General features: G+C 33.2%; 4 protein-coding genes across 4 annotated transcripts; 3 read left to right on the top strand and 1 right to left on the bottom strand.

Moving 5' to 3' along the window:
* Positions 1 to 21,879: 21,879 nt before the first annotated feature.
* On the top strand, positions 21,880 to 23,849 carry LOC132307626 (protein AGENET DOMAIN (AGD)-CONTAINING P1-like). The gene is made up of 2 exons (XM_059805436.1): positions 21,880 to 22,644; positions 23,495 to 23,849. Exons 1-2 carry the CDS (start codon positions 22,212 to 22,214, stop codon positions 23,554 to 23,556), a joined length of 495 nt encoding a protein of 164 aa, XP_059661419.1. The 5' UTR covers positions 21,880 to 22,211; the 3' UTR covers positions 23,557 to 23,849.
* A 5,842-nt stretch (positions 23,850 to 29,691) lies between these two features.
* Positions 29,692 to 30,403, top strand: LOC132307625 (protein LIGHT-DEPENDENT SHORT HYPOCOTYLS 10-like). The gene has a single exon (XM_059805435.1). The coding sequence runs from the start codon at positions 29,719 to 29,721 to the stop codon at positions 30,289 to 30,291; it is 573 nt and encodes a 190-aa protein (XP_059661418.1). The 5' UTR covers positions 29,692 to 29,718; the 3' UTR covers positions 30,292 to 30,403.
* Positions 30,404 to 37,838: 7,435 nt separating this feature from the next.
* On the top strand, positions 37,839 to 42,796 carry LOC132307627 (multiprotein-bridging factor 1b). Its single transcript, XM_059805437.1, has 4 exons — positions 37,839 to 38,053; positions 38,898 to 38,981; positions 42,229 to 42,311; positions 42,466 to 42,796. Exons 1-4 carry the CDS (start codon positions 37,912 to 37,914, stop codon positions 42,583 to 42,585), a joined length of 429 nt encoding a protein of 142 aa, XP_059661420.1. The 5' UTR covers positions 37,839 to 37,911; the 3' UTR covers positions 42,586 to 42,796.
* A 736-nt stretch (positions 42,797 to 43,532) lies between these two features.
* LOC132307624 (tubby-like F-box protein 7) lies at positions 43,533 to 50,573 on the bottom strand. Its single transcript, XM_059805434.1, has 4 exons — positions 50,113 to 50,573; positions 49,341 to 49,428; positions 46,924 to 47,053; positions 43,533 to 44,335 (listed from the first exon to the last, which is right to left on the bottom strand). Exons 1-4 carry the CDS (start codon positions 50,503 to 50,505, stop codon positions 43,765 to 43,767), a joined length of 1,182 nt encoding a protein of 393 aa, XP_059661417.1. The 5' UTR covers positions 50,506 to 50,573; the 3' UTR covers positions 43,533 to 43,764.
* Positions 50,574 to 59,022: the final 8,449 nt, after the last annotated feature.

Here is a 59,022-nt window from a genome sequence, read left to right as displayed (position 1 = left end):
GAAAAAAGGCACCCATTGTGATGGAGCACAAGGGATTTCAACCGTTGGAATTGCCTTTTACAATTTTGAAATAAGGTAAAGTGAAAGAAAAAAAAATCTAACTATACATACATAATGTGCAAATACTTCATTGATGTTAGAGTAATTTGTACTCACACTCCCTTATATTTGCCTTAAAGACAGGTATATATAACTTATGTATTTTTTGGACAATGACAACAACGACACCCAAACCATGATGAAAGTACATTTTTACCCTCTGACAACCTAAAATGACCAAACGAGTCTCAATCAATGTACACCACATGTAACACCACCTACCATTGCCACCATCACTAACCTCTTTATGAGAAACCCATCATTACCATTGCAACCTCCACCATCACCACCACCACCCACCATTAGTACACCTCTTTAGCAATCCTCCCGTACTGGTATATAATCGCATCAAATCCCTTTTCTTCTCCGATCCTCCTTACCTCCTCTCTACGCACTCTGACCCTACCCATCACGTCTCTTAGCCGTTCACCCTCACCAGAATCCACGCTTTGGCAACGAGGTCACGAAACATGTTAGGGTAAATTGGCGATTATAGGAACACGACCATCGATCAGAAGCGACCACCACCACCATCGTTGTGCAAAAGCGACCAAAGGCTTCACGAAGAAGAGAGTTATGAATCAAAGGCAAAAGCCCTTTGCAAAAAATAATGAGACTGTACAAAGTTTTGTTCCATAACAGCATGATTGGCGATGACATCGTCGAATAAAGTTCTGCTCGGCGATGACAGTAGTTTCGTCGTCAGACAACATATTGTCATTCTTTTTATAGCCTATGCGGTTCATCTTACGCTGGTAACTTCAAACCGAAGGTGATTTCGATCTTCGTCGTGCGTTGGATCAAGATCGAGCTCCATCGACACTATGTTTATCAAATTAAGCGGCAGCGACGAGACCGTACCCAAATTCTTGTGTCGCTGGTGCTGGTCATCTGTAATACCCCTAATTTTAAAAGGATAGTTTCAGTATTTATTTAATTATTTTAATTGCATTTTTATTTGATTAATTTGTTATTTGGCTATTTGTTATATGTTTAATTGACTTAGTTGTTTAATTTAAATTGTGTATGCTTAAATGGTTATTTGAATTAAATTATTATCTGATGTGCTTGCTTTATTGATGTGCTTGTTTGGTTGTATCACAAGAATTTATTAATGAAAATTTATTCTGCGAAATTATTGGATTATCATTTTAATATCTTTTCGACATTTTATTTATTCTTATTTATTATATTTGTATTCTGTGTTCGATTATTACCGATTTGTTTTAAATATCCTCGGGTATTCGAGGGTATCATATCATCTTCGCCACCGGTAATTTCAAACCTAGTTCAGCGCCGGCGCCGTATGTTCATAGTCAGATCGGTGTCGTCATCCTAAACATGTCCTTTCCTCGTCACGAGTGGGTTCTTCAGAGTTCTTTGTCGCTACCGCTTCATAATCGTCCTCTTAACCACAGTCTTCAAATATTTTGGAGGATGAGAGGGTTTTGGGTGGTACTTTGGGATTGAAACAAAGGTAAGAGAATGAAGAGGGATAAGAGAGGGTGACTTTGGTTAATTAAAAGAATTTATAAAGGTCATTTAATAAATCACATGGGTTAATTCAAAATTTAAAGGGTAAACATGTACTTTCTTTGTGGTTGGGGTGTTTTTGTTGAGGGTTGCCTTATTGACAGATGAAAATTACCTCTCTTTTTTTTAACAATGACACCCCATCCAAGTTTACTCCATTTGTGTAACGACTCGCTCTACCACATGGTATGATATTGTCCGCTTTGGGCCTGAGCCCGCACGGTTTTGTTCTTGAGCTTCACCCCAAAAGGCCTCATACCAATTGGAGATGATGCACTTATATATAAGCACTTCACATTTCCTCTACCTAGGCGATGTAGGACTGTGCACCCGTAGCTCGCCAATGTGGTAGCCTGTCAGTGTCTCTCGCACCCGCCCATGACACACCCGCCCACAAGGTCATCACAATCCACTTCCCTTGAAGGCCCGACGTCCCCGTCGACACACTTCCGGCTGGGTCAGGTTCTGATACCATTTGTAACGACCCACTCTACCACATGGTATGATATTGTCCGCTTTGGGTCTGAGCCCGCACGGTTTTGCTCTTGGGCTTCACCCTAAAAGGCCTCATACCAATTGGAGGTGACACACTTACATCACCTTTCCTCTACTCAGGCGATGTTGGACTATGCACCACACCCGTAGCTCGCCAATGTGGTAGCCTGACAGTGTCTCTCGCACCCGCCCACGGCACACCCGCCCACAGGGTTATCACAATCCACCCCCCTTGGAGGCCCGACGTCCCTGTCGGCACACTTCCGGCTGGGTTAGGCTCTGATACCATTTGTAACGACTCGCTCCACCACATGGTATGATATTGTTCGCTTTAGGCCTGAGCCCGCACGGTTTTGTTCTTGGGCTTCACCCCAAAAGGCCTCATACCAATTGGAGATGATGCACTTATATATAAGCACTTCACCTTTCCTCTACCCAGGCGATGTAGGACTGTGCACCCGTAGCTCGCCAATGTGGTAGCCTGTCAGTGTCTCTCGCACCCGCCCACGACACACCCGCCCACAAGGTCATCACAATCCACCTCCCTTGGAGGCCCGACGTCCCCGTCGACACACTTCCGGCTGGGTCAGGCTCTGATACCAACTGTGATACCCCCGGATTCACGAATGCGGGTTGGCCAGGACCACGCCCGAATACCCGAGGATATCAAAACAAATTGATAATAAACGAACACAGAGTACAAAAGAATAAAGAAGAATAAATAAAATGCTGACAAGAAACTAAAATGATAATCTAATAATAAACCTCATAATATATTTCCATTAATTAATAAACTCTTCTGATACAACTGATCCTCCAAAATACAACTCGGGAATCCATACTGTGTGGAACCCTAGAAAATCCAAACTAAACAAATGGCAACAATAACTGTCTAAATCAGGAAACTGAATCATAAAAGAACTCCTATGTAGCATCGGAAGAATGAAGTAGACTGATCCCCGCTTAGCACGAACAACCTCTATTCCTGACGAACACCTGAAAAATAATGGTGGGTCAGGCCCACAAACAAGTTCTACTCTACTACAGTCCAAGCAGAGATCCGATACACGTATACATCCTAGTCAATCCAACAGTAACTAGTAGTCCGTATATATATATATATACACACACTAAAGGAACCTCACTAGACTATAGGGTTGTCTCAACCTGAATAGTAGGCAACATGCAAAACGCACATATAGTGGGCATGAGTACCTAGACCTACCAGGGTACACAACTACACTATATCTAGCTACACATCCCTGGCGATATACGCACCCTAACCACTGATCCTGAGACTCAAGCTCATATCATGGCGCCATACTTATATATATAAAATCTAGTAACCATCCTATCCAGTATAAATTAATCTTCCATAAGTCATTCAACTTGTTCAGCTGACCTGACTTGAATATAAGTAGGACTTAACATTTTAGTTAATCAATTCCCTTATATAATAAATTAATCCTCCATAAGTCATTCAACTTGTTCAGCTGACCTGACTTGAATATAAGTAGGACTTAACATTTTAGTTAATCCATTCCCTTATATAAAATAGGTAGGACTTAGCTCATAAGTTAATCCGTCCCTAGAATGCCACCGTCCCATACCGATGCATTAAACCACACAATCCAACAATTGATGTAATAATTAAAAAAATACATCAAACATTCCAGAAATAACTATGATAATATGATATCAAGTTATCACATAATATGAATGACTTATTATTTATTTAAGCTTCCTATATCATATGTCCTACACAAACTGAATCTTATACATGATGATATTTTATTATATCGTCAAATAAGCATTCTCCATATCCAATTCATCCTATACATTTAATCTCAATTGCTAAAGCATTTTAAAAGATTAAATCCATTCGTTTGTTTAAACATTCAAATAGCAAGCATCGTTATGATTGAGTGTATTTAAATTTATTTAAACCCAAACATAGTCCCTATTTAATGTTCAGGAATCCTAGGCATGTTTCTACGTTACATCATTCCACAGATATGAAAAATACATAATTCAAACATGTAAAAATTCACACCAAAAATTAAATCAAAATCATGCATTTTTTAATTCATAACATAAGAACAGATATGAACCAATTTCATAAAAACCTATGCTTTAATCCAATTAAACATGCATAATTATTTAATTTTATGTGTTTAATAAATCCTGGAATTTCCTAAACATGTACAGAAACACGAATTAAAGGGAAAGAGATAGAAGAAGAACTTGCCTTAAATTTTCGGATCGAAAGTTAAACTTCTTCTTCCTTGATCTTCTCTCTATAGGGTTTTTCTCCTCCTTCCTTCTCTAACTCTCTCTAGCATATATCACGTGAATATTTCTAACCCCCTTTTACAACCTATAACTATATATTTATAGGCTAAATAAAATAACCCTAACCATTTTCCCAATCCAAGTCAACTTAAAAAAAAATAAAAAAATAAAATATTAAAAAGGTAAGTAAAATATGTTACGTATATAATTTATGTATATCTTTATTAAATAAATAAATTATAAACATTTCATTATTTATTAATGGATTATCCAATAATACTTAAGTTACCATAATATTATAAAGTAACTTTAAACATAATACGTATCAAATCTATGTATACTTTTATTATTTAAATATAAAACATATACATCAGATAAAATATTACTACCCAGGTTACCATAAAAGTAATTAATAAATTACTTTCCCTTTTATATATATTAAAAAGGTAAGTAAAATATGTTACGTATATAATTTATGTATATCTTTATTAAATAAATAAATTATACACATCCCATTATTTGTTAATGGATTATCCAATAATACATAAGTTACTATAATATTATAAAGTAACTTTAAACATAATACGCATCAAATTTATGTATATTTTTATTATTTAAATATAAAACATATATATCAGATTAAATATTACTACCCAAATTACCATAAAAGTAATTAATAAATTACTTTCCCTTTTATATATATTAAAAAGGTAAGTAAAATATGTTACGTATATAATTTATGTATATCTTTATTAAATAAATAAATTATACACATTCCATTATTTACTAATGGATTATCCAATAATACTTAAGTTACCATAATATTATAAAGTAACTTAAAACATAACACGTATCAAATCTATGTATATTTTTATTATTCAAATATAAAACATATACATCAGATTAAATGTTACTACCCAAGTTACCATAAAAATAATTAATAAATTACTTTCATTTTTATATGTATATAATATATATCTATATATATACATACATTATCCATGGGTAATAATCCATACACATCCAACCTCCTATCCAAGTAGTCCATGGGACCCAATTGGTTGGCCCATTATTACTAACCATAACCATAAAAGAAAAATAAAATAAAATAATAAAAGAAAATGAAACATTTAATTTACAATTTATCAAAACACCATTTAAGCACATAATCTAATTAAACAATTAACACATAAACAAATACAAATAATACATAGACACATAATCAAATAATCAAGTAATACCTAATTCAATTAAATACATAAGCAATTAGTCAAATAATTAATTAGAGCCCATATTAGGATTCGTTGTACTTTATTTACGGTTTGTTAGGAAGAGCTGATGTCAATTATATTCTGCAATCATAGAATGGTTGGCACTAGAAAAAGGATGGGTTCAAGGCGAAAGTAATAAAGACCCAAAGGAGTAGAGGAGTATGTTATCGATTTCGTTGCCAGAAGGCAGAGTTAAGGATTGACGGTTTAGGTTCGTTTGGCGTTACTTTAAAAGTATAAGTCAATGAAGGATTTAGGTGTACGTGATAGGTCACCGCATATTGGGACCAATACAACTTCAGTTGATCTCAAAAAGGAGACAAGCAAAGAGTAGGAGCCGAAGAGGATCCTAATGAAGGAGAATTATGTGTATCCAATAGAGAGGGTACTAAATCTTGAAGAGGGATGATTGCGCGAGGTGATCTAAATTGCTAGTAGTATAGCGAATATTATTAGTAGAATTGGGGTTGATCAATCTACAAATAATTAAATCTTTCTTATCATCTCTAAAAGAGGTATATAAGAAGTATTGTTCAGGAATTTGGGGATCGGATGTGTTCTTATCAGAACGAAATACATAATTTTTAAATCACATACAAAAAGGCATTGGTATTATGCTGTGACGTTCTAATTCGATTTATAAAGTCAAGTAAGACAGTTTACATTCCGCATATAAGGAGGATGAGGGTTAAGCCCTTGGTATTTGCTTAGGAAAACATTTGTGCTTTTAAGCGATGTTTTAAAGGATATGTTTCGAGGTTGAATGATTATTTACGAAACTATAAAAGGAAATTTTGAAACAATCTAGTAAGGTTGATTTCAAAGGAGACTTTCTTTTCTAGAAAGAATGATGTCCTAAGTAGGAGTATATTTTGTTCTATTGTGTTTATCATACGTGTTTTATTTTATTTTTTGTTAATTACTCGAGATTTGGTATGTGGTTTAGTTGGGGACATAAGTGTGTGATCAACCAATTATTGTTTTAATAACATGGAGTCATAGCGCTATTTACGCTAAATTTGTGAGCATACAGTCATAGGATTTGGTAGATACACATAAATCTAACCAATCTATTGGACCTGGACATGTGTCATTATGGTGTGTTTTGGGATGGGATAATTAAACCATCACTACGAGTCAAACAATCTAGAACGATTAATTTGATATACTTTACGTTAGGTATGGATTCGTATCATATTACAACGCCATGATATTGGTGATTGTTAATGTTTCGGTATGCGTGAGGTAGTGGTAAATAAAGATCACTAAAACGCCATGATGATATATCAGAGGTGCTGGATTTGCTGAACATTTTCTTGAAAATTTCAGAAGTTGTTACCAAGTTAGAAGAAGGATTTAGTACTGGATTAAGTACTTATTGGAATGACACCGAGTGAGGATAGGAGACTGAATAAATATTCATCAGTAAATTCTTAATCAAGAATTTATTCAAGAGGGTGTGTCATTGGGAGGAATTTGCCGGTGTTGCACATGGAAGAGGAAACTAAGTCTCTTCATTTCCATAAATAATATGGAATTATTTTTTTTAGTCACAATTTGCAACAATTAGCTGTTGCAAGGAAATTGATGATTTATGTAGAGGATGGGAAGATTTTATATTCTTTTGAAGTTAGATAGAGAAGTCGGATTGTCATTAACTTGTCTTAAAGAAGCAGGGTGTGTCAAAGACAAGATGGTGAGACCAAATACTTATATAAAGATGAGGTGCATGGTATGTATGGAAAGGTTGTAATTTGTTGACTTTTGTTGAGTTAAAGTCATAGTTAACTATTGATAAATTGAATTACCGATTGATTTTTAATATCGGCAAGTTTATCACGGATCAGTGGTGAATAGATTTAGTTACAGAATTCGCTTTTGAAGATGCTCCAATTTAAACAATGGGTACAGACGAAAGCTGGTGGTATCGGACTAACGGTACTTTCTGTAGACAAATTTGATGGAGGATGCAAGGATTGAGTTTCACAACTCTTAGCTCTTTATTCACCCTAGTAGAAACATGATGTTTTACAGTATGAAGCAGATGTTTGGAGGACAGGCAGGAAGAGGAATATAGTGTTTTTTTCTCTAAGTCTAATATTTATTAAATAGTAGAGATGGACCATCAGAGATCACTGGATTCTTGTAGTTATTTTCTATACTGAAGTGGAAATGACAGAGCATTTTCACGAATTTAGTTGAGGGATTGCTGATTTGATGCAAGGGTTAGGATTCTAGATGGGATATTGGTTGACTGATAAAATTAAATCAGTTTCATTTTGTCTATTTTGATCGAGCTGGTAAGATATCAGTTCATACGAATATAACGGATCACGGGACGGCTTAGATGGATGCAAAGTGTGAATAATAACACTTGTTATTACCAAGGTAGTTCAGGAGGTCAGTTTTGAATATCGGAGCTAACCCTAGAGAAGGTGTTACTTTACTCAGATGGAGTTTAAGGTACTAGAGGAGGGGTTAGTAGTTTCTATAAATAGTGATATGACTGTCGGGCGTCTGAGATGGAAATTTATAATTTTTCTTGGTACACCCAGACGGTTAGAAGGTACATCACGACATCAAATGTCAATTTTGGTGAACAGGTACGGATAAGGACGTGTATATAATTGCCCTAAGTGTAAAACCTGCTACAAAGGTGGAAAGTTGATCATTAGATATCATAGGAATCTTTAGCCACTTCCTATAACAAATATGGAAGTTGAACTAAACAGGAGTGATAGTTGGTGGGAAGGATCGACATTGATTTGGAATTTCAATTTTCCATATGGAATCCGAGTGGTGGATTGAGAAAGATCGCTTGAGGACATAAATTTGAGTGATGCTCATTTTTGAACTTCATAGTAATTATATAGTTCAGTGATAGTGGTGTTATAGCATGTGGATGTCCATATTAGTGGATGCAAAGTGCTATTTCGAAGGAGCTTTATGAAGATTTTGGAGCAGCAGCTTTACTTCATATATATAGATGGAGGAATTAATCGAGAGATTAAATTAGACCATAAAGGATATGTTTGAGGCGTATATCCTAGATTTTCATGGACTGTTGGAAGTGTTTACTTCACTTGTCGAAATTTTGTCTGTGATATTGTTGGCACAAGGAGGTTAGTGTGACAACTTTGGAGGTTTTGTATCTTTCACAATTCATACCTCTCATTTGTTGGTTGGAAATGGAAGTAAGGGTTGTACAATCAGACCTCGACTTCATTTAAAAATATGTCGGAAATAGATACTTCCCTTTATATTAAACTGCGTGCGGTTGGGAGGCAACAGTAGGATGTTGTAAATAGTTGAACTCGTATACTAGAGTTTTTCTATCAGGGAGTAGTTTGCTCGTTCTGTTTTCCATGTAGGAAGAACGACGATTTTTGGAGAAAGGTCAATTTTACTTATTACATTGACTTTTAGAAGATTGTGTTTCGCAATTGAGGCAGTCACTTCTGAATTAGCGTACCAAATTATTAGCACTGGGTGCATATGAGTTTGTGCGTATATTTTATGGCACTTGGAGGTATGTAGGTCATTCTCTTGTCGATATAGGAGGATTACGTTGTTATTTGATACAACCTACGCATTGTATGATTATTGTATTTCTTAAAATATAGGAACTCTGTATACCACTTGGTATATTGGAGTTAAGTGGAGCCCTTATAGTGAGGTTGCGTCTATTTGCGAATATGAGGATATTTTTCGCTCACAGTTTCCAAGCATAATGGAAGAAAGTAAATGCGAATTCAGAGGACGGAATTCCTTTTATTAGGGGGGAAGAATGTAATACCCCTAATTTTAAAAGGATAGTCTCGGTATTTATTTATTTGTTTTAATTATATTTTTTAATTATTTAATTAATTATTTGACTAATTGCTTATGTGTTTAATTGAATTAGGTATTACTTGATTATTTGATTATGTGTCTATGTATTATTTGTATTTGTCTATGTGTTAATTGTTTAATTAGATTATGTGCTTAAATGGTGTTTTGATAAATTGTAAATTAAATGTTTCCTTTTCTTTTATTATTTTATTTTATTTTTCTTTTATAGTTATGGTTAGTAGTAATGGGCCAACCAATTGGGTCCCATGGATTACTTGAATAGGAGGTTGGATGTGTATGGATTATTACCCATGGATAATGTATGTATATATATAGATATATATTATATACATATAAAAATGAAAGTAATTTATTAATTATTTTTATAGTAATTTGGGTAGTAACATTTAATCTGATGTATATGTTTTATATTTAAATAATAAAAATATACATAGATTTGATACGTGTTATGTTTTAAGTTACTTTATAATATTATGGTAACTTAAGTATTATTGGATAATCCATTAGTAAATAATGGAATGTGTATAATTTATTTATTTAATAAAGATATACATAAATTATATACATAACATATTTTACTTACCTTTTTAATATATATAAAAGGGAAAGTAATTTATTAATTATTTTTATGGTAACTTGGGTAGTAATATTTAATCTGATGGATATGTTTTATATTTAAATAATAAAAATATACATAAATTTGATGCGTATTATGTTTAAAGTTACTTTATAATATTATGGTAACTTAAGTATTATTGGATAATCCATTAACAAATAATGGGATGTGTATAATTTATTTATTTAATAAAGATATACATAAATTATATACGTAACATATTTTACTTACCTTTTTAATATATATAAAAGGGAAAGTAATTTATTAATTACTTTTATGGTAACCTGGGTAGTAATATTTTATCTGATGTATATGTTTTATATTTAAATAATAAAAATATACATAGATTTGATACGTATTATGTTTAAAGTTACTTTATAATATTATGATAACTTAAGTATTATTGTATAATTCATTAATAAATAATGGAATGTTTATAATTTATTTATTTAATAAAGATATACATAAATTATATACGTAACATATTTTACTAACCTTTTTAATATTTTATTTTTTTTATTTTTTTTTAAGTTGACTTGGATTGGGAAAAGGGTTAGGGTTATTTAATTTAGCCTATAAATATATAGTTATAGGTTGTAAAAGGGGGTTAGAAATATTCACGTGATATATGCTAGAGAGAGTTAGAAAAGGAATGAGGAGAAAAACCTTATAGAGAGAAGATCAAGGAAGAAGAAGTTTAACTTTCGATCCGAAAATTTAAGGCAAGTTCTTCTTCTATCTCTTTCCCTTTGATTCGTGTTTCTGTACATGCCTAGGAAATTTCAGGATTTATTAAACACATAAAATTAAATAATTATGCATGTTTAATTGGATTAAAGCATAGGTTTTTATGAAATTGGTTCATATCTGTTCTTGTGTTATGAATTAAAAAATGCATGATTTTGATTTGATTTCTGGTGTGAATTTTTACATGTTTGAATTATGTATTTTTCATATCTGTGGAATGATGTAACGTAGAAACATGCCTAGGATTCCTGAACATTAAATAGGGACTAGGTTTGGGTTTAAATAAATTTAAATACACTCAATCATAACGATGCTTGCTATTTGAATGTTTAAACAAACGAATGGATTTAATCTTTTAAAATGCTTTAGCAATTGAGATTAAATGTGTAGGATGAATTGGATATGGATAATACTTATTTGACGATATAATAAAATATCATCATGTATAAGATTCAGTTTGTGTAGGACATATGATATAGGAAGCTTAAATAAATAATAAGTCATTCATATTATGTGATAACTTAATATCATATTATCATAGTTATTTCTGGAATGTTTGATGTATTTTTTTAATTATTACATCAATTGTTGGATTGTGTGGTTTAATGCATCGGTATGGGACGGTGGCATTCTAGGGACGGATTAACTTATGAGCTAAGTCCTACCTATTTTATATAAGGGAATGGATTAACTAAAATGTTAAGTCCTACTTATATTCAAGGCAGGTCAGCTGAACAAGTTGAATGACTTATGGAGGATTAATTTATTATATAAGGGAATGGATTAACTAAAATGTTAAGTCCTACTTATATTCAAGTCAGGTCAGCTAAATAAGTTGAATGACTTATGGAGGATTAATTTATACTGGATAGAATGGTTACTAGATTTTATATATATAAGTATGGTGCCATGATATGAGTTTGAGTCTCAGGATCAATGGTTAGGGTGCGTATATCGCCAGGGATGTGTAGCTAGATATAGCGTAGTTGTGTGCCCTGGTAGGTCTAGGTACTCATGCCCACTATATATGCGTTTTGCATGTTGCCTACTATTCAAGTTGAGACAACCCTATAGTCTAGTGAGATTCTTTTAGTGTGTGTATAAATATATATACGGACTACTAGTTACTGTTGGATTGACTAGGATGTATACGTGTATCGGATCTCTGCTTGGACTGTAGTAGAGTAGAACTTGTTTGTGGGCCTGACCCACCATTATTTTTCAGGTGTTCGTCAGGAGTAGAGGTTGTTCGTGCTGAGCGGGGATCAGTCTACTTCATTCTTCCGATGCTACATAGGAGTTCTTTTATGATTCAGTTTCCTGATTTAGACAGTTATGGTTGCCATTTGTTTAGTTTGGATTTTCTAGGGGTCCACACAGTATGGATTCCCGAGTTGTATTTTGGAGGATCAGTTGTATCAGAAGAGTTTATTAATTAATGAAAATATATTATGAGGTTTATTATTTGATTATCATTTTAGTTTCTTGTCAGCATTTTATTTATTCTTCTTTATTCTTTTGTACTCTGTGTTCGTTTATTATCAATTTGTTTTGATATCCTCGGATATTCGGGCGTGGGCCTGGCCAACCCGCATTCGGGAATCCGGGGGTATCACAGTTTGACAAAGACACCCCTAAGCAATCTGATACTCCTTCTGTCCCAAAAAAAAAAAATGTCATGCTTTCTTTTTTGGTTTGTCTCAAAAAAATTGTCACTTCCTTTTTTCAAACAATATATTTTACATATTTCCATATATGTCCTTGGAGTTTAAAATTTCAAACTTGAATATTCAAAACTTAGAAGGGCAAATTAGTAATTTTAAGGGAGACAAAGCATGTCCCACATGTTCCCTTAAAAAATCCTACTCCCCAAAAACGACATCTAAATTGGGATAGAGGGAGTACACGATAAAATGACTACAATGCCCTTTGACCTGTCAATTGACTCATTGGAATATTAAAATTACTAATTTAATCTTCTAATTAATTTTATTAACCAAACTAATTTCTTCTATCTCTACACATAATTTATATATATATATATAATCTCCTCCTATAGAATAAGGGGAAGAATATGGGAAGAATAAGAGGGTGGTTGACACCTCACACCACCACAACCACCATCACCAAGGCGGGGGCCATGTGCAACACCACCATCACACCACCCCACCATCACCACTTCACAACCCTACTCATCCCTCTCTTTCACGCTACCTCCCGATCCAACCCAACCACCCATCATCACCACCACAAACTTCACAGCCAAGATTCCAACTGACGACTCAAAAGACAAGTTGTTAATCTACTCCAAACCAACGAAAATAACTAGAACAACATGCCAACAACCGAAAAGCTTCATCAACTCCTTTTCTCTTTCCCAACTCTCCTCATTCTCTCTTTCCTTATCATCACCCTTGCCATCAAACCCTCAGGCTTCATTTGGATAAGCAAGAGAAAAGAAAATAAAGAAAACGATAAAATTAATCAGTATTCATTTTTAGATAAATTAGGAAGGAAAAGAAAAAAAAAATATGATAGCATTCTTATTTGGAAAAGACAAAGGAAAGAAAAGAAAAAAAATTATTTTAATCAATTTTCTATATTAATCAATTGAGGGCTCAAGCTTTCAATAGGATGGGGCAAAAATATATCGGGTGTGTTTGTTTGAACTTAAGTAAAAAAAATAGATGTGTTTTACAAAAAAAAAAAAAAAGAAAAAAAAAAGAAAAAGAAAGGTATTATCCTAAGAGCATTGACAGCACAAGGGAAGAGGGTCATATAGCTGCGGCGATTTAGTTTACTTGGGGTGGGCTTTACCATTTGACGAACCCCACACCACACTCCACTCTCCACTAGTGGGATGGAGTATGGAGTATGATCATAATGTATAATTGTGTGAGACAAATAATATGTACTTATTTAAGTCTTGTTGTATATTTTATTTATATATTTTTTTTATCAATTAATTAATTGTAAAAAGTCATAGTTTAATTAATTAAAAAAGAGACATTTAATTTGTATAAGAATTTAATTAATTTTTTAAAAGTGCTGCACTTTTTGAGTTTTTAATTTAATTTATTAATTATTTTTATATAATAATGTAAAAATTTTATTTTATTTGATTACACAAAATTTAAACATATTCATTACCAAATTAATTCCATAAATGTTCCCTCAAATCTCTTCCAAGACCAACAATTAATTTGAATAATAATATGAAAATATTTTTTATAATGTATATATTTAAAAAAAATTCAATACATATAATCGAGATAAACAATTATAGCCATTAGAAATATAATTGTTAAAAAAAAATAATAATAATACAACCAAACAATTGAAATAAAATTAAACAAAATTTATTCTATTTTTTTAATAAATAAATTAACGTGTAAAGCCATGACTTTTCAAATTAATCAGCACAATTGAGAATAATCCTTTCTCAGTATGACTAAGCTTCTTGAAAAGTGTTGGGAACCAATATACTACTCCTTTTAAAAAAATAATTTTTATTATATCAGTAGTAAAAGAATTACTTATGAATTTACAGCGGTGTAACAATATAAGAAGGTTAAATTGATAAATTCGTACGTTAACTTTTTAAATATGACCCTTACGGACGGGAGGAGTATTTTACAGCGGAAGTCCTAACAGAAAAAGGTTTACACTTCCTAAATCAATCTCTCCACTCACTTTCCCAAATCAGTAAGAAATCTTTTGAGCTCACTCCTTCCTCACTTCCTTCATCACCTCTTTACAAACCAAGATTCGATCTTTTCAACACAAACCCACTCGTCCCCAACTCTCCAAAAAAAAAACCCAAAACACAATCAAGAAAATCAACCATTATCATGAATCTGAGGAAGAAGATGGGGATTTCAATGGACGATTATGTGGAGGTATGCAGCAAAGAAGATGGGTTTCTGGGCTCGTACTATTCGGCCAGAGTAATTGGTAAATTGGGCAAAGGCAAGTTCATGGTGGAGTACATGGATCTAGAGGAAGATGAGGATGGAAAAGAGAAGTTAAAGGAGGTGGTTGATGCTGCAAATATAAGGCCTGTGCCTCCAGAGATTAGGGTTTGGGGTTTCGATGTGCTGGCTAAAGTGGATGCGTACGATCGTGATGGGTGGTGGGTTGGTCGGGTCACCACTCAGTGAACGGTCAATATATATTTTTACATTGACACACCGCCGTAGAAATTTTTTTTTTTAAACAACCATGTAATATCCATATTTATATGTCCAAAACACCACTGGAACCACCACCATACCAAAACAATACCACCGCCGCCATCACACCAGGACAATATCATCAACACACCCGAACACTACCATAACCACCACCACAATAGAAAAAATAAAAATCTAATTTTTGAAACACCCTAAAATCTAAATACCACCCTAACCACCACAACTACACTCACACCACACCACAACAACCATCAGCAGAGTAGAAAAAAAATTTAAAAACAACCATGGTCAGCCAAGACCCACTACAACAGAAAAATAATAATAATAATAATAATAATAATAATAATAATAATAATTAGCCATGTCCTAAATCGGGAAAAGAGAGAGAGGAAATGTCGGCGGCTAGGTAATAAATTGACTAAAAAAAAAAAAAGAGCTAAAGATTATGGTAGAGAAAGAGGCTTAATGATGAGAGTAGTTTTGTCAATTAACTAGGTTTATATTCTGTAAATTAATTGAATTAAATAAACAGAGACAAATATGACATTTGAAACCACATAGGGTGTCATTGATAAAAAAAAGTATTGACCCACATTTCAATGACATTGACCAAAACCTCAAGGGGTGTTATTGCAATTTACCCTTTTTTATTATTAATTCGTATTATTATTATTATTTTTTTTGGGCTATAAAAAGGGCTAAAGGGTAGGGAAGGAGACTTCAGCCTCAAGGGTTGAGACAAGTCAACTGGGTAAATAGGCCACTGAAGATCACTTTGCTTATAATGCAAGGCCTATTTGGCAATACTATGGCCTATGGAATTACAACTTGTAGGAGCCCAATAGAGAGAAAAGTCCTTTTGGTATGCCAAGAGGATTTCAGGCCATGTTTGGTGGAGCTTCCTAGAGCCTCAAAAAGTCTTGCCAAGTTTGAAAAGTCCATTTGAAAAAATTTGTAATGTTTCGTTACATATATCTAAAGGACTTTCTCGAAAAGCCAATGGTCAGAATGTCCATTTTAAAGAAGTAAGAAAATGTTGCTTTTGAAACCTCATTTTTTGAAGTCAAATTTTTTTTTTTAAAGAATAAATTTGTTATTTTACTAATTTTCCAATGTACTTTTCATAAATTGACAAAATACCACCACTACCATTGCCACTACCACATTCCACTATCACCTTCCAACACCACCACCACTATTTCCACTGCCATCTTCCACTATCATGCTCCACCATTACGGCCACCAACCACCGTCACTTTCCATCACCACCTTTTGCCACCACCACCACCTTCCACCACCGCTATTATGACCTTCCACCACTTCCACCTTCTACCATCGTCATTGCCACCTTCCACCACTACCACCACCGCCATAGCCACCCTTAATCGTAACCATTCACCATTGCCACCACGGCTAACATCATCACATTCCACCACCACCCTCAACCGCCACTTTCCACCACCATCATCACTATCATAATTGCCTTTGCTGCCACCACCACCACCAGCAGCATTGTCATCGCCTTCCACCACTACTAGCATTATTATCGCCTTCCACCATTGCTGCCTTCTCCCTTTTATTGGAGATTTACAATAATGGTTAAGAATAAAGTATATTATTGTCAAGAAATAAATAATCTAAAAGTTAAAGTAAATTTAAGAAATGTGTTCGTCAAACGTCTTTTTCTTATGAATTCTTTCCAACAAAATTCCTTTCACGAAGCCTTATCAATGAAGGACTTTTAATATGAGAAAGCTCCCCCGGGTAGTCAATGTCTTCAATTAAGACTTTTAACAAAATGTTGGAGGGAGAGAGATTACAGAGGTAAAGGCCTCCTTCATTGAATTAAGAGAAAGAAAGTAAGAACTCTTCTGAGAGCATGAGTTTCAGTAACCTCTGGCTTAGAGATATTGGTCATGAAAATAGAAGTTGTTTTGATGGCCTTACCTTTGGAATCATGAAGGATGAGACCTCCTCCGGCCATTTTAGAGTAAATTGAGAACACAACATCAACATTGAGTTTGAAGTGGCCCTTAAGAGGAGGCACCCATTGTGATGGAGCACAAGGGATTTCAACAGTTGGAATTGCCTTTTACAATTTTGAAACAGGGTAAAGTGATGAAAAAAAAAAAAAAAAAAAAAAAAAAAATCCAACTATACATATATAATGTGCAAATACTTTATTGATGTTAGAGTAATATATACTCACATCCCTTCATGTTTGCCGTAAAGACAGGTATGTATAATTTAGGCATTTTTTGGACAACGACAACAAAGACACCCAAACCATGATGAAAGTACATTTTTACCCTTTGACCACCTAAAATGACCAAACTAGCCTCGGTCAATGTACACCACATGTAACACCACCTACCATCGCCATCATCACCAACCCCTTCTGGGGAAACCCACCATTACCACTGTAACCTCCACCATCACCACCACCACCCACCATTGGTACACCTCTTCAGTAATCCTCCCGTATTGGTACATAATGGCATCAAATCCCTCTTCTTCTCTAATCCTCCTCACTCCTCTCTGCGCACTCCGACCGCACCCATCGCGTCTATTAGCTGTTCACCCTCACTAGAATCCACGTGTTGGCAACGAGGTCACGAAAGATGTTAAGGTAAATTGACAATTCTAGGAACATGACCATCGATCAGAAGCGACCACCACTACCAACGTTGAGCAAAAGCAACCAAAGGCTTCACGAAGAAGAGAATCGTGAATCAAAGTCAAAAAGCCCTATACAAAAAGTGATAAAACCGTACAAAGTTTTGATCCACAACAGCATAATTGGCGATGGCATCGCAGAACAAAGTTCTGCTCGGCGATGGGAGTAGTTTCGCTGTCGGATAACACATTGTCGTTCTTCTCATAGCCTGTGCGGTTCATCTTCTTCGCCGCTGGTAACTTCAAACCAACGGTAATTTCAATCTTCGCCGTGGGTCAGATCAAGATCGAGCTCCATCGACGCTATGTTTATCAGATTAAGCAGCAGCGACAAGACCGTACCCAAATTCTTGTGTCACTGGTGTTGGTCATCTTCGCCGCTTGTAATTTCAAACCCAGTTCAGCATCGACTTATTTGCATCGACGCCATATATTCATAGCCAGATCGGTGTCGTCATCCCAAGCACGTCATTTCTCATCGCAAGTGGGTTCTTCAGAGTTTTCTATCACCGCTGCTTCATAATCGTCCTCTTAATCGCAGTCTTCGAATATTTTGGAGGATGAAAGGGTTTTGGGTGGTAGTTTGAGATTGAAATAGAGGTAAGAAAATAGAGACGGAAAAGAGAAGGTCATTTTGGTTAATTAAAAGAATTTATAAAGGTCATTTAATAAATCACATGGGTTGATTCAAAATTTAAAGGGTAAACATGTACTTTCTTTGTGGTTGGGGTGTCTTTGTCAAGGGTTACCTTATTGATAGATGGAAATTACCTCCTTTTTTTAACAATAACATCCCTCTAAGTTTGCTCCGCTTGACAAAGTCACCTAAGCAATCTGATATATGATAAAATGACTATAATGCCCTTTAACTTGTCAACTGACTCATTGGAATATTAAAATTACTAATTTAATCTTCTGATTAATTTTATTGACCAACTAATTTCTTTTATCTCTACCCATAACATATATATATATATATATATATATATAATCTCCTTCTATAGAATGGGGGAAGAAGAAGAGGGTGGTTGACATCTCACACTACCATAACCACCATCACTAAGGCGGGGGCCATGTGCAACACCACTAGCACACCGCCCCACCACCACCACTTCACAACCCCACTCATTCCTCTCTTCTACGCTACCTCACGGTCTAACCCAACCACCCATCATCACCACCACAAACTTCACAACCAAGTTTCCAACAAACGACTCAAAAGACAAGTTGTTAATCTACTTTAAACCAATAAAAATAATTGGAACAACAACCCAAAAGCTTCGTCAACTCCTTTCCCCTCCCCCAGACTCTTCTCATTCTCTCTTTCCTCATCATCACCCACTGTTGGGGCATCGCCATCAAACCCTCAGGCTTCGTTTAGATAAACATGAGAAAAGAAAAGAAAGAAAATGACAGAATTAATTAGTATTCATTTTTAGATAAATTAGGAAGGAAAAGAAAGAAAAAAAATGATAACATTCTTATTTGGAAAAGACGAAGGAGAAAAAAGAAAATAAATTATTTTAATCAATTTTCTATATTAATCAATTAAGGACTTAAGCTTTTGATGGGATGGGGCAAAAATATACCGGGTGTGTTTGTTTGAACTTAAGTAAAAAAATAGACGTGTTTTACACAAGAAAAAATAATTTAAAAAAAAAAAAAAAAAAAAACCTCACCAGAGTTTCAATCTATAACCTTAAAAGTATTATCCGAAGAGCATTGATAGCACATGGGAAATGGGTCATATAGCTGCGGCGGTTTAGTTTACTCGGGGTGGGCTTCGTCACTTGAGGAACCCTACACCACACTCCACTCTCCACTAGTGGGATGGAGTATGGAGTATGAAGTATGATCATAACGTATAATTGTGTGAGACAAATAATATGTATTTATTTAAGCCTGGTTGTATATTTTGTTTATATTGTGTGAATCCATCCTTTTCAAGTTTTGTTATATCAATTAATTAATTTTAAATAGTCATAATTTAATTAATTAAAAAAAGACATTTAATTTGTATAAGAATTTAATTAATTTTTTAAAAGTGCTGTATTTTTTGAGTTTTTAATTTAATTTTATTATTTTTATATAATAATGTGAAAATTCTATTTTATTTGATTACACGAAATTTAAACATATTCATTACCAAATTAATTCCACAAATGTTTCATCAAATTTCTTCCAAGACCAACAATTAATTTGAATAATAATATGAAAATATTTTTTTAATGTATATATTTTAAAAATTTTCAAGACATATAATTGAGGTAAACAATTATAGCCATTAGAAATATAATTGTTAAAAAAAAAAAAAATACAACCAAACAATTGAAATAAAATTAAACAAAATTTATTTTATTTTTTTAATAAATAAATTAAAATGTAAAGCCATGACTCTTCAAATTAATCAGCACAATTGAGAATAATCCTTTCTCATTATGACTAAGCTTGTTGAAAAGTGTTGGGAACCAATATACTACTACTCCTTTAAAAAAAAAAAAAAAAAATTATTATATTAGTAGCAAATGAATTACCTAAAATTCACTAGTGGTGTAATAATATAAAAAAAAAAAAAAAAAATTATTATATTAGTAGCAAATGAATTACCTAAAATTCACTAGTGGTGTAATAATATAAAAAAAATTAAATTGATAAATTAGTACATTAAGAGGCTGTTTGGCATATGTTTTGTTTTGTTTTAGGCTTGCTACAGTAACCCCTTTCAAGCCCAAAACATGTTTGGCTGGGCTTGTTATGTTTTAAACAGTAACAAAACAATTTCAAAAATGGGCCCAAAATATGAAACACCATTATGGTGTTTTTGTACGGTTTGGGCTACATTACACTGTGGCGGAGGAAACAATTTGCTCATTTAACTGTAGCGGAGGAAACACATATAAAAGGCAACATTCGTCATTTTCTAGGGTTTTGGGTGCAGTTTCTATTTGGGCAATTTTAGGCGATTCTCAAATCATCTCAGCCTCCCCAATCGCCTCCAACTCTATTCTTGTTCTCAACTCTGAACTTGCATCTCTCTGTCTCTGCAACTATAAACTACTGTAGTCTACAAGAATCAGATGTTCAAAACCCATATTAGAATCAGATGTCTGCAAGAATCAAAAGTTCAAACCTATATCAAAACCCATATCAGCATATCATTTCAGATTGTTCAAAAAATCAAAACCTATATCTTTTAGTTTCCATCGCCCACTGTTCCGTTCGCAAGCTTCCGCCGCTGCCTGCTGTCTCTCAACTCTCAAAACCCATATCTGCGTATCATTTCAGATTGTTTTAAATTTTTTTTTATTCAGAATCACGGTCTGTAATTCTTGTTTTAAAATTTTTTTGGCTAAATCAATTTGAAATCAAGGTCTGGAATTCTTGTTTTAATTTTTTTTTTTTTTTTGGCTAAATCAATTTGAAATCAAGGTCTGGAATTCTTGTTTTAACTTTTTTTTTTTTTTTTTGGCTAAATAATTTTTTTTTGGCTAAATCTATTTGAAATCAAGGTCTGTAATTCTTGTTTTAAATTTTTTTTTTTTGGCTAAATCAATTTGAAATCAAGGTCTAGAATTCTTGTTTTAATTTTTTTTTTGGCTAAATCAATTAGTCTATCGAAATTATTTTTTTTTGGTAAATCTATTTGAAATCAAGGTCTGTAAATCTTGTTTTAATATTTTTTTTTTTGGCTAAATCTGTTTTAATTTATGATTTTTTTATATTATTTTATTTTATTTTATGAATTTTAGTTATAAATATTTGTGAAGATAATGACTGAAACAGGATCTCCTTTCTGGATTTGCAAACTTGTAAACAGGATAATAATTAGGTTATTGCAAAAAAATTTAGGGCTTTTATATGAAAAAATATTGACAATATTTGAAATATTAAAATGTGGTTTTTAGACATTTTTGTAAATAAATTATATAATTTAATGATATAAAATTACTATTTCATAAAATGTGATATTGTAACAGTTAGGGTGACCAAACATGTTTGGCATATTTTTGTTTCTGACATTTTCATAGCAAAACATAATTTTCAAATGGGTTTTTGAAATTTTTTTCAAAACACTCCTACAACAAAAACACTGTTTCTGTTTTAGTCAGAAACAAAACGCCAAAAATAAAACGCATGTCAAACAGGCCCTAACTTTTTTAATATGACCGTCAGGGACAGGAGGAGTATTTTACACAGCGGAAGTCCTAACAGAAAAAGGTTTACACTTTCTAAATCAGTATCTCCCAGTTTCCTAAGTATAAACTGAGTAGGACTCACTTTCCCAAATCAGCAAATAAATCTTCTGAGCTCACTCCTTCCTCACTTCCTTCATCACCTCTTTACAAACCAAGATTCGATCTTTTCAACACAAACCCACTCGTCCCCAACTCTCCAAATAAAAAACCCAAAACAGAATCAAGAAAATCAACCATTATCATGAATCTGAGGAAGAAGATGGGGATTTCAGTGGACGATTGTGTGGAGGTATGCAGCAAAGAAGATGGGTTTCTGGGCTCCTACTATTCGGCCAGAGTAATTGGTAAATTGGGCAAAGGAAAGTTCATGGTGGAGTACATGGATCTAGAGGAAGATGAGGATGGAAAAGAGAAGTTAAAGGAGGTGGTTGATGCTGCAAATATAAGGCCTGTGCCTCCAGAGATTAGGGTTTGGGGTTTCGATGTGCTGGCTAAAGTGGATGCGTACGATCGTGATGGGTGGTGGGTTGGTAGGGTCACTGGGACAAAGGATGATTCCTATTACTATGTGCATTTTGATAGCTCCGGCGATGAGATCACTTACCCAATTTCCAGGTTGAGGGTTCATCAGGAATATGAGGACGGTCGTTGGGTTCCTTCTCAGCAAAAAAAGGGTATGATCTTTGTAATTTGATCTCTCTCTAAATTGGTTTCACTATTTTCATTTTATTTATTTATATATATATTGGAATTTCTTGAATGAGAGTGGTTGCTATATTGTGTCACGGATTCGAATTTTAAAAAATAGACTCTCCACGCGGAGGTAAGGGTAGACCTGACCCTCCAGACTTTGCAACGACGGAAGCTTAGTAAGCTCTATTCGATTTTTATGATTTTCCATTTAAAAGCATGTATATATGCATGGTGTGGTTGGACTTTGAGCTTATTATCTAACACAAAGAAAAGGGCAATCAATCTGTGATTTTTTTAGGTATTTAGTTAATTATGGCTTAAGTGACAGAATCCAATTGATTAAGGCATTGTTTGTGTGTGTGTGTATATATATATGTAATTATGGGTGTTTATAATTTTTTTTTTTCTTTTTGCACAACTATTTATACAAGTTCATATCAAAAGTCTATGCATTTAAAAGCCATTAGGATAACTAAATATATGAAATTAAAGTAGGAAATTTTGTCAGCTTTGCAAAATGAAAATAAAATTAAAAAAGAGAGAAAAAGAAATCAACAAAAGGATGGGGTTTTAAGTTGTTACTTCAACAATCTAATTATATATGTACACTAATTTTGAACTATTTTGGTAAGAATTCATTAACTGCTGTTTTCTCCTGAATAAAGATCATGCACCTCTCTTTTCTGGTGCGATTGTTTTGGTGAGCTTGGTTATCTTGGCGCATCTGAATGTTATGCTAGCTAGCATCGTTGGTTTCGTAAAGTACTAAATTATTAACTCATTGTGGTATCTGAAGTCTAATTTATGTGCTCTGATGATCTGATCTGTTAGGATACGAGGCCACATTGAATCCATTGATGGCTAAGCGAAGCAGAGTCTCCGGGATTTGGTGAACTTAACTTGTAGCAATGTAATTTGCGATCATATGGAGGCTTTGAATTCTGGAGAATGCGGAGCTCACAACTAGAAGAGTAGTTCAAATGGTTGATTTAGTCTAGGATTGTGGAGAACCGGAGGTTGGAAAATTGAAAAAGGTACTGTAATATAATTCTCCTTTTCCTTCTCTGTCTTCCATCTCCAAAAAAAAAAAAAAAAAATTAAGCATGGTCGTCCATTTTGTATTATGGATGTGACATTGTCCAAAATTGTATATTTGTGTGAAAGAATGAGATTTTGAGTTTCTTCATACTTTCGTTTTTATCTTCATATTTCAAATTCTCTCTTTCCCTTTTACATATTTAGCATGCTCAGAAATGTTTTATTCAAAGTCACTTATCGGATTGCATAATGCGAGATCTGAATCCAATCAGCGGTGAGTGATTGGAATGAATAGAAATGTTAGACAATTTAAAATAGAGACATCTTAATCGGTATTACTTACTGAAAATAAAAAATGGTAAAAAAAAAAAAAAAAAAACAATTTATTTTAATTTAAATTCAGTTATAAAAAAGTTTATTTTTAGATAACAGCCTTTTATAATTTTTTTGAATTTTTTTTTAAATTTCTTATACAGTCTATTACTATTTAACACATACGCAAATAATGTTTTTGAATTTTTTTTTAATTTCTTATACAGTCTATTACTATTTAACACATACGCAAATTAACTGGCTGTAATAATTTCTTGAAGAAAGGGGAGATTTTGACTGGCTGATTGAAAAGACAAGTTTATGGTGAGAACAAACCATGTTGTGTCCATTGCGTTTTGGATGATGGTGGTCAAATTTTGCCTTTTCCAATGCATGGAATGATAAGAAACTCTCTTTGGTTAGACTATTAAGTGTGTGTGTGTGTGTGTGTGTGTGTGTATGCTACTTGAGGTATGCAACTTCTGTTGGACAAGTCACAATGCCATAAAAGCTAACATTTGTCAAGGAAAAAGGAACAATCTTAATCAGATCCATTGTTTACCTTCACTGTTTACAAAAACAAGTCGTAACATGAGATGAAGTCTCAAAGAACACTGTAACAAAACTATCATATAAGTTAAAGAATGTGAAAGTCTTTTGGTTCATTTAGATAATTAAATGGATTTAAGTAGAATTATTATTAAAATAATAATAATAATAATAGAAGTTAAATTAGAATATTTTTTTGCTTTCAAAAAATTGAAAATAAAAAACGTTACAAAAATTTTGCTTGATTTTGCTTGGTTAAACTGAACATTCAGTTATAAAAAGTTTTGTATAAAAATGTGTATTTTCAGATAATTGTCTTTTATAATTATCTGAAAACAGATTTTCTTTTTCTCAATTTTTAATAATTGTTTTCATATTCATAAACAAAAGAGGCCTTATTTTTATTTTTATTTTTTATTTTTTATTTTGTAAGGAATGAGAGCAAGAATTTGGGCCAAGGCTTTTGAATCTTGAATTCAGGCTTGGGCTTCACTTAGCTCCTCTGGGTTTCTTGAGCAACTATCAAGTTGGGTTAATTACCCAATACCCCTAACAGTGGTGGAGGCATTATATATTTATATAACACTTCCCTTTTTTAAATTGTGAGGAAAGCTTATATTATATGGGCTAGTGTTCATTGGTGGATTAAAAAAATTCGACGTAACTTATAACTTGTCGAGAATTTAGCAATTTCATAAATTTAAATTTAAACAGCAAAAAAATATGAATTAACGTCTATTTCGAAGCACTAATTGGACGTTATACTTAAAAAAAAAACACTTGGTGTTAACTTTAAGTGATATGTGTGGTTTTCGTTCAATAGATTGGAACTTGGAACACATTCTCAAATTAAAAAGAAAAAAATAGAATACCCATTGTGCCGGGCACACGCCCCCCTTGCCTGGTATAATATATATATATATATATATATATATATATATATATATTTGAATATTATGTACACCTAAAATTATTAGTTTCCAAAATTTTCTTAAACTTTTTTCTATTTATCCTCTTTTACTTTTTAAATTTCTTTAATTATCTTGTGAAACGGGTTAAATTTTCATTATTCAATTATGTTCTAATTTGTTTGGTGATGAGACCGGACCATACGACATAAGTTTCACTAAGTGACTCAGTCGCTACTGTAGGTGGAGAACAGGATCCAAGTTCATTGTTTTAAACATTACTTTACGTTTGTTATACAAGACAATATATATATATATATATATATATATATATATATACCATTTCATAAATATATATATATAAATTTTTTTTCTTAAATCGTTGTAAGACCTCTATATTAAAGAATGTGGCATTTGTTTGTATGATCAATTATTTGTAATGTGTTCGTTAAATATTTAAAATTAAAAAAAATATTTTTAAATTATCAACTCAGGCATGTATTAAGGAGTGTCCTGATTTATCAGTATACATAAAACAACGTATGTGACATACACACAACGCTTTTATGAAATGGTTCCTCCTTAAGTTGACACATTAGTGTTTAATTGATACTTAATTGATCACTCATAAAGCTATAGACTCATTGGTTAGGTATCATATATCATCATATCCCATTACTTATTGTCACGAATAGTCTCTCATGAGGAAAAAACAGTAAGGTGATGAGGATGCAATTGACAAGGGCTTGAAGGTACTTTCATGTTTTAGGAAAGTTAAAAGTGAAAACATTTTTTTGGTTTTTTCCTTCTTCCTTCTGAAAAATACTTTAAAATATTTTTGTTATATTTTTTATATGGTATCAAAACAGACTAAATATTTATAGTATTGATATAATTAAATATATTTTTAATAATGTGACAATGTATAATTAAAGTTGTTGAATGAGAATTGGTAATAGTCTGTCCACAACTACCAAACACCCCCTAATCTGTGTAGGGACCATTAATATTATTGACTCGTGTTCATCTTTTTCCCTAAATTGTGATATGTTAAGGGAAAGTAATCTATTAATTCACAAACGTACTGAAAGATAACTGTTCCCAGTGAGCTAATGAGCCAATGACCTAATTAAAGTGCTACCAAGTGTGAATAGTTGATATATATATCTATATATATATGTATATATATATGTGCCTCTGTGACAGATTGGTTATTTTAAAGTGGATATAATTAGAAGTGAAATTGACATCCAAATAATAGATCTAAAAAAATAAACTTCCATTGATGTTCCACAGAATTGAAGGAGACATTTTGACCTAAAGGGCCATCATATTTCCCTTATTTTTCAATGTTGTCATTGCCATATCACATTCATAATTTTCGATGATAATTTTCTTTTAAAAGATTTACCATACCCTTTGTTATACAAACATACAAAGGCCTCAATACCATTTGCTATGTGAGATGTTCATGAAAGCAAGATTGAAAATAGGCTTAATATTTGACATTATTTTTATTATTATTTTTGAATAAGTAGTTGTTTTTCAAATTGAAACCAACATTTTCACACTTGTCACTAGTGCAAATTTGCAATAGCCTATGACATTCTATTTGAATCTTGATTACTGTTTTACAATTTTTTCTCGAGAAAGAAAAAAAAAAAAAAAAAATACTTCTTCAAAAGTTGAAGCTAATTTACATACTCGATCACAATTGCCCCAGAAGGATTTAAACTCTTAACCTCCTCCCCTTTGGGAGAGCAGATCATAACAATCAAACAGGTGTCCATGAAATAACTCAATACTTAACTATTAATTGTCTAATCAGACCAAGTGATTATTTGATTAGGGCTTCTTAACTATTTTTTTCATGATTGAGTACAAGTGAAATTAATGAGAAAGGACCTAACAAGATATGCCCAAGTGAATCTTAATTATATGAGGGACCATCTTCATGTAATGTTAAAGAGATATCGTTCATGGTTTAAACTTGTAGTTAGTTATTATTATTATTTTAATATTCAGTCAAAAACATTGGCATTGAGAAAAGATTTGATTCATATCAATATATCTAACTCTGTTCCTTTTTATTTTAAACACGTACATTTTTTTGGTCACGTCTGAATTCGAATCATTCACCTCATGTTAGGGAATGAAGAGATTATATCGTTGGATTAGACATTTTTTGGTTAATATATTTAACTCTAAGGGTAAATGGAATATTTGGGAACACATGAGAAGATGGGAGTTGAAACTGAAAATGGACTTAGACAACGCGTGTAGGAATGTTGCATCCATCTTAAACTGAATGGCTTGTCACCATCTTCTTTCATATATATAAAAAAGATGGCATCCTATAAAAATGTCCATATCATTATATCACATCGATTACTAGACTTGATCAGATGCTACAATTCAAGATATGATAATCTTTCACTCTATATATGTGACAAAGGTTGAGCTAGCAAATTAAGATATTTCCTCCAACTTTATTAATTAATTTTAGCCTCAGAGGAAAAAGGAGAAATAATTAAAAGATATATAAATCTATAAATTAGTACAATAATTAATAACCATGATATTGGCATATATATATATATATATATATATATATATGTGAAGAAAAATAGTGTAAACTGAAGATGAGTTATATATATAAGCATTTTATCATAATCACATGGTCATTCGCACGGATGGTATCATCGTGACGTGATGTTGAGAGTTTTAAGTCTAAACTGGGGTACTGTGTGTTTGATTTAACTTTTTTACAATATATATATATATATATATATATATATATATATATATATATAAATGAAAAACCATATTGTAACCAAAAGTACTATAATACCCCCACACACTGGGGCCTCCTGTCTTTGCTCACTTGGGCTTATCTTCCTCAATGTGAAAGCAAGCTGGACAAGTAGAGAATATGAGATCAGATTTATATTCATACAAGAATGCACTCATTATAGAATTAATATTTATCTTAAATTTGGGAAACATGTTGTTGAAGTACAGAGAGTATTTTGTTATCTGTATGCATATTTTAGTGAAAATTACAAACGTGAGGAAGGATAAAAGAAACCAAACGGGTAACAACAAAAACATCACTAACAGGATTAAATGATACAATTAACTGTTGTTTATTATTATTATTATTGGGTAAAATAATAGTTGTACAATATTATTATTATATCAATAAGCACTATCACCAGTATTAGTGATGGCAATGACGCTAGTGGCAATTATATTAGGAAAATGTAGTGTCACAGCCCTAGTCTTCAACAAAAAAAAATTGAAGTCTACATTTGTAATGATTCACTTAATAATAGTACAAGATCTTAAACACATTCTTAGAAAAGATTTCTTTTACTTAACATTATTTTGAACAAAATGACCGTTTTTAAACTCAAACTTCAATAGTCCGAGCTTTTATAATTGATCGTTGAGAATGTTTTCTTTTAATTGTGCTGTTGGATGATCATTGATCCTTTTTAATTTAATATATAAACAAAATCATTAAGAGTCAACTGGATGATTTTTTTAGAATATACTATATAATGTCTATTTACCCCTCCACCCATAGAGTTAAAAATCAAACGTTTTTATAACTACCTTGGATTTTGAGGGGACAAATCCATTTCTAGGAATCTAGGGCCACTACAAATGGATGAAGCCATTACAACAAACGTTGTTGGTGAAAAAAAGGGAGAATTTTTTTTTTCAATTACTGTCATTTTTTTGAAGTTGAATAAATTACTTTTCTAATATATGCAACCAAACCCATCTTAAATTAAAATTTGAGAGGAGCTTCTAATATATTAATGTTTGTGTCACTATTTACTATTTAACTGCGATCAAAATCACACCCTAACTCAGGTTACTTGCACCAGCTTCCATTTTACTAGGTTTCAAATCATAGTGCTAATTTTGCTAATATGCTTGATAATGATTGCTTTGATGATAGTAACACAAATATAAATATATAGCAAAAGATAAAAAAGTATACTTAATGCTAATAGTACCATTAAAGGAAGAAAATAATGCTGTGGGAGGAAGAAAAAAAGGAGCTAAAGCACTTTCATTGGACCCATTTCATGTCTCCTCCATAGTCCCATGATTTGATCTCCATCTTTCCTCCCACTGCAATTCTGTTTTCTTGCACCCCCCACTCCGGCCCCAAAATCGTGTACCTTTCTCTCTCTCTCGGCAAAATAATTCACAAGAGCTAGCTAGCCAATTCCAATGTCAAGTGACAAAGGAAAAGAATTAGTAGGAGGAGAAGGATCATCGTCGCGATCCATGGCTGCTGCAGCACCGGCTGATCATCATCAGCAGCAGCAACAACCGGTCCAACTGAGCCGGTATGAGTCACAGAAGCGGCGTGACTGGAACACTTTTGGTCAGTACTTGAAGAATCAGAGACCCCCAGTGTCTATGTCACAGTGCAACTACAACCATGTGCTAGATTTCCTTAGGTACTTGGATCAGTTTGGGAAGACGAAGGTGCACATACAAGGATGTGTGTTCTTTGGTCAGCCTGATCCAGTTAGGCCTTGCACTTGCCCCCTCAGGCAAGCTTGGGGAAGCCTCGACGCGCTGATTGGAAGGCTGAGAGCTGCATATGAAGAGAATGGAGGCTTGCCAGAGACAAACCCTTTTGCTAGTGGCGCCATACGTGTCTATTTGCGCGAGGTGAGGGACTCTCAAGCTAAGGCAAGAGGCATCCCTTACAAGAAGAAGAAGAAGAAGAGGAATATTCAAATGATCAAGGCGGAAGAGGAATCCTCCAATAAGCTCCCTATGCAGCCAGCTTGATAGCTATTTGGCTTCTCAAAAGAATGGTAATGGTAATATTTATATATATTCCCATTTTGTGATATATATAAATGGGTAGTTGTTTGCTTATAATTAAGCTCTTGAATTTGGATGAAGCATGGAATTTAACTTTCATGAAGTACTCATGACATGTGAGATATACATAATATATATATGGTGTATTTGTGATGTTAATGGATATATATAATAAGGCTTTCAGTTTTGTTAATTTTTTTACTCAGAAGTTAGATAGTTAGATTGGAGGTTACTGAATGAGGAAATCACACAAAAAGGGTACAAAATTCAAGAATTGGACTGTGAATTCTGTTCAGAAATAGAGGACAGTTCATTCCCTTTATGAGAAACCCTAGGCCAAGGTTTGGAAACCCTAATTTGCATAGTTACTTTCAAATTAAAGACACAGAATAACTTAGGTAACTTTACCACAACATCTTTTACATTCACCAACATTAGGGGCCATGATATAAATCAGAATCTCTCTCTCTCTCTCTCACACACACACACACACAAAATCGCAGTTTTTTTTTGGTTTCCTTATTTAATATTTCTCATTTTTATGCATACTTTTTTCTATTCTTAAATCTTTTAGGATTCTGCATGATCTTATGCTCGCCATGGATGGCCACTAGATATGATCACATTATATAAATAATCATAATTTTAAATTATCAGAATAAAAATAAAAAAATGCATGTATCATGTATATTTAATGAACTAAGTTTGCATATTTAATATGTTTGTTTGTTGGTGTTAGTACATCAGCAAATCAGATGAACATCTTAGATTTCTTGGAGATCTCAAATGCAAGAGAAAATCTGTTAATTACTTCTTCCTTGTATGCCCTTCTTTTTTATTAAAATTTCCATTCTCTCTTTTTATATATATTTCCTATTACTATATAATATTCTTTTATTTAGTACTGCTCTATATAATTGTCCTTTGTACCTCAACCAGATCTTCTTTTGTCTATTATCAAATAAGTGACAAAAAAACAATATATATGTATACTCCCACATCAACTACATATAGTCTGCAGTATACTTCTTATAATCATTTGGGTGATTGCTCTTTAGATTGATCAAATGGTTAGCATTAACTTGATTTCTGCTTAGAACTGTGTGCTAAATCATTGTATCACAATTAGCAGAAGTATTGTCAAAATTCAAATTTCATAATTATAGCAAAGGCTTCTACCAACAAGTGTGATTGGATTTGTCCTCAAATAGTGCATTCATATCACAAATTGTTGGTATAGATTCCTACAATTTTAGCAACTGTCTTAATCGATACTACTGTACTAGTTATACTCTCCAAAACAAGACTGTTTCTTTAATTAGTTACTTGAAATACATTTTTTTATTTATTTTCTTATAACGAAGAATCAATTCATCTGCTAATCACTTTGGACTCTAGGATAGTTTGTAAACTTTGAATACGTGCAATCACCAACAAATCATGTATATCATTCAAACCCAATTTTTTTACACTTTGTAAGAATCGAATATAGGTTGTCCGAGTTTACAGTTACTTAAAATGCATTGCTAGCTCTTCAATTTATAGATTGATCATAACCTTATATTAACTTTTTTTTTTTTTGTTTGTATTGTGAATAATATTAGCTATATAATAGTCCGAAATTTTGAGATCTTGGATGCCAGTAGCTTTTATCAGATAAGAGCTGAAGAAATTAATTCAATGATGTTGTGTTACATTAATTTTTTTTATGTCATTTATAGTCTCTCATATAGCTGTTGAGTTAATATCTTGGCTATTCAAATGGAAAAAACAGTTTTCTTCTAGATTATTTTGCTTTGTAGCAGTGTGACAAAATTCTCCAGATATACCTAAAATTCCATAATTTTATAGCTCACACTTCTTTCATCAAGAACCAATGTAATTTAATAATTCATGACTAATTCATAAAATTTACAAATATTATAAACAATTCTGATAATTTTGGCAAATTTATATATCCATTTTTTGGGTAGCTTTAACTTTGAAATGCATTGCTTTGCCAATCTCATATATTCTCTTTGATTTTCAGAACTCTATTTAATTTTAAGCCCTATATATGGAATTACTGCAGGCTCCATATAATTTTGCAGCTACTTCAAGCATCGGTATGTTTTGGAGCTCTATTGTATTGGATGTCACTCTTCCATGGACCAACTCTTCTTCTTTTTATTACCTTTTTTATCCCCTCAATATCTGGATTAAATACTATGCATTAGTTGTATAATTTTGAGAATTAATTAATGCTTGAATTTAATTTGATGAAGACAGACCTCAGAATTGAAGTGGATATATATTCTCTTCTTTCTTTCTTTTTATTTGGATTTAATTTTAATATAGTATTACATATACACAATCAGATTTATCTAGCTCTCATAATTTTTCGCAGGTTTATCAGAGTGATATACCCAAATTTGGCAAGATTGGTGGCATAAATATTTAAATGTCTTCCTATAAGATAATTTGTTTCATATATACTTCTTGTGCCTGTCTAGTTTCAAATGTGAGATTTATTTTTCTGTGCCATTATTAGAAATGACAGGCAAGTTGCTAAAAGTTCCACTAATATTAGTGTTAATTAGTCAAAGTAATTGAGACATTTTATTTTTCCTTGAGAACTATATGTTGGTATGGCCCACTTATTTGATATGATGTGATCTTTGACATCTGTCACACATCTTCAAACATAACTGGTCTACAGAACCATTGGATTCCTCTTCATTTTTACTCACGAATTTCATTTAACTCAATTAATTTCTGCTTTAATCTTATCTTCATGATGATTGCATTGGAATCTCTTTGCTTTAAAACCTTATACTCTTTCTTATTTATGTTTAACTAATTTTAATTGTGTATTATAAGAAATACAATTTTTAATAAAGGTTGTTCTGGTAATTATAAAACTCGTGTTAGAGAAATATTAACGAGTCATTAAGACGACTGAGACGGCTGTCGCTCAACAGTTGGTCAGCACTCGCTTTCAGTAATTAATCAATTATAATAATTGTAAATTGTTGTAATTTTTATTTTATATTTTTTGACTTTACAGTTGTTGTGATTGGTTTGACAAGTGTTTGAGATACAATTGTTTATGTAGCTTTTGAATAAGATGATGCTTTATGTAACCTAAAGAGTTTATAGAATCTATTTGTTGAAAAAAAAAAAAAAAAAAAAAAAAAAAGGAGAGTTAATAGTATCTAATAAGACAGTTTAAACATACTTATGCAATTAAGTTATATTTTTTACTATGAACTTGGTGTCTTCGAATTGAAATTGGATAGAAATGCAATCTTTAACGAAGGTTGTTCTGGTAATTATAAAATCCATGTTAGAGAAATATTAGCGAGTCACTAAGGCGACTGTCGCTCAACAGTCGGTCAACACTCGCTTTCAGTAATTAATCAATTACAATAATCGTGAATTGTTCTACTTTACAGTTGTGATTGGTTTGACGACTGTTTTAGGTACAACTGCTTATATAGCTTTTGAGTAAGATGATGCTTTATGTAACATAAAGAGTTTATAGAATCTATTTTTTGAAAGAAAAAATAAAAATAAAAAAGGAGTGTTAATAAAATTTAATAAGATAGTTTAAACATACTTATGCAATTAAGTTATAATTTTTACTATGAACTTGGTGTCTTCGCATTGAAATTGGATAGAAATACAATCTTTAATGAAGGTTGTTCTGGTAATTATAAAACCCGTGTTTGAGAAATATTAGCGAGTCACTCAGGCGACTGTCGCTCAACAGTCAGTCAACACTCGCTTTCAGTAATTAATCAATTGCAATAATCGTGAATTGTTATAATTTTTATTTTATATTTTTCTACTTTACAGTTGTTGTGATTGGTTTGACGAGTGTTTGAGGTAGAACTGCTTATATAGCTTTTGAGTAAGATGATGCTTTATGTAACATAAAGAGTTCATAGAATCTAATTTTTGAAAGAAAAAACAAAAGGAGAGTTAATAGAATCTAATAAGATAGTTTAAACATACTTATACAATTAAGTTATATTTTTTACTATGAACTCGGTGTCTTCGAATTGAAATTGGATAGAACTTATGTTAGAGTATTGAATCGGTGGTTTAAATTTGAAATAAAAATATATATATATATTATATTATTTATGGGAGCACCGAATCAATAATTTAGATTTGAGATTGGAAGAAATTTAATTAAAATTTAAAACTAAATCTCATCCAATTTCAAATTTAAAAGATTGATTTGGTTCTCTCAAATGCAATATTAGTTCAATTTTATTATAAATTCAAGTGATTAATCCAGTACTCCCAAACATGACTATGATTTAAATTAAAATTGGAGAGAAATTGGATGTATAAATTATTATTTTAAATTATTATATTTATTATTAGGTGCTCATTCAACCAAACATGTTAAACACGCATATAAGTGATCATGCTTATATTTTGATGTTTGTGGATCTGACAACGGTATTTAGTGCATGAAACTTCAAAATTCGAAAAATTAAGGATCAATAAGTGCAAACAAGGAGTAACTATATAAACTACATCTAACTACAGGTCTCTTGAAGCTTAACTATTCTTTCTTACCTTTCCTTAAGAACTATATAAGTATTTGGTATATCATTCCTAAATCCTAAAGCATTATATATATGTGATAACATACAATATTCTACTGTTATTAAGAACCATAAAATGGATCGTGGTGAGTAGATTTAGACAACAAAGATGTAATCTCAATTACACCACCACAATCTTACATTTTTGTCTCAATCCACGTTCTTGTGTGACCCTTCTCTTATCTTCTTGGTCACTTCAACCAAAGCACTTTATTGGAGAAATTAGAAATGGATTATTAGGAGCATTTTTGGATTTGAAATTTGACAAAATATAATTAAAACTTAAAAATAAATTTTTTTTAATTCTAAATTCAAAGTGCCAATTCAGAATTCTCAAACGCAACATGATTTATTTTGTGTAATGTTTAAAAGAATAGAAAACCTAATTTTTGCCCTCATATACTTTCAAATCGAAGTGAACACATTCAGTTTCAAGAATGCATTGATTATACATAATCAAACTGATCTATAATTTTATCTGAAATTCTTCTATTTAGCAGATCAGGAGGAAAAATAAATAAAAATCTTAACTTCACTTCTTTCATTGTGACAAGCATCAAACATCTTGCTAGCATTAACGCACCATCTAATGAAATATGTTCCATCTACTTGTAAAAAATTACTAATAATAAGTTTATTTCGTGTATTTTTATTGTGTGGACAATATCAATGATGCACCAAATAACGTATCCAAATATATATTGGCAATAATCCATATATAAGTAAAAAAAAAATTATTAGATGAAATGGCGACATGTCATTATGCATGGTGCGCATTACCCAAAAACCGAAGAGGTAAATGAAATATTATGTATTCTGAAAAATTCATTAAAGTTCTGCATAAACTATATGTTGTGAAACAACGATACCCGCTATTATGGGCAGAAATACAAAATAATAACAATGTCCGAAGAGTAAAACAAGCAATTACGAAAAATTAAAACAATCACACACACAAAAATATAAGATATACGTGGTTCACCCAAAACTTAGACTATGTGTATGGAGTGAATAGAACAAATTTCATTATGAAAAAGATGAAGGATTACAATGGTAAATTCCCTCGATCTCAATGTCTCTCAACTGCCATCTCTTGTGTAAGCACAAATCAATTCAATCATTTACTCATATGAATCACTCAACCACACCACATCTTAAAATTTTATTAACGTCAGTATAAATAGTCTCAGACAAAAGAACATAGGAGTGTTGTCTTTTTTGGAGAGTCAGAATATCACAACCCAAATCATTAGGATCCGAGTCATGAAACGGAAAGGATATAAACCGGGTTCCCACTCAAGCCCAAATACAATACTAGGGTAAAGTGGGGTGGAGGATGAGTTGACTCGGGTCAAATTTGTGCTCAAACTAACCGGCTTGAAGTAAGTTTTCCAATGGTACCAATCTCATTCCAAAATTCTAACTGAGTAAGTTATCCCCTTTTTAGTGTGTATTGGTCATAAAATCTCCTAAACCAGCCTATTTGTAGGAAAGCCATTATACTAGGAACCGGAACCTTATGGAATGTGTTTGATTGGTTAAGTTGACTAGAATAAATCCCATTTGACTGACTTTGAGGCAACTCACCCTCCATACTTGTTATGAAATGATCACTTTACCTCCGATATTGTATTTGGACTTGAGTGAGAGCCCAGTCCATATCCTTTCCGGTTCATGACTCGGATCTTACGGATTTGGGTCGTGACACATAAACCAACTTGTAAACAATTTTTACAACTTTCCACGGGAGTGCAACCGGTTCAAAAAAACGCAATTGGTTGCACTTGACGTAAACATCACCGGTTCCCTAAAAGCGGAACCGGACGTGATCTGATAGTAGCCAATGCTTGTTAATGTTCCCAAAGTGTTACTGGTTCCTGTAAACAGAACCGATCACCATATGACAGTAACCAAAACAAATGTCAGAAAAAATTAATAAATTTGATCGCTCCAAGTTCTTCATATAATTTCAACACGTGATTAGGCTCCCGAAACATCTAAAGAATGTTAGAGTAAATGTTGATCATACAAGTCAACTCCTAAGCTAAAGAGGCAACCAATTGTTTTCTATCTCTTATTTTAAATGAGGAGTGCAATTAAAATGGATTTGACCAATCGAAAGATTATTCGAGCTTAATCAAGTTATGAAATCCACAACTCTAGTTCACCTCAAACTCATTTATGAGTTCAGAGACTCAAATTAATTGGCTTCACGATATCATACTCAAGTTAATATAAAGTTGAAAGGCAAATATTACCTTGTATCATTTTTTTTGTTGTTGTTGAGATTAGCATATTATGTTTGCCTCTATCAATTTTTAACGTCAAGGAAAATTTGTTACAAAAATTAGAATCTCGTGAGAGATAAGTGAGATTATGATACATTAAAGAAGTCTGTGAAATATTGACAAACCTCATAATTCCTAACTACAAGAAAATTTTGTTACATAAATCAAAACCTCGTGAGAGATAGGTGAAATTATGATAAGTTAAAGAAGCTTATGTGAAATAATGATAAATCTCATAAAAGAAAAATGAAATTTACCCTTCTATATTTTGATAATAAGAAAAATGATAAAAATTTTAATTGGTTTTAAAACCCACTAATATGTCAATGGTTGAATTAAACTAGTACTTAAAAAGAAAGAAACTTTATCGGACACTATTTATTGTTTATTAGTATTGTCCAAAATCCAATTTTGATATTGTAACATTAATAATAATATTGATAATAATGGCCCTATATGTGGAGTTGGCACGGAGCTCAAGTTGTGCGACATTTATGCACAAACCAAATCCGAATCGAGTAACTCAATTTTGTGCTGGATATTGTGTTCCTGCTTGGGATGGCTTAACCCCTGCAAACAAACACTACCCCTAAAGTGTCGATATAGAAAATGGGAAGCCCTCCCTCGGCTTCCTTCGCAAGTTGCTGAATCAGAGAGAGAGAGAGAGAGAGAGAGAGAGAGAATAGAGAGAAGAGATGTCAGGAATTGGTCCAATCACTCAAGACTGGGAGCCGGTGGTGATCCGCAAGAAGGCTCCCAACGCCGCCGCCCGGAAGGACGAGAAAGCCGTCAACGCCGCTCGTCGCTCCGGCGCCGACATCGAAAGCGTAAAGAAATGTTCTTCTCTTCCCCCCTTTTTTTAAATTTTTCCTTAATTAGGGTTTCTGATTCTTATGCGTCTTCGTTGAATTAATATGTCTTTGATTATCTCATCTCTGTCTCTCTCTATATATATCTATTGACATATGGTGTTATTCTCTCTCGTTTTTATGATTCTTTTTCTTTTTCTTTTTCTTTTAATCTCCTTTTCCTTTCTGGATAGATTTATTTTAGTAGTAGGTTGAATATAGTTTAGTACTGATGTTCTCTGGATTGATATATATTGTGATAATAATATTTAATAAATAAAGACGCAAATTGGCAGATTGAAATTTGGAACTTTAGGGCTTATTTGTATGTGAATTGTTGTGTAGATGTTTATTTTTTTTCTTCCTGTTGCAAAAAGTTCTACAAAAAGATCATAAAGTTTTGGGTTTTGGGGGTGTGGTTTAGTGTATGTTTGACAAATGATATCTGAGTGAAGAGTTAAGTTGGCCTTAATGGTGGTGAAGTTCGTTAATGAAATTTAACAAAAGTATATTGGGATGGTTTCTGGGGACTGTATTTCTTTTGCAAGATATTTAGCTTGTGATGACTCCTATGAAATCTGGGCATGCTTCATTCGGTTAAAGCAAGCTCATTTAAGAAGAAAATGTTTCACGCATTTGGTTTGCATTTTTGTGATATTCTAAATCAAACTGCAGTCAATAAATATTTTGTTCTGTCTCTTTTCTCTCCAAGTATTTGCAGGCAACAGTCGGTTACATAGCTCAGGACTCTGCTTTAAAATGTTTGATTTTTGACAGTTTTGATGAGTATTCAAAATTTTGATCCTATTTGTGTTTATTAACTCCCCCTACAGCAAATGCGGGCACGAACAAGGCTGCCTCTAGCAGCACTTCTTTAAACACTAGGAAGCTTGATGAAGACACAGAGAATCTTGCTCGTGAGTACACAATTTTCTCCTTGTCATAAGTTAATTATCTACACTTGAATCCTCTTGTATGTTTGTGTATTAAATTATGTGCATCTGTATTAACTTATTTAGAATTGTGAGGCACACCACTTTGTTGGAGATGAATTGTATTTTCTTATTTTTTATTTTTATTTTTTTTATTTATATATATTCCTGCTTATTTTCTTTCTTGATGAGGCCTTAATTAAAATAAACTTTTTGGGTGCTATGTTTAGCCAAATAAAAATTAAAGGCACCCCATATTTTAACATACATATTAGTTGAGTGGAAAGGTACCCTAATATAATAGTATGGGCATTGACGTGTTATTTAGTGCATTTTGGTGGATAACGTTGGTAAATTTTGCATTGGTTTTCCATATTTCATTGATGTTTTTATGAACTACAGACACTTGATGTACGCCAATGGTTGCCCATTGCCTTGTCCTAGTGTGGGTTAACCTGGTTTTAAACTCCCTATCCCATACCGCCATTTTGGGGAAATGGCAGCATTTGTATGCAATAACATAAGAGATGGGAAAAATAGCATTTATTGCAGTTTTTGACATTTTCATGTCATCGTGTGCTGTATCTAAATGGAATTTCTTGTGGTTAATGTTGAATTTCACACAACCAGCTCAAATGTTGTCTTTAAGTTTTAGGCTTCTACTAGTGGCACACGTTTTGAAGTTGTTGTCTGTGAGTGCTTCACATAAGTTTTGAAGTTGTTATTTAACTTATTTATGAGTGCATCCTCATTTGGGATATTGAGGAAGGAGTAAATAAGAACTTTTGAAATAATAATTTTAAATTAGGTTATTGGGTTGAATAAATATCTCAAATCATTGAAGCTTAATAAAGATTTATTTTACGAACGTTTAGATTCAGGCATATATAAATAATGGAGAAGACGGGAATATTCAATCCATTTATCATCCTCTCTTTCCGGACACGTTTGGTACGTGGAAATAGAATGGAATTGTATGACCCTTCCACCTTTTGATTTTTTTTCTTCCGTTTGGTGTGCGATATAAAAAGTGAAATAGTCATTCCAAGTCACTCCCTTGGAATGCCCATTCTAACAAAAAGCTGGAATGAGTATTTCTCTTCTTAACAAAAAGTTGGAATGTCCATTCTTTTCTAACCTAAAATTAAAATAACATAACTTAAGACAAAATAAGAATAGTAAAAAAAAAACTATAGACACATTGGAGGGCCCATTGGCATGCATCCAGTAGGAATTGAACCTACGAATTCGCCAATTATGAAATGGCCAGACCAACAAAGGAAATTAATTATAATATAACAAATATAAAAAAAATTATAAATATAAATAATAAATAAACACCTGGCAAATTGGGAGGTGTAGCCGCAATAGCACCAGTTTGGAATGGGTACACTTGATGGTATACAAACTTAAGATGGGTTTTTTTGTCTAATTTTATTTTATTTTTTGGCGACAATTGAATGGACATTTCATGCATTAAGAAGAGAATGGTCATTTCAGTTTTTTGTTGGAATGGGTATTCCAAGGGAATGACTTGGAATGACCATTCCACCTTTAATATCGCAACCCAACGGAAGAAAATAAATCAAAAGGTGAAATGATCATTCCATTCCGTAGGTGTTAAAGGCGCAAGGTGCACTACGACTCCAAAGGTCTCCTAGAACGTAAGCGCAAGGCGCAACCATAAGGTGCGTGTGTAATAATGCATATTATTATAAGTATATAAAGAATAATTAAACTATGGAACTCAAACTTCTCAATATCAAAATAAAGATTTTTGTAACATATCAATTCTCAATGGATTGGAACAATTCAAGATAAGCTACACAAATAATGATAGGATATTTTATATATCAACCAAGAGGATTGGGTAAATTAATACTCATGGATAATCTCATATGCATATGCATTAACCAAATTAAATGTGATTACAATTCTAAAACAATTAAAAACTTTAATCATGCAAACTTTAAACATATTTATCATAAATATTCAAAATCAAGCACTAAATGCAATTACTTTAAGTACTTAACCATAAATTTATGAATTTTGTTAATTATCTTATAAAGTTGAACTATATGATCCACTAAATATGATCATGATATGATATAGAACATTTTAATTTAATAGTCATTAAATAAAAAGGAAAATGAGATGAATTAAATGATTAAATAATAAAAGGTGCGCCTTTTTTATTTATTTATTTTAGCCTAGAGCCTACTAAAGAGCGTGAGCCTGAGAATATTTTGGGAGCCTAACCGAATGGGCTTGAAGTGCTCTAACTGAGCCTTGGTCTATTTTGGAATCTAGGTACGCCTTTAACAACTTTGTTCCATTCCATTCCATTCCCGCATACCAAATGTGCGCTATGATGAAAAAAGAATCCTTACTTTTAATATTGTAATACTATAGTTTTATTGACAAATAATATGAAACAAAATACTTTTCTTCATATTCTTTATTGCAGTAAATGCCTGAATAGATTACTGAACCACTGCATACTCTTTCCCCACAATAATTTTATCAATCATTGACATCAGATTCCAATTATACGCGCATAATCCGATTTATTTCATTTTTTTTTAGTTTTCTTTATCTTAAATAATTCCTCTGCTGGATTGACTGCAATCTTGTTAACTTCTTCACTGTAACTGGTTGGGCCAAGTTTGAACCAAAAGCTAGTGCCTAAACCTCTCAAGAAATAAAATGTTGTGATAAATACTTCCAAGTAGTCTCACACACTTGTTTTAGTTGGGGTTTCTGTTTGGGTGATAATGTGATTCATTGTGATTCAAGGGGGTGGATTTTAACTTTTGACTGGTGCTATAATTGTTGTTATCGTGGGAATTCTCTGGTATTATGAATTCACGATACAATTGATGTATCAGTACTTATAAGTAGTGGAGAAAAACATCAATGGCAAGGTTCAGTGGACTCCACCCATCAACTGGGCAAGTTTGACAGAGCAATGGTGTGTCTGAATCACTCATTCACTTGCATCAAGCATTGTTCTGAATGCTGATGGTTGAAAATGTATTTTTCTTAAAATCTTCTCTCTGTTACTGTGATAGAGCAGAGCAGCGCAGCATTTTTGCAAATTAAATCTCTCTAACAAGGTTCTGCAAAGTTTCAGCATTCCCTTTGTAATGTTGTCTTGATTTTTCCAAATGATGTGTTTGGTCTTTTAAATATCATGCTCTTACTCGTTGCCTGTATCTTCACTTCCACACAGATGATAGGGTACCAACTGAACTGAAGAAAAGCATCATGCAAGGTCGTATGGATAAGAAACTCACCCAGTCCCAACTTGCGCAGGTCTCTCTCTCTCTCTCTCTCTCTCACACACACACACACACACACACACAACCAAAACAAAAGTAAAAATAAAAAAATAATTAAATAGATTTAAAAAAGAAGAAAAGAAAGTCAGTCACAATAGGATACTGACCATGTTGTTGACGTTTTGCAGATTATCAATGAGAAGCCCCAAATCATACAGGAGTATGAATCTGGAAAAGCCATTCCAAATCAACAGATAATCACCAAACTGGAGAGGGCTCTTGGGGTGAAACTGAGAGGCAAAAAGTAATAAATGGACAGAGCAACTGGCAAAGTCAACTATTGGCAAATATTATGTGTCGTTTTGGGTCTTATAAATGGGGTGTGTATGAACCTTATTCAGCACTTGTTATGAACCTTATTCAGCACTTGTTATGAACCTTATTCAGCACTTGTTATGACTCGTCTGTAAGAAACTAAGTTTGAATCTTAATTTCGTTTTTGAGGTGGTTTGAAACTTACATGTGATACATGTATACCCTGGACTGGTATGATTGTCTCTTTATTTTCAATGTTGAATTGCTACTGCAGATTCTGTTCTGCCTGCACATAAATGTATAGTGATGCACTCATGTTTACTTGAACATCCCAAGGATCTGAGGAACAAGAGTTGGAAGGATTGTTGGGCATGTTTGATTGGGACAGATTTCGGAATCCCATCGGCTATGGAACGGAAATTCATTGGGTGTTATTTAGAAATCCTACAGAAAGGGATTTAGTAAAATGTGGTGGTGGTGGTGGTGGTGGTGGTGGTGTTGTGCAGTTCTCGTACCCCATCTCATCTGCTTCTGTAGAATGCCCACTCAATTTCCATAAGACGTTGATTTATCCAAAAAGGAATAAAAATATATTTCAATGCTAAGGTAAAAATTTTGGGAGGCTTCTTGAAATGTTGTTGATTCATTTCTATTTCCAGTTCCACGGGGTACTAAAATGCTAATGACCCGCTAGCAGAAATCATATTCCAGATTTTATAGGGTATTCTTCGGACTGAATTGATTTCTCAAAACTAGAAACATTGTTTTCGGATTTGTTTTTCAATGCCAAATTAGTGCAAATTCACCGGTTCAAGACGAAACTGTTATGAACCATGCTTGTTTGTCACACTTGAGTTAGTAATGAGTTCCGAGTAAGCCAAAGCGAGAGGCACAATTCAAATTAGTTGTCATTGACACGACTTTAACATTTGGTTCAATATGGATTTGAAAGCCACCATACTTGGTTGCCGTGAAATTGTCACTATTAATAAATTGAGCCGAAGTCATGTCATATATAATTTTAACAGCAACATGTACATCATATGCTCCTTCCTGCCACACTGAAGCAGACGGAATATGAAGAAGTGACGGAGGAAAAAAAAAAAAAAAAAACTTGAATTAAAACATCAAAACAAACCGGTTTCTCGGATACACAGATAATAGGACATATATTACTCACAGGCCAGTTTTGTACCAAAGCTGGTGAGGCAAATGGCAAATGCCTGGAATGCTGACAATGGCTGCCTGTAATCCATGGTGAAAGTATCATCTCCTACCTTCCCAAACTGAAGGAGCACTGTTTCCTCATCGCCTTTTCCTCCTGGCTGGCTTTGGTCCATTGTTGCAACCAATTGGAAGTTTTTCACTGATGCAACTGTCACCCGACCATGAAAATTCAAGCACCAACATTGTAAGTGTTCATGCCACCTTGGAGCTTTGTTCCTCAAAACTGTGAATGCTTCATACTCTTGCTTCTTCGTCCTGGAATTGTCTAGAGGATTGTCAGCAGCAGTTTCTCCTGAACATGGGCATTGAAGCGAACATACCATCCTCCTTGGACCTCTTGATTTTAAGAGGTTGAACTTGTAGGAGACCTGTCCAACCTCAAAGTTACCTGCAGGAACTTGGGGACTGATTTGCTTGCTTGCAAATCGACGGCCACCTCTGCTGCCTGAGGGCTTTGCACCACTGTGTGGTGGCTGGCTGTCAAAGATTGTAAAATTGGTCCCGAGGAAATCCGAGCTGCAAAGAATGGGATTGAGAATTGAAACAGATTTAACAAAAAGGAAAAAGGAAAAGGCAAAACTCAAAGTATGCAGACACAATTAGGAAGATCTTTTCATTTTCTTTATGGATGAATTATTAAAATTATAATTTTGTTTCATATTCATGGATTGTTACACAAACTGCTAATGGATGCTGTCAGACAAGACTCTACACATGCTAAACAAGTGTTATATCAACATTTGTGGCTGGTCTATTCAGCAAAACAGGAAATTCGTACAGGGGGTTATTTTCTTCTTTTAATTTTTCCAAAAAAAAAAACAGGAGACTTACAAAATAGTTGATTCCATTTAAGGATTACAATTCTTCAAATTAGCAATGTTTACTGAAGTCAAATATTCCCTATTTGCCCTTGCAATGATTAAGCAGCCTATTTACTAAGATTGATTTCTTTCAACTCCTAATCCCAATAACCCACCAACCACTACAACTTTCTCATCCCTTCAACTAGCACTTTTAACTCATATCTTTTGACTATCCATCCACTCAGTCGAATTCCAATACCAAGTCAGCATGAGGACAAGGAACAATCCTCAAGGAACAAGACCAGCCACATAATAAATCACATTTAACATCATAAAAGAATTACTACCCAAATGAGATTAGCCATTTAACCGGAATATAGTTTTCTCAAGAACTCCATCATTTATAAGATTTGTTTGAGTATAGCTGATTATATTAAAATAATCAGATAAAAAAGATTTTAATGCCCTTGGTCCACTAAATTGGAATTGTCAAATGGTGACATACAACTCAAGCTATGTTGGACTGATTTAGTTGAGGCATTGAACTATAAAAGAGGAAATATAAGTCAAGTGTTCTGGTGACATGGGTAGATGCCACTTGTACTCTTATAATTATTAAAGGTAGAAGTTCGGAAGAAAAGACCTAAGTTAAAAATTTGGCTTTGCAGGACTTGCAAGAAAATATCTTTTTAAAAATATGGAACTCGTATCAAGAATTCATGTTCTTTCCTCCAAAGTTTGATTTACTATTAACAAAAAAAGAAAAAAAGAAAGGAAAAAAAAAAGGATCAGAGAGTAGAAGAATTTCATGCATCAACTGTCAACTGCAGCTACCAATAGGCTCTAGCCTAAATGGTATAAGCCCTCCTCCCCCTTTGGGGTGGTTGATTGTTACATGACAAATTCCAAAAGGTAAAATAACCCAACCATGTGAGTAAATAATGAAATGATTTATCTTGAGCATGTCAAAAAGTGAATTGCCTAATTTGCAGACTAAGAGATACCTTATACGGACTACCTAGAATATCATAGCAAAAAGCATAATGGTTTATACAATTTATCATTCTCTAAGGCTTTACCTTTCCTCCATAGCTCTCAAACATGTGATCTCCAATAAAGAAAATCAATTTGAGCCTAACATTTTCTCAGAGACTTTGCATGCCACCCACTAGTAACTTAACTGCCCTCAAAACTCTTTGTATTTTTCACAATGTGAACTACACTGAATTACATCATATAAACAGAACAACTGAAAGTCATGGTGATGTGTTTCTGCCAGAAGCATATTTAAAATTATTGCCCTCAAAACTCTCTGTTTTTTTCACGATGTAAAATACACTGAATTACGTCATACAAACAGCAGAACAACTGAAAGTCATGGTGATGTGTTTCTGCCAGAAAGCATATTTAAATTTATTGCCCTCAAAACTCTCTGTATTTTTCCCAATGTAAAATACACTAATTACGTCATACAAACAGTAGAACAACTGAAAGTCATGGTGATTTGTTTCTGCCAGAAGGTATATTTATGTTCTACATTTCTTCTTATATAATAGTGGAAAGAGGAAATAAACCTCAGGAGTCAGACTTAAAAGACTGCAGAATAATGAACTTGTCACTATAATACAAATGCCTAGCAGCGGATGATGTAATTTTGAATATGGGAACACACACACACCAAATAATAATAAAATTCATAAATGTTTCTAAAAAGCAGAGGTCGTTCAATTCTCATTAAAAAAAAAGAAGCAACGGAGACAAAACTTCAAACTTTTTCGCTTTGGTAGGCAAAATAGAATCCATTAAGAGCACAAACTCAAAAGCTTTAGGTTAAATTGCAGAAAATCCCTTTGAACTATACATGTGGTGCAGAAATTGAATAGGAATATCTTGAGGTATAGTTCAAGGGCTAAGAATTTGAAGTAGAAGAAAGTTCAGGGGGATTAACTCCCTGAACTATACATGTGCAGAAATCAAATAGGTTTAATGTGAAATAAATAGTTCAAGGGAATTTTTTGTAATTTGAGGTATAGTTTGGTGGGGTTTTCTGCAATTTACCCAAAACCTTATACAAATATAAACCATAATCTAAAATCTACCCACCAAGAAACTAGAGAACATGCTATTCTAAATGCCAGATATAAATACTAAAGTTTTTCAACTCAAATACTAATAAGACAACTGCATTCCAACAAAAGAAAGAAAGGAATCATATTACAGAATGACTCACCTTAGAGCTTTTATTTTTTTTACTAGGTAATATCTTACCTTAACTTGTAAAAAAGAGAAGGAATATCTTACCTTAACTTTCCAACGTAGGCATTACTTCCTTGGGATAGGTCATCAGCATCAAGTGATATGATGTACTCTGTGTGAGCACCATGCCTATACCTTCGTGCCGCTAAGAGAAACTTTCCCTTATTGGTGAAAGCTGCCAAAAATAAGACAAAACTCTAGAAGTTAAAAACATGCAAGATAAGGAAATGACCACAAAAGAAAACTACCGCAATATATAGGTTGAAGAAATCGCAACATTCTTTTTTTCCCGATAAGTAGGTTGAAGAAATTGTACTTGAAGCCTGATATCATATACCCCACGTTGCATCGATGAGTATTCATTTGTTTGCGAGTTCCCCTTTTATAGGTTGTTAAAATTATCACTCATCAGTTTTGAACTTTCATAGGACTTTTATTATTTATTTATTCATTTAATATTATTATTATTATTTTTGCATCAATCAATCATATCAAGAAAAAAGAATAATGAAAAAGGAAATAAATGTTCTGCAAACAAGTAGGGGGCATGAATCTTCACTGAAATCGCTTTGAATCGAAGATATATCTTACACCAAAAGCATAAGAATGAGCACCTATAAGTTGCGCAGCACAACATAAATGCTCCCCTTAATTCAAAATCGGTTTGGGCCCAAAGTTGTAAACAATTTCCTTCGAAGTTCACATTGCTGGAAGAATAAAAGTACACCAAGGTAAACTCTCCTCAAAGTTGGATCGCCTTTTCAGAGCATAAATTCAGTGTCCTCTATATTATTACATGGATTTGTCTAATCCTGTTGAAGCGTTCAATTTTTTCCTTCAAATTTCCAGGGGGTGAAATGATCATTATGTGGCAATTCCAACAATGGTACTCATGTTTTAAGAGGATTTGTTCAGAAAGTATCCTCCTAAACTTCAACTGAACTGTCAAACCCCCCGTTGAACTGTCAGAGAAGGCGCTGACTACACAAAAAAATCTAAACTAATAGAGGCAAATGATCAACTCCAAGCCCACTAGCTCTCGTAATAATATGCTTATATAACACAAATTAGTATGAGGTCAAACAGGCTTATTATATTACGTATTTTCTAAAAATAAAAGATCTTGAGGAACATCTGACTTCTTCAGAACATGACATAGGATTTCTCAGCACTCAAAGGCAATTATGATTACACATCTTCGCATGAACAATGCAATGGCTTTTAAATGTCTTTGAACTTGGGTGGTGGTATTGACAACTTGCGCCTTAACTATCAATTTTCTTTGCATTAGGTCTATAAAAGTATAACTTAAATTAAACTACATGGATAGTTAAAATTGCCGTCAAACAGCACATTTACAGAACACTTTTCAATTAGAGTACTATAATCCTCAAATATGAGAGAGAGAAAACCTTACAACCAGAAATTAAAGTATCACGATTAACAAAAACTCGATGATCCACCCCTAACATAAGAGATAGAAAAACACTTCCAACAAAATCTAAAAGGGACCAAACAAAGGGCCAAACTCTTTATTCGTCATTTTATAACACAAATCACTTATAAAAAAAAAAAATTGTTTATAATATAAGTCAAGTGCCACAATTGTTGTGGATCCCTCCAAAACACTCAATGAGAAGGCGTCTATAAGATTATGAAATTTGTACTAAATTTCCATCACATGAAATAATTCTAATTTTGGCAGAGCTCAAATAAAAAATCTCACAGCGACTTACGAAGAAAAAGCTGCTGGAAAAATATATCTTGTAATGAAGTCTCTTAGTAGTTAGTACAATACATTCTTCCAACAATTCCAAGTTTTATAAACTTGTATATGCATTATTATCCGCCCTATACATGAACAAACACCTCTTATGCACCAGTTTGGTTCACTTAGTAAGAAGAGAGAAAAAAAGAACGAACTTGTTAGAAGATAAAATATTGTTACAAGACCCATAACTACAAAGAAAATATTAATTTTAAGCTTTCTCCTCACTTTTTTCCTTTTCCTTTCTCCATCTGATTTTGCTTCTCTTCTTCTCTCAAATAATGAACCAAACAATGGGAGTGTTGCCTCTAAACATAAACGAGAGGCACAAATACAACATAGGATTTTTAAATTTTAATTTTAATATGTCAACACTCAATATGCTAGAATAGTATGACCAAACATGAGAACAACCAAACCAACCATTCATCTTTTTGAATTGATACAGAAGTCAATATTCTAATGTAAAACTGGTAAATGGAACACTTTGCATAATAAGTCTGACTATAGATGGTCAAATTTTAGACTTAGTCAAGCTGACTATAAACACCTCCTTGGTATGTCCCTACTTGAAAGTTGGGGTAGGGTGATTGACAAAGTCATTAAAGATGTCCCTTTCTAATTCTAGTATTGATTAAAAAAAAAAAAAAAAAAACTCTCGGTTCTGACATAAAAAAAGGAAAATTTTACTTACTAGCGTTAAGAGCAAGATAAAGGTAGAATGTTGAGTTTTTCTTGCTCCGTCTTATAACACACTGAAGTGGAGAGTCACGGGGCCCCGGCTGCGATAAAAGTAACAATAGTTAGACCATCAACCCCCAAACTAAGAACTTCTCTATCAAGTCAAATCAACAACCAAAAAGCACCCGATCCACCGAAATTTCCATCTTCCATTTGTAGGGTAATATGTCAACTACAACATTATGACAGCAATATGAAAAAAAAAAAAAAAAAAAAAAGAAAAAAAAAAGAAAAAGAATTCACTTGGGCCTTATCATATTCTAAAGACATATTTCATGTTTTATTTTAAGCTCACACCTGCTCCAGCACTCCAATTTTTTAATTTGCTGAAAATTTGCCCAAAAATTACTGGTATTACTGTAGCAACAATTAGGTTTTCGGAGTATCAGTTTTTGCTCAAAATTAAAATGCAAAAAACCCAGAATTCAAGTAAATCCTATAGATATGTGTGTGAGTGTGTCTGTCTCTCTAAATACAAGACAAATTAGCAACTGAGAATTGAGATAAACAATCCAATAAAAGACAATAAATCAACTAAATTTTCCCACATAGGCTAACCAAGAAGATGAACCAGAACCCTAAATTAGACCAGATACACTAAATCAATAATGATAAATCACAAAAAAAATAATAAATACATAAAGACCAATGAATTAATCACAAACATTATGAAAAAGCAAATTCCAAAAAAAAAAAAAAAAAAAAAAAGCGCCCAAAAATAAAACCTGTTTAAGACAAGAAGGGAAGGTGATGTTGCCACTGTGAACTGGAGACCTAACGATCTCTCTGGTGACTTCTCTCCACTTCTTGCACACACAAGCGCATGCCACAACGCTTCGCCGATTGGGCCACCGGTCCTCGCTCGCTTCCACTCGCCTTATGATCTCTCCGAGAAGCTCAGGCAACAAAGTAGACCACGAACGGCCACGACACTCTCGATCTGTAGAATTCGATTCGGCCTCAACGATGTCGTTTCCGTCGTCGCAATCCCTGTCATCACTGTTCTGCTTCGATTCGGTTTGCTCAGTATCCAAGATTTTGAGCTCTTTAAACGATTTGGAGAACACAAAGGACCGACTGGTGATCCTCCGCGAGAAGAAGCACCTTTTGTGTGACATTATGGTCTCATCCAGAGCAAGAGACGTAAAGAGAGAGAAAGTAGAGACGAGATATAGAGGAGAGAGAGAGAGAGCGAGGGCGAGCGGGTAAGAAAATGACAGAAAAATTTTCTAGGAACAGTTGAAAAGGTGTAAGATATATTCACACCTTGTCACAGATATTAAACGACGGTCGAATTGAAAATGAGGATTATGCTTTATACTCTGCAATCTGACCCGGAATCAATCCGAATGTTGATGGATACTGCAATGGACATGGTCTGTTATTTTTTAGTTTCGTGACAGCCTGTATATATAAGAGTGAAGATCTGTTTCACTTTGACTTGGTCTGAATCATAAAATGCAACTCTAATATATATATATAATAAGAGAGAAATAATAAATTAATAAATAAAATACACACACTTTGACTGGTCTTATTGACGTTATCAAGCTCAAAGTTGAAACATCTTGATCGACCTTTGAATTGGTAAGTAACATATCATATCGTTTGACATGTTCTCTATATGTACTATATACGTTTATTTGTGTTGAGACTTGAGACAATTGGTTGGTTTGTTTAATGAATTGATTGATTATACATATATGTATTGAGACAATTACTCTATGAACATATGGGGTTGCCTAGATATTTTTTTTTATTATTTATTTTACTGGAATTAAAAATTTAGTCCCATTTTAATGACTTTTAAGACAATTGGTTTGATTGTTTAATGAATTGATTGATTATACATATTGCCTAGATATTAAATTTTTTATTTATTTTATTGGAATTAAAAATTTAGTCCGATTTTGATGACTTTTGAGACAATTGGTTTGATTGTTTAATGAATTGATTGATTATACATATTGCCTAGATATTTAATTTTTTATTTATTTTATTGGAATTAAAAATTTAGTCCGAATTGATGACTTTGTCTTGTCAAATGGTAAAAATAATGATGTAAAAATTCTAATTTTGTTGAGAATCTAAATTGTTTTGTAAATTATAATGAACCTTGGATTCGTAATTTTAGTAATGAGTGATGAAATTTGTTTATTACAATTTGTCATAATAATAAGAATAATATTAGAAGTTCTAATTTTGATGATAAAATAAATCTGCGAGAGTTAATAATGGTGGGATTTATTTGAAGGTGTGGATGGGGAAGATTTGTGGGGATTTGAAGGGTAAATTATTAGAATTTTATATGAATTGTTATTATTAGAATTTTATATGAATTGGTATTGAATGAGCTTTTATTTGGACTTTTGGAGCATATTTAATTTGATTTGTTCAGAACTATATATTTGATAAATTATATATATTTAATTTTTAATAAGTGGTAAAATGTAAATACAAATAATTGTGGTTGAAATGATTATTTAAAGTAATCATTAAAGGCGGTAAATTTGATAATTTCATTTACTTCTCCAAACATGCTTGTTTGCGCTTCGATTCTGAATAGCTTTCCAATTTTATGCATCATTTTAAATAGCTATTTGAAGGTATTTTTTATTTTAGCTTCTTGTTACACATGAGATTCTAACTTATATATAGGCATCTACTATTAACTTGGTTGACAAGTAATTTTCTCAATATCATTAACCCATGGCGTCATTTGATAAGCATTTACAAGTTTGCTGGGATTCATCATAGTTCTTGATTCAATTTGTCCCATTTCAGTTAAGATTTGAAGCATGTTTTTATCATATTATTTACCATGACATTTTACAATAAGTAGCTTGTTGTTCATACTTCTATGAATGCCTCGTGTATAAATTAAATGCTACATTTATAAACGAGTCATGAATGAAATGAGATTAATCAAGCTGTAAAGATTTTTGACAAATTAAAAATCTTCTTTATTCAATTGGTTGACTCGCATCAAAATACCTGACCACGCCTCTTGGGGCTAGGGCTAGCTCCAAGTCTGAGGTCGTCTATGATCCTATCATTGGAATGTTTGTGATGGACAAGGCGAATGATATTTAGAGAAGTTATAGTCCCACCTATCCAATGTCAACTTAATTTGGTTTCTTTATAGGTATATATATTTTTTTGACAAAATTGGTTCGTTTGCTCAATGAATTGATTGATTTTATAGGTATATATGTTTTGAGACAATTAGTTTCTCTATTTACATCTGGGGTTGCCTAGATTTTTTATTTTTATTTTTATTTTCCTGGGATTCATAATTTAGTCTGATTTGATGAAGTTGTGAAGTCAAATGGTGATGAGAATGATGTTAATTAAAAGTACTAATATATTTTTTTATGAGAAACTAAACCAGTTTGCGAGCTATAATGATTTGGTGGTAATAAATTTGTATGAGTGGGAAAGTGGGACTTCATTGTAGGGGGTGGATGGGTAAGATTTGTAGGAATTCTAAGTGTACATGGTTTGAATGTTAGCTGAGCTGTTATTAAAATGAGTTGTTATTTGGATCATATAGATTTATTGGATAGCCTTGATTTGTTCAAAAATTTAGTTTTGCTTTACATGTGTTTGCATAATGTAGGTGGCATAGATATTCGATCATAAGCTTATGTAATGGTGAACTTGACTGGCAACATGCAAGTTGTCTCCACCCACAAAGTGAAACAATCAATTCCATTACATGTATGATATTGTCCGTTTTGGATCTGAGTCCACACGATTTTATTTTTGAGTTTTATTTCAAAAGGTCTCATATCAATTGGAGATAGTATTACCACATATCATCACTTCGCCCGTAACTCGCATAGTGTGTAGCTTGCCAGTATCTCTTATACCTGCCCACCCACAAAATCGCCACACAAAGGCATTTGGATAAAAGCATGTGTAAGGAAGAAGATAGATTGGGGATAAAAAAATATCGAAGATTGGAACGAAGCAATCATGAAGAGACATATATGGAATTTAATGCAGCCTACTTCTGATTGTTTGTGGGTTGTCTGGGTAAAGAATTGCGTGATAAATAGGAAGAATTTTTGGCAGATGTTGTATATTTCATAACAACACATGGACTTGGAAGATACTTCTAAATCTTAGGGATGTAATGAAGGGCGATATTTAGGATCAGTTTGTTTCAAATAAAATATTATTTTATTTTTACTTTGTCGGTGTTTGGCAAAGGTCTACATCGAGATTAAAATTGAATCTATCGGACGGGGCATGTAAAATAACTTGCCTAAAATCTTTGACACACTTAATTTAAACATTTGACATTTTAGACATCTTTGAATTCCTTAATTCAACACTCCCCCTCAAGTTGGTGCATATATGTCCCACATGCCCAACTTGTCTAAAAACTTTAAGAACACTCGATTTGAGACTACTTTGGTGAGAACGTCAGCCAACTGATCCTCTAATCGAATTTTAGGTAATTCCACAAGCTTTTCATCCAACTTTTCCTTAATGAAAAATCTATCTACCTAAACGTGCTTTGTACGGTCATGTTGAACTGGATTATGCGCGATGTCACATGCTGCTTTATTATCACAAAATAGTCGGATAGGTTATTTAGATAGATGACCCAAATCCCGCAACAGGTTTCTTAGCCATAATGCCTCACAAAGTACATTTACCAAACCTCTGAATTCAGCTTCTGCACTTGAGCAAGTTACAACATTTTGTTTCTTACTTCTCTATGTCACAAGATTACCTCCTACGAAAGTAAAGTAACCAAAGATAGATCGCCTATCATCTATGGATCCAGCCTAGTCAACATCAGTATATGCAACTATGTTTTGATAATCAGCATTTTTAGTAAACAAAATTCCTTTTCCATGAGTAGATTTCAGATACCTCAAAATGTATATAACTGCATTCATATGTTGCTCTCTATGATCATGCATAAACTGGCTAACGATACTCAATGCATACGCCAGATCCGATCTCGTGTGTGCTAAGTACATTAATCTCCCTACAAGTCTTTGGTATCATCCTTTATTAGCAGGTACTTGGTTGGACTCAACACATAACTTCAGTCCTTCTTCCACTGGTGTATCAGCTGGTTGGCATGCTGTCATGCCTGTCTCTTGTAATAAATCTAAAGCATATTTTCTTTGAGATAGAAAGATTCATTTATTAGATTGAGATACTTTAATTCCAAGAAAATATTTCAAATGACATAGATCTTTCATCTCAAATTCTCTGGACAAGTAATTCTTGAGAGCCTTCATTTCTTTAGAATCATTCCCTATAACCACCATGTCATCCACATGTACAATGAGTGCAATGATCTTACCCTGTTGTTTCTTCAGGAATAAAGTGTGGTCTGAATTGCTCTGATGGTAGCCAAAGGCTATCATAGACTTTGTGAACTTTTCAAACCATGCTCTGGAAAATTGTTTCAACCCACATAACGATTTATTTAACCTACATGCCTTCTAATTATGTTGTTCGGATATCATTCATCTTGGTGGGAGATCCATGTAAACTTCTTCGTTTAATTCACCATGTAGGAAAGCATTTTTTACATCAAATTGTTGTAATGGCCAACCCAAGTTTGCAGCTAAAGATAGCAGGACATGAACTGTGTTGATTTTGGCTACAGGTGCAAATGTTTTTGTGTAATCAATCACATAGGTTTGAGTGCATCCCTTTGCTACCAGTCTTGCCTTAAAGCGTTCTATTTTGCCGTCAGCCTTAAACTTCATGGTGTAAACCCACCGAAATCCAACTGGTTTCTTCCCTAGTGGAGGATCAACTAGTTCCCATGTGTCATTTTGTTTCAAAGATGTCATTTCCTCGTTCATAGCTGCTTTCCATCTGGGTCAGCTAAGGCTTCCTGCACACTGTTAGGAATAGATACAGTAGATAACTGATTCACAAATGACATGTTTGATTCTGACAAACCATGGTTAGACACATAATGACTCATAGGGTATTTTACTTTACTAGAAAGTTCAGGTTCATATGTAGGTTTAGGAATACCTCTGGTGTGACGCTGTGGCAACTGTCTTTTGTGTGGCTCAGGAATATCTTCAGTAAGCGATTGGTGTGGAGATGGAGCGATATGTTCCAAGACCTCGGTTTTAGGCTGAGTTGGAGATAGATCTATTTCTTCGGTTATTGGGTGTTCATTACCATTTGCATCACCACTTTGATCTAATGTCATACCACTTAAATCCATTTCCTGATTGTTTTCAGTCTATGAGTCATCACCACTAGAATCCAATGTTATACCTTGACCACTTCTTGATTATCACTTTCATTATAATCTAGAGTTTGAATTTCCTTCTGGTACTCCCTCTGAAATTCAGGTTTGGAGAAGAACATTGTATCTTCATGGAAAACAACATCCATCGTGACAAATAATCGACGTGTTGGAGGATGATATAATACCCCTATTTTTTTAAAGAATATAATCGAAATTTAATTAATTGTTTTAGGTGCATTTTAAATTGATTAATTGATTATTTGTTTTATGTGCATTTAAATGTGATTATCTAACTATGTGTTTAATTGTAATTGTTTATTTATTTTAAATTCATTATTTATTTAGTTTAAATTAATTGTTAATTGTATATTTTAAATTATTTGTTTAATTGTTAGTTAAGTTACTTAGTTGACTAAGTGGTGTTTTATTTTTATGGCTTGTGTAATTTATTTGTATTAAGTCTGTATGCTTAGTTGGACTCGATTGGTTTAGGTTTTGTATAGGCCGTATATAGTTTAAGTTTAGGGTTTTACTTTATGAGGTTGTGGTAGCCGACGTATAAGTTGGTTGGAAGTAGAGGTAGGGTTAATAGCAGCCCATATATATAGAACATTATACTTCTGCTAGGGTTAAAAAACCATATGCACGTAATAGTTCTTGAAAGGGGGAGCTTGAGAGGAAACTGTGAGAACCACCAGTTAGGAGTTCAGTCGTGGACTGAAGGTCGTACCAAGGAGGAAGGAATTGATGGCTTGTGGGATTGAAACCGAGCAGTAGGAGATTTGCCGGTAGTCGGCAGTCGTCGGAGAGTTGATAAATGACGTTGAAAGGTTTCAAACCGAAACCTAAAGGCAAGTTTCATTCTATTTCCTTCCTGTAAACTTGTGTTCTATGCATTCTGTATGGTCTCCAAGAATTAATTCAACTTTAAAACGGAAATTTGATGCAAGTTATTAGACTGTAAACTGTTTGTATGTTTAATTAACTGATGCCGGTTTTCTTTCATAAACTGTTTGTTTTCGTTTCAGTTTTTTGTCAATTAATTCATACTGGAATGTGAGGAGTTTCTAGGACTATAAGAACTTAAATTGAACCCTAGGAATGTTAAAAAGATTTAGGACAGGGATGTTGAACTTTGCCGGAAGCGTAGAAGACAAACGAACGAAGCAAAGAGGGGCTCTCGGGGAGAGAGCCAGCTCCCTAATGGAAGGAGCTGGCTCCCATGATGAGAGAGCCGACTCTCCATAAGGGAGAACCTGCTCTGGAAGCCTAAGAGCCGTCTCCCTTGATGGGGGAGCCGGCTCCCTTGTAAAAATACCCCTATGGGGTGTTTTCTGATGTTTTTCGGATTCCAAAGGCTTAGAGGTAATTTCAGGAAAATATTGAGGGGTTTTAAATATTTGAAATTAACTTGTTAAAGCCTTAAAATGGTTAGTCTATGCCAGTGTGCTAATATTAAGAGGCATCATGAATTTTTTAAGATAAATATGCATACTGTCGAGTAAGGAGGAAGACTTGATTTCTAGTTTGTTGAGAAAACTAAACGGACTGATATGAGAGTTGTGGTTTGGTTTTTATATAATTAATATATATATAATTTAATGAGAGCCAGGAATGTTGGTTTATACTGTGTTAATGGACTCTATGAAATTTAAATAATAATTTGTATGTTGTTATGGAATAGGGAAGCTTTATTGCTAGTGGTTGGATTAGCAAAATAAACAGACTAATATAAATGTATTTGGGGGCATTTGAGTATAATTATAATAGGCTTTGGATTCATAATTAAGGATTTAATGAACATCATGAAATTTATATAATAAGTTGCATGTTGTTAAGGATAGTGGAAGGTTTAAATTATTAGTCTTGTTTAGTAAATTTAATGGGCTGGTATGAAAGGATCTTTGGGATTTTTGGTTTGATATGCTCAGTTGATAACGCTGATTATCATTATACCATGCTGTAGATGTTAATTGATGAACTGTTTTAATTCATGTTCTGTCAATTATGTGGATGTGAATAGTTTGAATTGTTTAATATTACTTTAGCAATTTAAACGAAGGTTCTATTATTATAATCATATACTGGATGTATGATAGAATCTTATCTATAATTGATTTCTATTATGTTGGTTTCTGGATGTACTTGATGTTCATTTGAGTGTGCATCATTTATGGATCATATGCATTATATGCACCGGTATGGAACAGTGGCATATCAAGAACGGATTAGATCAAAACGTTATGTCCTACTTGTTCATACATACAGAATGGATTAACTAAAACAGTTAAATCCTACATAGATGCATGTCCTGTCAACTAAAACAGTTGAACGACATAACGGATGTTTGTGTTATGTTTCTATATTAGGAAGGATTTATATATATACTTATGGTATTGTGATATGAGCTTGAGTCTCAGGATCATGATTAGGGTGCGTATATCGCAAAGGATGGGTAACTGGATATTGCTAATGTTCCCTGACAGGAGATATACATGGCCACTGGAAAGTGTGATTTACATGTTTCCTTCTATACAGGCTGAACTACACTATAGGCTAGTGAACATCCTATAGTGTGTGTCTATATCGATATGGACTATTTTAGTTATTGCCGAGCTGTCTAGGATGTATTTGCATATCGGGTTTATGTATGAATTGTAGTAGGATGGAACTTGCGTGTGGGTCTGACCCACTCTTATTTTTCAGGTATTCGTCAGTACCAGGCTTAGAGCTTGATCGTGATGAAGCAAATACAATCACTCACTCTTCTGACTATGTAGGACTTCCTTTCGTATTTAGTTTTGGATTTTGGTTATGTAATTTATTTTCATTTGGAATTATTAGGGGTCCACTGGATGGATTCCCGAGTTGTACGGATTGGGAAGATTAAATTATATTAATCTATTATTTTGGAGGATTTTATATTTAGAATTCTTTCAGCGTATTATTTTATTTTTAAATTCTTTTGTACTCCTGCTTGTTTACATATTAATTGTTTGGTATCCCTCAGATCTGTGGTCGGACTTGATCACCCGTGACTCTAGAATCAAGGGGTATCACAGATGATAACACCGATATCCTTTTTGATGAGTGGCATATCCAATAAAGACACATCGCAATGCTTGAGGAGTTAACTTGGTGCGTTGATGCTTGTGTAGATGGACGAACACCACATAGCCAAAGACATGAGGATTTAAATTTAAGACAGTTGGGGTAACAATTGCATCAATAAGGGTTTAGAATGGTGTTTTGAAATTGATGGTGCTAGAGGGTACCCGGTTGATTAAATAAGTTACAAAAGTTAGTGCTTCTCTCCAATAAGATAATGGCATAGGGCTTCGATTAACGAAACTCTGACAACCGCCAACAAGTGTCGATTTTTTCGCTCGAC

Source organism: Cornus florida, unplaced genomic scaffold, assembly GCF_030987335.1.
Source record: "Cornus florida cultivar Cherokee Brave unplaced genomic scaffold, ASM3098733v1 CherokeeBrave_3.0.0_Hap2_Chr05, whole genome shotgun sequence".
Lineage (NCBI taxonomy): Eukaryota > Viridiplantae > Streptophyta > Magnoliopsida > Cornales > Cornaceae > Cornus > Cornus florida.
Note: the sequence above shows the minus strand (reverse complement) of the source record. Positions and strands in the feature narration are given on the sequence as shown.

What these genes read in the sequence shown, in the direction of transcription:
- LOC132307626 (XM_059805436.1), top strand. Translation starts at nt 22,212, where the DNA reads ATGAATCTGAGGAAGAAGATGGGGATTTCAGTGGACGATTGTGTGGAG. An exon ending in TCCTTCTCAGCAAAAAAAGG is followed by an intron (nt 22,645 to 23,494) that starts GTATGATCTTTG and finishes CTGATCTGTTAG; the next exon opens with GATACGAGGCCACATTGAAT.
- LOC132307625 (XM_059805435.1), top strand. Translation starts at nt 29,719, where the DNA reads ATGTCAAGTGACAAAGGAAAAGAATTAGTAGGAGGAGAAGGATCATCG.
- LOC132307627 (XM_059805437.1), top strand. Translation starts at nt 37,912, where the DNA reads ATGTCAGGAATTGGTCCAATCACTCAAGACTGGGAGCCGGTGGTGATC. An exon ending in CATCGAAAGCGTAAAGAAAT is followed by an intron (nt 38,054 to 38,897) that starts GTTCTTCTCTTC and finishes CTCCCCCTACAG; the next exon opens with CAAATGCGGGCACGAACAAG. An exon ending in CCCAGTCCCAACTTGCGCAG is followed by an intron (nt 42,312 to 42,465) that starts GTCTCTCTCTCT and finishes GACGTTTTGCAG; the next exon opens with ATTATCAATGAGAAGCCCCA.
- LOC132307624 (XM_059805434.1), bottom strand. Translation starts at nt 50,505, where the DNA reads ATGTCACACAAAAGGTGCTTCTTCTCGCGGAGGATCACCAGTCGGTCC. An exon ending in TCCCTTCTTGTCTTAAACAG is followed by an intron (nt 49,429 to 50,112) that starts GTTTTATTTTTG and finishes CTTTTATCGCAG; the next exon opens with CCGGGGCCCCGTGACTCTCC. An exon ending in TTATCTTGCTCTTAACGCTA is followed by an intron (nt 47,054 to 49,340) that starts GTAAGTAAAATT and finishes TATTTTTGGCAG; the next exon opens with CTTTCACCAATAAGGGAAAG.